The sequence below is a fragment of the Lathyrus oleraceus genome, chromosome 7, assembly GCF_024323335.1.
Source record: "Lathyrus oleraceus cultivar Zhongwan6 chromosome 7, CAAS_Psat_ZW6_1.0, whole genome shotgun sequence".
NCBI classification, from domain to species: Eukaryota; Viridiplantae; Streptophyta; class Magnoliopsida; order Fabales; family Fabaceae; genus Lathyrus; species Lathyrus oleraceus.
The window spans coordinates 443,678-515,766 of NC_066585.1; the positions used below are offsets into that span (position 1 = coordinate 443,678).

General features: G+C 38.1%; 1 protein-coding gene and 1 long non-coding RNA gene across 3 annotated transcripts; one reads left to right on the forward strand and one right to left on the reverse strand.

Moving 5' to 3' along the window:
- Window positions 1-32,482: 32,482 nt before the first annotated feature.
- LOC127107985 (pentatricopeptide repeat-containing protein At3g16610) lies at window positions 32,483-37,537 on the reverse strand. Of its 2 annotated transcripts, none has more exons than XR_007795880.1 (4): window positions 34,080-34,920; window positions 33,296-33,407; window positions 33,107-33,193; window positions 32,483-33,026 (listed from the first exon to the last, which is right to left on the reverse strand). XR_007795880.1 is itself a non-coding variant. In XM_051045349.1 (4 exons), the coding sequence occupies exon 1, from the start codon at window positions 37,330-37,332 to the stop codon at window positions 35,020-35,022; it is 2,313 nt and encodes a 770-aa protein (XP_050901306.1). In that variant the 5' UTR covers window positions 37,333-37,537; the 3' UTR covers window positions 32,483-33,026; window positions 33,107-33,193; window positions 33,296-33,407; window positions 34,929-35,019. The 2 variants fall into 2 exon arrangements, 1 of the variants encoding a protein (XP_050901306.1); XM_051045349.1 differs by lacking the exon at window positions 34,080-34,920 and adding an exon at window positions 34,929-37,537.
- LOC127107986 (uncharacterized) lies at window positions 33,186-34,428 on the forward strand. The gene is made up of 2 exons (XR_007795881.1): window positions 33,186-33,415; window positions 33,503-34,428. It is a non-coding gene; the product is annotated as an uncharacterized LOC127107986 (long non-coding RNA).
- Window positions 37,538-72,089: the final 34,552 nt, after the last annotated feature.

Here is a 72,089-nt window from a genome sequence, read left to right on the forward strand (position 1 = left end):
ACCTTTAAAAATTCATAAAAAATAGCAAAAAAATCCTAAAAATATGGAGATTTTTTCCTTGACTTTGTTGACTTGTGTAGGATTTTTTTGACCTATTGGTCAAAGTTGTGCTTGGCAAATATTTTATTTGGCATAGGCTTTTCTAATGTATGTCACATTTTGATACATGTTTGTAATTTGATCATGAAATACTCATATCATAAGATAAATGGCTGAAAATTTTTGTGGTGGTTCTTGACTCATTGAGGATTATTTATATATAAATTTCATGAATTTTTGATACCTGGTCAGAGAGCAGCAAATTCTGGAACTTAGGTGTGACAATTTGTGTCACACCTCTTGATGTCAACTTGTTGAATTTAATTGGATAACCTATGCATGTTAGAATTGAATGAAATTTTGCATGATGACTTGTTGACATGTTAGGATGCTTGATGAATTTTTGTAGGATTTTTCACTGTATTTTCAATTTAATCTTGATTTTTCATTTCTGGTTGTTGAAATTGCAAGCTCATGTGATACATGTTGGTAGATTGATTGGGAAATCCTCATATTGTATTGTATGGCCATGAAATTTGATATGCATGAACTAGACACATTGTGTGACCTCCCTGTCTTGGTCTCATCCATTTCTTTTTTGTTTTCAATGAGATATGAATTTTTGAATTGGATGTGTGCATTGATGGTGTGAATTGAAGCATGAGATTGTGTCTGTTTTTGTTGATTTTCATTGACATAGTTCCATTTGCCCAATTGAGCTCAAATTTGACATGGTAGACCTTGATTGACCCCTGTTTAGGTGTATTTAATTTGAGATTTTTTTGATGTGTTTTGGCATGGCTTTGAATGCAATACTTCTGTTTGTATATTTGGTGCTTCATTTGAACCAATATGGATTGTTTTGTGCATGAATTGAACTTGATGGATGATATAAACATGAGACCAAGGATGTTTGCTCTTGTTTGATGTTAATTTGATGTTGGATGGTGGATACCTTGCTGTTTTAACTTTTTTCTTGCTTTGGGACCCTAGGCTTGGCCTAGTGGTCTAGTTACTAATATTTGCTTGGTTTTTCAGGATCAAAAGCATAATGTACATGGAGAATGATACAAGTTGATTTTAATTGATGTTGTGGATGTTTGTACACTAACATAACCTTGTTTTGTAGGTGTTGGAGCTTGGGCTTAAGCCTTGGGCTTGCTTTGTGTTGTATTGTTTAAACTGTTTGATTGTTTGCTGTACAATTTGTCTGATTGAATACTGACTGAGTTTGATTGTTTCCAGGTACTTTAGTTGCTCAGTTCCTTGTGAACTATTGCTTTGCTTTGCTTAAGCAACTTGCATTTGAGGTATAACCTTCTTACTTCATGTAGTCTGGAGACCCGGCTGTTACCGGGCCGGGCAAATTGTCTGAAGTCCTCCTTAAGAGGCAATGCTTGTGTATGTTTATTTTTAAGCCCAAGCAGGTAAAGTCCTTCAAGTAAGGCAATTGGTGGAAGGTAGGGACAAGCAACCTGTCCCCCACTATTCAGTTGAGTCTTCTCCTTGCTCCCATTACATGGTTGTAGCATTGAGATCCAAGCCCAAGATCCCGTGCAGTGCACATTGTGTCAGAGTCATCGAGTATAGAAGGGTTCCCCTATTCTGGACCCATGCTCATTTGTCAGCTCTCCCTGGTTAGGGATAAGAGCTGTGAGGTCTCATCCTCACTTCATCCCATCATCTGCTTCACCTTAGCCTCGTAATGGCAAGGTTAAGAGCAAACACGGCCTGTACAGACGATTGCTTAGGCAGTCAAACCTGATTGATTGAGCCCCTTGTTTGGCTATAGTGCGTGTTATGTGGATATCTGATTGACATGTGTTGTTTGAGATGCCTGTTCTCATTTGATATACTTGTATGCTTGTGTGCTAGCTTCTTTCCTGGTTAGGTTAGTTGCTTATGCAAGTAGGATAGAAAACCGAACTTAGGGTTAACGATGCATGACAACATTAGGCTCGAGTCTCAGCTCCCTAGTTGTGTGTCTTTCCCCGGTTTCTGGTTAGCAATTTAGTCCCTTTCAGGGGAACTACATCGCCCTGATCCTCGTTCCAGACGAGGTATGTAGGCAGGTGGTCGTGCGAGACCACTCCGGGCAACCTTTTTCTTTTTTGTGTGTGTTTACTTGTTATCTGATTGTATGTTTGGGTTCGGATGCCGACGTAAGCCCAGTGATTGGCTGTCGGGCTCCACGTTTGCCCTTGTGAGTGTGTTTTGGTTCGGATGCCGACGTAATTCCATCCAGTGGTTGTCGGGCTCCATGTTTGCCACCCTTGTTTGTTTTTGTTGTTTTGTGTTGTTTGACGTGCGTAAGCCGAACTACAGTGGCTCTGATTCTTGTTCCAGACAAGATATGTAGGCATAAGGTGCGATACCTTATCGAGCTCGTTCCTCCTAACCCCACCTGCGTTCCCCGTGTGTGTGTGATGTTTTAGCAACCTATTCTTTATTCTAGGACGTGGATCCCGTCGAGTACGACGGACGTGAGGGGTGCTAATACCTTCCCCTTGCGTAACCGACTCCCGAACCTTTTCTCTCTGGTCGCGAGACCATGTCTTTCCAGGTTTCTCTGAGCGTTTCCTTTCCCTATCTTGGGATAAATAACGTTTAGTGGCGGCTCTGTGTGTTTTTATTTTTAGGCTCGCCGGTTGATTTTTCGCAGGATGCGACAGCTGGCGACTCTGCTGGGGACTCCTAACATGTTGACCTATGCTGGTCCATGGTCCCTAAGCGAGTCTCTCCTAGCGCTTTAGGATGGGTTTGGTTGCTTGTGTTGTTTATTTATTGCATTTATTATACTAACCCTTGTTTATATTTGCATTAAATATGTGCATGCATCATTACTGTCATGTTGCCATCTTCCTCTGCAGGTGGTTCTGTTGTTTGGGGTGGGTGTTCTGAGTGGGGCTAAAACCCAGGCCCGAGTGTACACCTAGGATTAGTGTGGGTCTCGCGTACCTCACATGTCGGTTGGGCATGATGTTGCGACGTGACATACCACAAGCCGGACGAGGTTCAGTCGATAGTGCTTTCCATTGTGGAACATTTCACGGTGGCTTAGTTACTGCTTCTGAGCTGTTGACTCTGGTGACCGATCATTCCCGGATCTTTGGTTTAGACGATTTTAAGAGAGCTACAATGGCACACCCGAAAGGGCAAACCCATTGAGTATCTCTGCCCGATTGTCGAGACTATTATCCGCCTTAGGGTGACCTGATTAGAATTTACCTGTGAGGGGAGGGTGAATCTTTCAGATGCATAATCAGATGAGCTCAGATGGTGACTTTTGACCCGTGATGCAGAGACATATTTATAAGTCGGATTTATGGTTATTATCGCTGTGACGCCGGAGTGCTGTCCGTGGCATTTATCAGTGGGAATCCGTTTATTTCAGGATTCCCCGGGCCGAGATATTTATCAGTGGGGATCCGTTTATTTCAGGATTCCCTGGGCCGATCCAGATGATGATGGTGTGTCTGCTCAGAGACCAGTGATGATGATGATGTATCTGTCTTCCGTTTATTTCGGAACCCGTGGGTCAGAATTGTGATTGTTTGTTCCTCAGATGGTTATGATCAGTTCAGAGAGCCAAGCCGAGATTCAGCGCAGATGATCAGATGGCTGGGAGGATGGCAACGCATTGCATTCATGCATCAACATCATTCTCACTTTGCATTCATCTGCACTCAAACTCACGTCTAGCCATATGGGGGGTATTATGGATTGAGAATCTGGTTGAGAGACATCTTGAATTTCAGAATGTGGATGTCAAAATATTAGCTGTCTCGATGAAACCAGAATCAAAGGACAGAATCTTCCTCATATGGACGGACGTTGCATTCATGCATACTAACCCATTTGCTATTTTGTAGGTGTCAACCGGTGCGCATAGCTTGTTTGCTCAGATATCCTGCTAGGGGCAACAAATCCAGATTGATGGATCCTCCCAACGCTGACATCCTCGAACTGAAAGAGAAGATGAGAGAGCTGATCAATGTCATGCAAGAGTTCGCCTTGGGGCAGAAAGTAATTGCCGAAAAGGTGGGGAGGATTGAAGACTGGCTGAAGATGGGGAGCATGCAAGGAAACGCTTCGTCATCTGGACCGAAGGAATCTTTTGGTAATGACCAGCACAAGGATGAGGGTGAATCGCGTGCTGTGTATGCCCAGGGAGGACGCGGTAGGGGTCGTTACTACCAGCACACTGCTGCAGTAACCATCCCTGCTGATAAACAGTCAGTCCGACAGCAACCTCAGACAACTCCACAGAAGATACAGGGAGCTGGGAGTCAAGTGAAAGGAAAGGGGGTTGATCGTCATTTTGACAAGCCACCCATGACGTATGCTCTTCTGTTTAAAAAGTTGATGGATCTGGGGATGGTTCAGCCAAGGATGTTAGCTCCATTGAGGTCAGGTCAGAGGCCACCTAACTATAATGAGAACGCCAGGTGTGAATTTCATTCTGGTGCGCCTGGGCATAACATTGAGGGTTGTAGAGCCTTCAAGCACGTAGTCCAAGACCTGGTGGATTCCAAGGCCCTCAATTTTACATTGTCATTGAATGCTGATGCCAATCCCATGCCAGCGCATGGACAGGCGATGGTGGGTGCAATTGCTGAAAATTCAGATCGCGTCTGTGCGATGGGGGAAGAGACTGACAGTGACTGTGAGCTGGAGTCGTGGATAAAAGCGTGCGTACCAGGAAGCTGGAAGGCCTAAACAAGATCATCACTGACACTCGTCCGGAAGAGTAATGATTTCTTATTTTCAGTTTATATGCATGAAAGCCTTACGTGTTGCCCGACACGTAATGGTTCATTGTAAGGGCCACCTCATGTTTAAATTTGCAACATTTCTGCATCATTAATAAAAGGATGTTTTTCAGTCAAAAAACGGTGTTCCCTGTTTTTCACTTATTTTTGCAGTTTAAAAAACAAATAAAAATGGCAATGTTTATTTTCATTTTTCATCTTTTTGTTTTGTCTCGTTCCGACTTCAAAAACAAGTCTCCGGATCTCATTGATAACGATTTGGTTACCCCTCATATGACTTCGACAATTCGATCTATCTTGCTGAAGAAGAAGACGAAGAAGATTGGGATCTGCTGGAATTAGCCAGGTTGTTGAAACAAAAGGAGAAGGTGATTCAGTCGCACGAAGGGCGATGCAAGATCATTATTCCAAGCACCGAGGTCAGAAAGGAAGTGAGAATTAGAGTCGCTTCAGAGGCGAATCGAGAGCAGAATGGTAGCCTTGTTAAAAGAGCATGTGGATACTTTCGCCTGGTCATGTCAGGATATGCCAGGGGCGGATACTGGTGTCGTTGTGCACAAGCTGCCATGGAGAGAAGACTGTCCTCTAGAGAAGCGGAACGCCAGTGCCTGTATCAGAGAGCCATGGTGACTTTGTTTCATGACATGATTCATCATGAAACCGAATGCAATGCTATGACATGATAGCAAAGTCCCAAACGGAAGAGGGGCATCTGGCAGATCTGGCCAAGTCGTTTGACCAGTTGGGACAATTCAAACTGAGGTTGAATTCAAGCGAGTGCACTATCAGAGTGTGGTCCGGTAAATCGTTGGGGTTCATTATAAGTGTCAGAGAGGAATCGAGGTTGCTCCTGCTTAAAAAAAAAAAAAAAAAAAATGCCTGAACCGAGGGAATAGAAGAGAGGTTCGTGGTTTCATAGATAGATTGAACTACCTGTCATGGTTCACATCTCATCTAACAGCCACGTGTGAACCTATATTCAAGATGTTGAAAAAAAAATCAAAAAAAAATCAAACGGTCAGGTGAAATAATGATTGCCAAGGGGCATTGAAAATAAAAGAATAAATTGCAGGAACCTCTGATTCTGTCGCCTCCTATGGAAGGAACAACCATCAATTCTGTATTTGACGGCCTTCGAGGGGTCTACGAGGTGTATTGGGTCAGCATGACGCGTCTTGTCGAAAAGAGCATGCAATTTACCTTAGCAAAAAGTTTGTCGACTGTGAAACAATACATTCACTGTTCGAGAAAACTTGATGTACTTTGGCATAGGCTGCTCGCCGACTGAGACAGTATATGCTGATTCATGCCACTTTGTGGATTTCCGAGATGGATCCGATCGAGTATGTGTTTGAAAAGCCAGCATTGACCGGACGGGTTGCGAGAGTGCAAAAGAATGTTGACTGATTTGTGACACTCTCAGAAAGCAATAAAGGGGTGTTGTCTGATTACATCTCTCTGCAACCCGTTGAGGTTATCAACCGATGAAGTTTGAGTTCCCTGATGAGGACATCTCGAGGTGCTCTGATCGAAAGATTGAGAGTGACCGATCCCGGAGGAGGGGCCTGACCCCAAATCCGAACGGATTCTGATGTCTGATGGGGAGGTTAAGGTGAATAAGCTTTTGTTGCCCGGATAACGTTTGAATGCACCGACGGTGTGATTGAGTAGGAAACTGGTATCCTGGGTATTGAACCTCGGTACATCTACTGGGGCAACTCTTTTCTCGTTGGTATATGGGATGGAGGCTGTATTACCTGTTGAGGTTCAGACTCCCTCGTTGAGAGTCCTGATGGACGTGAAGTTGCAAGAGGCTGAATGGGTAAGGACCCGGTACGAAGAGTTGAGCCTGATAGAGGAAAAGAGGCTTGCAGCCATCTGTCATGGGCGGTATACCAGCAACGTATGAAGCGTGCTTTTGACAAGAAAGTGCGACCTCGGATGTATCACGTGGGTGATATGGTGCTGAAAAGGATCCTTCCTCCTCAAAACGATCGAAGGGGCAAATGGACGCCGAATTATGAAGGTCCATTCGTGGTCAAGAAGGTTTTCTCAGGTGGAGCCTTGTTGCTAACGACCATGGATGGCGAGGATTTTCCATCCCCTGTGAATGCGGACGCAGTTAAAAAAATACTTCGTATAATAGACCCGCTGGACGAAAAGAACAAAATAGTCCAGGCAAAAATGGGCATCCCGGCGAACCAAAAACAGAAAAGGGTTCGGGCAAAAATTAGGGATAAAATGAAAAATGTACACCCGGCAAGTCGAAAACCTGAAAAGGCGACCTGGGCAAAAAGGGGTATCCCGGTGGACTGAAAACCCGAAAGGGCGGTCCAGGCAAAAGAGGGATTGAAACGAACAACTGCGTCTAGCATGATCGTTTGCGCTTCGGTTAAAGCATCATGGATAATACCTGGTAGGGATCAGTCAGAATTGTCTTGTTCAGAAGGCAGAAAAGCACGGAGAGTCTGAGGACATATGGGGTGTAACCGAGTTGGAACTCGATGAGATCACGGGTTTCACGTTGCCATTAGGATAGATTTTTCCTTTTGTGCGCAATTACCTCTTTTCAGGAATTGCTTCCTTTTGTATTACTCATTTGAGCCACACTTTTTCAAATCAATAAAATGCATATTCAGTCAAATAATTTTGTTTTTGTTTTTCATAACCGCTTTGATTGCAAAAACATCCAGATATTTTTGATAAAGAATCTTGCATTTTAAGACATACAGGTTCCTTCCAATGCATGTTTATAAGATGGAAAGCTTGAAATCTTATTTGGAAGGTTGAGTGACCCAAGTGTTGAAATCTTGACACGCCTGGGGCACGGTTTTATCTAACGATCTGTTTTGCAGGTACTGTTAGATATTTTCACTCACTTGCAGGTTGTGGTGTGGAAGCTTTGTAACAGATCCCCAGAGAGTTCGCTCAGGAACGAATGTATGAAAGAAGGACGAAGACGCTGAGATGTACGACGGTCCTTGATGATAATCAAGAAGACTCTTCAAAATCAGAAAATTGGAGAGTATGTAATTCCCCGCAGAGCCTGATCTGGGACAGATGAATATGAAGGGATGACGGAGCGACGTTGAGACGTCCGACGACCCTTGAAATTAACCAAGAAGACTCTTCAAAGTCGAAAGGTTGAAATTTCTGTATAAATCTCAGGAGTACGTCTCTCGTCGAGCGCGGGGCGATTTTGGAATACAAGATGATGGAGCAGAAAAGGTCCAGATGAGTCTGGGAATTCTCAAAAGCGGAAAGCTGATACGAGATTGGGAGGTGGATACCATGGTTCGATGAGTCGATGGGTGTTCTGTACCTACTTTTCTCATTTCCCAGCTAGGTCCCCAAGCAGAATCGGAGGACTAGCTCCCCTGCGGATTCCAGATCTGTGACTTTCCCAGCCGAGTCAGGATGGTTATTCCCGGCAGGTTTACAACGGTGTTTCCTCAGCAGCCAGGCCAGAAGGTTGTTATTCCCCGAGTGGAGCGGGTTTCAATGAAATATATCTCCAGCAGTTCCCCGAGTGGAGCGGGTCTTTTTCAAAGAAATATATCTCCAGCAGTTCCCCGAGTGGAGCGGGTCTTTTTCAAAGAAATATATCTCCAGCAGTTCCCCGAGTGGAGCGGGTCTTTTTCAAAGAAATATATCTCCAGCAGTTCCCCGAGTGGAGCGGGTCTTTTTCAAAGAAATATATCTCCAGCAGTTCCCCGAGTGGAGCGGGTTTTTTCAATGACATATTTCTCCAACAGTGTTCATCCTACCAGTGGATTGAACGAGTTTCTGTAGCAGACGAATATCTGCATCCCCAGCCGAGGGTATCCTACATGTGGATTGATTGGGTCCTCCCCAGCGGAGTAGTTGTCGTTCCCCTAGCAGGGTCTGGATGGTATTCCCCCAGCAGGTTGAAGATTGCTCTTTTCCCCAGCGGGAGTATCTGTGAGGGTTCCCAAAGCAGAGTTGGGATCTATATCCCCAGCAAGTCAAAGACTGTGGTATTCCCACAGAGTGCAGTGAAGGATCTGTATCCCCAGCATGTCCTCGAGAGGGTGGGGTGCAAAGGAGGTATTCCCCAGCATGTCCTCGAGAGGGTTGGGTGCAAAGGATCTGTATCCCCAGCAAGGGTTGTCTATTTCCTAGCAGCAGTGCTATCCCCGGCAGGGTGGAAATCGGAGCAGTGGCGAGTTCCTCAGCAGAGAGTCTCGTTTTCCCCAGAAAATTCCCTTGAGGGGGATATTTTTATGCATTCATCATGTAGAATAAGCATTGCATATTGCATAGAAAAAATAATAAATCGCGTAGCATTTCCATAATTATGGAGCATTACGCAGAGAAAATCAATCATGCATCATTGCAAACATCAGCTAGTCTCAGACTGTGGTTACCGTTTGAGAGGTGTTTTGCCAGAAGATGAAGGTGTTACTCCGAGTAGTATAGCCTCATGATTTGATCAAAGGTGGTTTCCCAGTAGTACTATACTGGAGAAGATTTCTTCCGTCGGGCAGAGATGGAAAGGTGATGCGTTCAGCTAGTCTCGAGCCGTGGTTACCGCTTGAAGATTTGGGGTTCACCAAAGGTGAAGATGTTACTCTGAGGAGATTAGCATCACAACGTCAGATCAGCAATGTTCCCCAGTAGTGCGATATTGGAGGAAATGTTCCCGTCGGACAGAGATGGGGATACAGTCAGAAGACGTTACGCGATCAGCGCGATTCAAGCCGTGATTACCGCTTGAGGTTTGGTTTTGTCTGACAGCGAAGACGATGCTCCGAGGAGTTCAGCATTGTGAGTTTGGAACCACCGTTTCTTCCCAGACATCAGTAAGTGTTTGGTCGATCATTGTTTGATGTCTGTCCGCATCATTGTTTGATGTCTGTCCGCATCATTGTTTGATGTCTGTCCGCATCATTGTTTGATGTCTGTCCGCATCATTGTTTGATGTCTGTCCGCATCATTGTTTGATGTCTGTCCGCATCATTGTTTGATGTCTGTCCGCATCATTGTTTGATGTCTGTCCGCATCATTGTTTGATGTCTGTCCGCATCATTGATTGATGTCTGTCCGCATCATTGTTTGATGTCTGTCCGCATCATTGTTTGATGTCTGTCCGCATCATTGTTTGATGTCTGTCTGCATCATTGTTTGATGTCTGTCCGCATCATTGTTTGATGTCTGTCCGCATCATTGTTTGATGTCTGTCCGCATCATTGTTCGATGTCTGTCCGCATCATTGTTTGATGTCTGTCCGCATCATTGTTTGATGTCTGTCCGCATCATTGTTTGATGTCTGTCCGCATCATTGTTTGATGTCTGTCTGCATCATTGTTTGATGTCTGTCCGCATCATTGTTTGATGTCTGTCCGCATCATTGTTTGATGTCTGTCCGCATCATTGTTTGATGTCTGTCCGCATCATTGTTTGATGTCTGTCCGCATCATTGTTTGATGTCATGTCAACATCATTGTTCGGTGCCTGTAAACATCGAGTTTCCTCCCGGTCATTGGTTAATGTCTGGTCGAGCTTTTTTTGGTGTCAGTAAACATCATCGTCCGATGTTCAGTAAACGTCGAGTTTCTTCCCAGTCATCAGTCAGTGTCTGGTTGAAGGTGTACCCTCTGACGTGTTGCCCTTAGAGTGGTGATTAGTGAAGTTTCCGACTATCAGGTTGAAGCACTTATGGTATTCAGGCCAGTTTTTCGGAGTTCAGACCGAAGTGGTTTTCGGACCAGGTAGAAGAAGAGAAAATTTTCGGGGTTCAAGAAAAGCAAAAAAAGAATGAGAATCCCGAGTGGATGAGTGGTGTTCAAGCCATGGTTATCCCTGTGTTACCATTTACTTTGGTATCCAGGTCGACGTTTTTCGAAGTTTGTTTCTTCGCCGATGCTGACAGGCGTTAATTATTATCCCATCAGAGTGCAAATTGTTCGTCTGTTCTTGGTATTCAATCACTCTTCATCCTGATCATCCGAAAGCCGAGGCTATTTCGTATCGACAGGTTCACAGTGGATTGAATAGGGGCAGCTGTAACACCTCAAAATTTGCCCTCCTCTCTTGGGACTAACATTAACATATTTTGCATATAATTTTAGGGCATTAGGCATCTCATATTGCATAGCATGTGGTTACATAGTGCAAGCCATCTTCCCAAGTCTTGATCAGGAGATGAGGAAGTTCAAAGGTGCAAGCCTAGGGTTTATTGACTGATCATGGCCATCTGAGGATTGGGCTGTGAATTAGGGTTTCATGATTCTCCAAGGGTATTGGTCTTCATGTTGATTGAATTGATGCATCATCATCATCATGTTTGGATGTCATCAGAAGATTGAAGAAGATTCCTTGAGATTTGGGTTTTGACCACTGGTCAACCCTAATCAGTTGCATTGGGCCAATCAGGGCATAATCAGGAGATGAGGTTTCTGATGGTTATGAGGTTCATTTTGTGATTATATGGTGCTTATTGAGGCTAGAGTTTCACCCTTGAGCCATTTCAGTTGAAGATTGGGGCTCAGTTTGATCTATGCATTGCCAGATTCATCTATCAGATGAAAAGTCAACTGTGGTCAACTGTACATGATCTGGTGAATTTGGAGGTGGAAATGAGTTAGACACACTTCATTCATGTTGGAACAAGTGTTGAATGACATGGCAAGGCTTAAAAATGAAGAAAATCAAGTCAGGACAAAAACTGCCAAAAATAGCAGGTGACTGGTAACTGAAGTTTCCAAAAATGGAAAGTTTTTGACCTCAAAAACAGAAGTCCAAGGAAGCTTCAAATGAAAAATTGTTCAACATGACAGTTGTAGATCTTGCTCTCACCTTTCCAAAAAGTCCAAGAACTTGAAAATCCAATGTACGGTTTGCAAGATATGGCTCAGTGAATTTCAGAAAAGACCCGTAATCAGGAGGCCATAACTACCACATACTTTGTCCAAATTGCAAGTTCTTTATATGCACAAACTCCATTTGACATGTACTTTGAGGGTGCATCATTGGATTTTCCCAAAAATGGCCAAGGCAAAAAGTCACTTTTCAACTGGACAGCTGAATTGGACCAGGGGCAAAATTGTCCAAATGTCAAAATAATTGGAATTTTTGAATGGGACTTTTTCTAACACCTCAGGAATGGCATTTAGAATGTGTTTGAATTTTCATTTCATGCATAAGGCTTTTAATTTGGATTTTGTCTTGAAAAATGGAAATGACAAAAATGGACCAAATGCATACACATGGTGAATTTGAGAATGGAGCAACCAATGAGCATGAAACAAGTTTCTACAGTTCACATATGATATTTGGAGTTTGCATGAGCTGTCAAAACAGCTGGCAATGAGCTGTACATGGAAATTACATTTTTGCCCTTATTTGCAAAATAACCAATTTCACTTAACATGCTAATTTGGTTAATTAAGTGGATTAGTGGAGGATTAAGCATCCATATAAATTCTAAAACACTTCATAATCATAACAGACTCTCACAATTACCAAGATTGGATCTGAAATTTCTTCATTCTCTCAAGATTGCTCAAGAACTCAACATCTTCAATCTCAAAGTTCTTCATCAATTCTACACCAAAGTTCGAAATTCCTTTTGGTTTGAATCCACATAATCATCCTCTCAAGCTGTTTTGATGATTTGGAGGGAGAGGAGTATGAAATCGCAGCTGCATTTTCGAGTTCCTCCAATGGTGAATCACGATTACATGCAATAGGAGCAACATCAATTGTACTTGAGCGTATCCTTCATCTTCCTGGAGCTTCTAGTCGAGCTGTTGAAGGTCAAAACACACGAACTCGTCCGATTCTCGCGCTGCCATTCCAGGTTTCGCAACTTTTCGAATCTCACGATTTATGTGTAGCTTATGTGCGTTTTAAAGTTCCTTTCATGTGGAGTTCAGTGGTATGATTAGTTTTAGGAATGGTGGATTATAGCTCATGGAATCTGGATTCGAAGTTTTGGTAGTAAACCCTAGGTTGCACGATTCGTGTGATAGAGGAACAATTAGGATAAATAGATTGCATATTCGGATTGTATGTGGAAAGACGAGTTCAACGGATATAGCCATGTCCATTTCTGTAAACATTTCGTGTTCTTCATGTTTTGGAATTTCTGGAAAATATTTATGAAGAAGATGAGCTGAAGCGCAGTTTGATCCGAAAAAGCATTTGAAAATTCAAACTGGAGGTTTCCCTCCCGCGCCTGTTTTATTTACAATACTGCCACTGTGCAGTTTTAATTAATTTGCTTAAATCTTAATTAATCATTAGCACCTTTAAAAATTCATAAAAAATAGCAAAAAAATCCTAAAAATATGGAGATTTTTTCCTTGACTTTGTTGACTTGTGTAGGATTTTTTTGACCTATTGGTCAAAGTTGTGCTTGGCAAATATTTTATTTGGCATAGGCTTTTCTAATGTATGTCACATTTTGATACATGTTTGTAATTTGATCATGAAATACTCATATCATAAGATAAATGGCTGAAAATTTTTGTGGTGGTTCTTGACTCATTGAGGATTATTTATATGTAAATTTCATGAATTTTTGATACCTGGTCAGAGAGCAGCAAATTCTGGAACTTAGGTGTGACAATTTGTGTCACACCTCTTGATGTCAACTTGTTGAATTTAATTGGATAACCTATGCATGTTAGAATTGAATGAAATTTTGCATGATGACTTGTTGACATGTTAGGATGCTTGATGAATTTTTGTAGGATTTTTCACTGTATTTTCAATTTAATCTTGATTTTTCATTTCTGGTTGTTGAAATTGCAAGCTCATGTGATACATGTTGGTAGATTGATTGGGAAATCCTCATATTGTATTGTATGGCCATGAAATTTGATATGCATGAACTAGACACATTGTGTGACCTCCCTGTTTTGGTCTCATCCATTTCTTTTTTGTTTTCAATGAGATATGAATTTTTGAATTGGATGTGTGCATTGATGGTGTGAATTGAAGCATGAGATTGTGTCTGTTTTTGTTGATTTTCATTGACATAGTTCCATTTGCCCAATTGAGCTCAAATTTGACATGGTAGACCTTGATTGACCCCTGTTTAGGTGTATTTAATTTGAGATTTTTTTGATGTGTTTTGGCATGGCTTTGAATGCAATACTTCTGTTTGTATATTTGGTGCTTCATTTGAACCAATATGGATTGTTTTGTGCATGAATTGAACTTGATGGATGATATAAACATGAGACCAAGGATGTTTGCTCTTGTTTGATGTTAATTTGATGTTGGATGGTGGATACCTTGCTGTTTTAACTTTTTTCTTGCTTTGGGACCCTAGGCTTGGCCTAGTGGTCTAGTTACTAATATTTGCTTGGTTTTTCAGGATCAAAAGCATAATGTACATGGAGAATGATACAAGTTGATTTTAATTGATGTTGTGGATGTTTGTACACTAACATAACCTTGTTTTGTAGGTGTTGGAGCTTGGGCTTAAGCCTTGGACTTGCTTTGTGTTGTATTGTTTAAACTGTTTGATTGTTTGCTGTACAATTTGTCTGATTGAATACTGACTGAGTTTGATTGTTTCCAGGTACTTTAGTTGCTCAGTTCCTTGTGAACTATTGCTTTGCTTTGCTTAAGCAACTTGCATTTGAGGTATAACCTTCTTACTTCATGTAGTCTGGAGACCCGGCTGTTACCGGGCCGGGCAAATTGTCTGAAGTCCTCCTTAAGAGGCAATGCTTGTGTATGTTTATTTTTAAGCCCAAGCAGGTAAAGTCCTTCAAGTAAGGCAATTGGTGGAAGGTAGGGACAAGCAACCTGTCCCCCACTATTCAGTTGAGTCTTCTCCTTGCTCCCATTACATGGTTGTAGCATTGAGATCCAAGCCCAAGATCCCGTGCAGTGCACATTGTGTCAGAGTCATCGAGTATAGAAGGGTTCCCCTATTCTGGACCCATGCTCATTTGTCAGCTCTCCCTGGTTAGGGATAAGAGCTGTGAGGTCTCATCCTCACTTCATCCCATCATCTGCTTCACCTTGGCCTCGTAATGGCAAGGTTAAGAGCAAACACGGCCTGTACAGACGATTGCTTAGGCAGTCAAACCTGATTGATTGAGCCCCTTGTTTGGCTATAGTGCGTGTTATGTGGATATCTGATTGACATGTGTTGTTTGAGATGCCTGTTCTCATTTGATATACTTGTATGCTTGTGTGCTAGCTTCTTTCCTGGTTAGGTTAGTTGCTTATGCAAGTAGGATAGAAAACCGAACTTAGGGTTAACGATGCATGACAACATTAGGCTCGAGTCTCAGCTCCCTAGTTGTGTGTCTTTCCCCGGTTTCTGGTTAGCAATTTAGTCCCTTTCAGGGGAACTACATCGCCCTGATCCTCGTTCCAGACGAGGTATGTAGGCAGGTGGTCGTGCGAGACCACTCCGGGCAACCTTTTTCTTTTTTGTGTGTGTTTACTTGTTATCTGATTGTATGTTTGGGTTCGGATGCCGACGTAAGCCCAGTGATTGGCTGTCGGGCTCCACGTTTGCCCTTGTGAGTGTGTTTTGGTTCGGATGCCGACGTAATTCCATCCAGTGGTTGTCGGGCTCCATGTTTGCCACCCTTGTTTGTTTTTGTTGTTTTGTGTTGTTTGACGTGCGTAAGCCGAACTACAGTGGCTCTGATTCTTGTTCCAGACAAGATATGTAGGCATAAGGTGCGATACCTTATCGAGCTCGTTCCTCCTAACCCCACCTGCGTTCCCCGTGTGTGTGTGATGTTTTAGCAACCTATTCTTTATTCTAGGACGTGGATCCCGTCGAGTACGACGGACGTGAGGGGTGCTAATACCTTCCCCTTGCGTAACCGACTCCCGAACCTTTTCTCTCTGGTCGCGAGACCATGTCTTTCCAGGTTTCTCTGAGCGTTTCCTTTCCCTATCTTGGGATAAATAACGTTTAGTGGCGGCTCTGTGTGTTTTTATTTTTAGGCTCGCCGGTTGATTTTTTGCAGGATGCGACACAATGCATAATCATCTCATTTGTCTTTGTGACATTATCATTGTTGCTTACCCATTGAGGACAATTGTAAGTCCATTTCATTGGCCATTGCTCTTATGATATGGAAGTGAGTATAAGACCATCACCTTGGCCACTCATCTTATCTTTGCTTGATGCATTTGATTTTATGTGAGGATGCAATTGTAAGTCCCTGCAAGTTGGCATTTGCTTTCCTATGATCACATGTTGCTTTGTTTGTTTGTATGTGAGGATACAACTGTAAGTCCCTACAAGTTGGCATTTGTATTCCTAGGACCATACTGTGGAGGTTAGAGTAAGCCCAGACAGATTGGCATCTGACATCCATGTTTGCTTTTCTTTGTTTATGTGAGGATGCAACTGTAAGTCCCTGCAAGTTGGCATTTGCTTTCCTATGATCATATGTTGGATATTGGTGTAAGCCCAGACAGATTGGCATCCGGTATCCAAGTTTCTTTTTGTTTTAGGAGATTAGTATAAGTCCATTGAGTGGCCTCTGATATCCATTTCTGTTTTAGGAGACTGGTGTAAATCCATCTATTGGTATCCGATATCCGCCTTTTATTTCTTTTGCTTTGAGGAGATTAGTGTAAGACCATTGAGTGGCATCTGATATCCAGTTTTATTTTAGGAGATTGGTATAAGCCCAGTGATTGGCATCCGATATCCGCTTTTGCTTTCTTTCTTGTTTGTTTGTTATTATCCATTGCTATTCCAAAGGACACACTTGAATCATCCTCTATATGATTTCAAGAAGTGAACCTTCTAAGAAGTTTTACAATCCATCTCCATCCATTCATCCTCATTATGTCCTAAACCTTTTCACACTTCGACTTCAAACTTGAGATAGATATTGTGCAAACATCTTCATGTTTTCAAACTAAAAACCTGGACCCCAAGTCCTTGACTTTTTTCAAACTCCATTTCATAACACTTCTTTTGAATCAATCTTAATCATACTTTGACTCCATTTTCATAATCACAATCAATTAACTTCACTCATTCACTTGTTTTGGCTTTGTCCATTGTTAATCTTTTCATGCATTAGCCATAGGCTTCAATTATCATTGTGGTTGATGTAAATCTTGCCTATCCTTAGTGAGTCGACAGTAAGACTTCCGTACTGAAAACAGGGCTAACCCCTCTAGTACGTCGAAGCTATCCTCGCATGGTGTATGTTGGTCTTGGTCGAGTTTTCTCCCATTGATAATGAAAAGCCTCAGTGCTATTGTTTAAAATTGAATCCACCAACTTTTGGAAATCTTTTAGCCGAACTACGGCGTTTTGATCCTTACCTTTGATGGAAGGTACGTAGGCAGCGGGTTCATCCGTTCAAACCCAATAACACAAAAATAATTAACTTGTATATTCTTTTCTCATCATCCCAATCATGTTTGCACAATGTTTATGTCATAACAAATAACAATTTAATACAACAAATGTGAAAAGGGCTCCCTAGGAGTACCTAGGACGTAGTGGGTGCCTAACACCTTCCCATTGCGTAATTTACCCCTTACCCAGACTCTCTGATCTTTTTATTAGTTTTCTACGTGTAAAACTTCTTAGGCTTTTGTTCGCTTTTTAGCCAGTCCTTTGGATAAATAAAAGTGCGGTGGCGACTCGAAATTTCATTGTATCCCTTGCTTATGATTTAATCGATAGATCATATAGCGACGAATACACCGCTACAGTAGGCATAAGACGCGACGTCTTACCGAGCACACTTCTCTTTAACCCATAGGTAGCCGAGCTACGAAGACTCTGATTCTCATACTCAGATGAGATACGTAGGCAGTGGATGCGGCATCCTTGCGAGTCATTTTCTTTTAACCTTCGTTTTAGTAAATAGTACTTTAGATAGACCTACACCCTTTAGACTAGAACAACACTTATGAAAAGGGCTCCCTAGGAGTACCTAGGATGTTTTAGATGCTTAAAACCTTCCCATTGCATAACCAACCCCCTTACCCAGATCTCTGACATTTTTACTAGTTTTTGATTCGATAAAACTTTTAGGTTTTTGTTCGCTTTCTAACCATTCCTTTGGATAAATAGAAGTGCGGTGGCGACTCAACTTGTATGGTTTACCTTGGATTTAGTCAATATCTCTAATGGTAACGAATACCCCGCTACACATTTTAAGGTAATCGATTACTCTGTGAAAAATTCAAATATTTTTGCATGTTGGAGGCAAGTAACCTATTACCCATATTAAGGTAATCGATTACCACTGAACCAAAGGCAAAAATCGGTGCATCTCTTCATGGAAACTTTTCTATTTTCTTTACCATGAACCATGGCTTCCTTTGGGTAATTGCATCCATTTGAGGAGGTGTTTAGACAACATATATACATCATTTTTTCAGTTTTCAAATTCATCTCCTTTCAAAAATTTCAAATCAATTACTCATATTCTTTCAAACATTTTTTTAAGTGTTCTTCCAAATTTTCTTGAGTGAAACCTTGCATAAACCTTCTTTTTAAGCATCATAGTTTCATTCCATACAAAGAACACTTTTATAATTATTGTGAGAATTAAGTGTTACAAAGGAGAAGATCAATTGATAAATTGATATACTTCAAATTTTCAACTATTTCATCTTCTACAAAAATTCAGAATTGTATCTCTTGATTACAACTTATTTTTAGGATTGTTAAGAATAAGTTTGTAAGGTTTTATCCTTGTTATTCGGTGTGTGGATGCAAGAGGTCCTTTTGTGAGAATTTGAGTCTCCATTGGACTTTAAACATTGTAAATCCAAGAGGATTGTTTTTGGTGTGTTAGAATTAGATAGAAAGGCCTTAAGATGTCTTGTCTAGGAATCTAACATTATAGTGAATTCTCTTTCGTGTTGAAAGGGGAGTGGAGTACTCTCGATCTGTGAGGGGAACCACTATACATCGTAGTGTTCTTTACTTTCCACACTTTACCGCTTTTCATCACATAAGCATCTCAAGAAAGTAAAAATCAATAAATCGTAAAAAATCCAGAAAATCGTCTAAGTGCCTCATTCACCCCCCCTCTAAGGCACTCCTTAAACTTACAATTGGTATCAGAGTAGGTTATAGGTAACTTGTTCCTAAAAGATCCGCATGGCATCCGCAGGCACGAATCAGGTTTTCAAAGACGGTGGAAGTAGTAACAAACCACCACTTTTCTCTGGAGAATATTTTGATTTTTGGAAGATCCGCATGAAGGCACATCTAGAGGCTCAAGGAGAAGGCATATGGGAAGCCGTTGAAGATGGTCCGCATAATCCTATGAGTGTGGTCAATGGCATTGATACTCCAAATATAAAGAGTTTGTATGATGAAGATGATAACAAAAAAATCTTAAATGAAAAGAAAGCATTAAAGATTCTTCAAAGTGCTTTAAGCATGGACGAGTTCTTCCGCATATCTCAATGCAAATCGGCGAAACAAATATGGGACACCTTAGTGGAGACACATGAAGGCACCGCCGAAGTAAAGAGATCAAGGTTGAATACATTAAGTCAAGAATATGAGATGTTTAGAATGTTGCCCGGAGAATCCATCATGGCGCTGCAAAAGAGATTTGTTCACTTGACTAACCACTTGATTGCTCTCGGAAAAACATTTACAAATGATGATCTCAATCTTAAAGTACTAAGATCATTGACTCGAGAATGGAAACCGAAGGTGACGACTATCTCCGAAAAGAAAAGTCTTTCAACAATGACGTCCGCATCACTCTTTGGCAAACTTCAAGAACATGAGTTAGAACTTGGTAGGCTTGAGAAACATGAAAGTTAAGAAAAGAAATCTAAAGGAATTGCCTTGAAGGTAGACTCAAAAGAAGATAAAGATGATGATGCATTGGAGGAAGATGAGAATTTCATGCTCCTTGTTAAAAGGCTTGGTAAGTTCTTTAACAAAAATGATAAATCCTTTAACGCTAAAAAGAATAGACATTTCAGGAAAAAAGAGACCACCACATCTACGCAAGATATAACATGCTACGAATCTGGAAAGTAAGGCCACATAAAGCTGGAATGTCCTAAACTTTCAAAGAAAGGCGGATTCAAGAGCAAGAAGGATTTCAAGAACAAAAAGGCATATGTTGCATGGGAGGATAATAAAATTAGTTCTTCATCCGGATTGGATAGCGAGGGACGTGCAAACTTGGCGCTAATGGCTTCTCATCATTCCGATGATGAAGAAGAGGTTAGTAATGATTTTTCTCTTTTTAATGATGATGCACAAGGTGCAATTAATGAATTGTTAAATGAATGCAAAATTCTTTATAAAACTATATCATCTCAAAAGAAACAAATTTCTTCCTTGGAAGAAAAGATTGAAATTTTTGAAAAAGATTTTGAAAATGAAAAACAAAAGATGATTAGTGAAAAGAAGAATTTTGTATGTATAAAGTGTGAGTCTCTCTCTTTCCAAATTGTCCAACTTAAAAGAGTCATTGAAAGGTATGAAAAAGGACAAATTGGTTTGGAAGGGGTTCTTAGCCAACAAAGGTACTCAAATGACAAAAGTGGACTTGGTTACTCCAAATTTTCTAAACCAAGTTCAAATAAAACTATCTTTGTTAGGCCTAAGGATCAATCTCCAAAAGAAAGAGTCAACACGCCAAAAGTTGTGCATCAACGTCCTAAAAAGAAAAGGTTTATAAAGAAAAAGTCTTATGTTCCTAGATATAAAAGCAATTTTGAACCAACTTGTTTTTATTGTGGTATTATTGGCCATACACCTAATGCTTGCTATGTTAGAAACTTTAGTGTAGCAAAGGGGCATTATGTATGGGTTGAGAAAGGTACTAATTATGAAGGACCCAAAAAAATTTGGGTACCTAACAAAACTTAATTTTGTTTTGTAGGTATGCTTGAAGGCCACATCAAATCTTTGGTATTTGGATAGTGGGTGCTCCAAGCATATGACTGGGGATGTGCACAAATTTTCAGATCTAATGCTTAAGGCCAAGGGTTATGTTACTTATGGAGATAACAACAAAGGAAGAATTCTTGGCATAGGCAAAGTAGGTGTACCAAATTTCATATCCATCAAAGATGTGTTATATGTCGAAGGACTAAAGCGCAACCTCTTAGGCATAAGCCAACTTTGTGACAGAGGATTCAAAATAGGATTCACAAAAGATGAATGTTTAATTGAAGACAAAGTCACACAAGAGGTAATGCTTATAGGTAAGCGAATTAATAATATTTTCATGATTTCCCTTGATAATGTTTCTTTGAAGGTTAAGTGTCTTGTGGAAAATAACAACGACTCATGGTTATGGCATAAGACACTTGCTCACATTCACATGGAGCACTTGAATAAGTTAGTAAAACATGACCTTGTCATTGGATTGCCAAAGATAAAATTCATCAAAGATAGACTTTGTGATGCTTGTCAAAAGGGGAAGCAAACCAAATCAACTTTCACATCCAAGAATGTGGTGTCCACTTCTAGGCCACTACAATTGTTACATATGGACTTATTTGGTCCATCAAGAACAAGAAGCTTCAGAGGTAACTTATATGCTTTAGTTATTGTTGATGATTATTCTAGATAAATTTGGACATTCTTTTTAGTGCAGAAAAGTGATGCATTCAAAGTGTTCAAGAAGTATTGCAAAGAGTTGTTAAAGAGATTTGAAATGGATGGTTGTAAAGCAATGTCAACACCAATGGGCTCCGGAACCTATGTTGATCAAGACGAATCGGGTGTGTCAATTGATATTACGAAGTATCGAGGTATGATTGGTTCTTTATTATATTTGACAGCAAGCCGTCCTGATATAATATTTAGCGTGTGTTTATGTGCTCGCTTCCAAGCAAATCCAAAGGAGTCACATCTCACGGCGGTCAAAAGAATCATGAAGTATCTCAAAGGAACAACCAACGTTGGCTTATGGTATCCTAAAAGTAGTATTTGTAAGTTAATTGGTTACTCTGACGCGGATTATGCAGCTTATAAATCAGATAGAAAAAGTACTAGTGGAACATGTCACATCCTTGGTAATGCATTAGTCTCATAGTCATGTAAGAAACAATCGTGTGTTGCTCTTAGTACGGCTGAAGCAGAATACATAGCAACGGATAGTTGTTGTGCACATAATCTTTGGCTAAAGCAACAATTAAGTGACTATGGAATCGATCTTGGATGCATACCACTCTGATGCGACAACACAAGTGCGATTAATATTACAAAGAATCCTGTCATGCACTTAAGGACCAAACACATAGACATTCGACACCACTTCCTTCGTGATCATGTGCTTAAAGGCAATGTCGAAGTTACCTTTGTCGATACTCATAATCAACTAGTGGACATTTTCACAAAACCACTCGCAAAAGAACCATTTTATAAGATTCGAAGAGAACTTGGCATTTTGGATGAAGGTGATATATAAATCTTCCATAATTATTCACTATACATTATAATGAGGTCAAGGTACACAAGTTTTTAATTTTTTGTTTTTGTGAAATTTCTCTTTAAAATGTGTATATGAAATTTTTGCCTTTTGTTGATTTTATATTAGGTAAATTTAATTTTTTGATAAAAAAAATTTCACTCAAAATTGCATTAGTATGTATATTACCTTGTCAAACTTAAAATTTTTGAAAATCCTTCATATTTTGGGTTGTGCAAAGCTACTGTTTTTTCATTTTTTTCTTAGAGTAATCGGTTACTCCAAATTGGGCAATCAATTACCCTGCCTGTTTTTGCCTTCCTCACGCGTTTTTCATCTATGTAACCGATTACCCTTTTTAGAGTAATCGATTACCACTGTTTCTTCCAGAATTATTTTTTAAAAATTTTAAACATACGTGGATTTTTTTGTCATAAAGAGTACTTTTGGTCTTAAGTGTTTTTTTCTTGTTTTTTTTGCTATTCACTAGTTTATGGTTTTAAGTTAGTACATTTCTAGTTTCTTTTAAGACTATGCTAAGTCCGTTGGCTTTTTATGTTTTATCCGTCTTTCCATTCCGTACTAAGTTTGGTTTATATTATGTTTGTATTATCTTTTGTTTCATTCTTGTGTTATGTGGTGCTTGGTGTATGTTGTTTGCATATTGTTACTTATTTCACCCTTTTTGTTAATGACAAAGGGGGAGAAGAGATTATTATTGTGTTGATTGTTATTGTGTTATTTCTTTGTTTTCTGTTTCTCTCTAACAAAATGCAGATTTCAAAAGACTCCTTAAATCATAAATTAAGAGGGAGCATCAATTAAGGGGGAGCATTTGCTAGAGAAACATGCTTGGATAGAACTTTCATTTTTTTGGGTTGTCATCATCAAAAAGGTGGAGATTGTGAAGACATGACTTCTCAAATGTTTTGATGATGACAAACTTCTCTACAAGTCTAAGATTGATTAACAAAAAGGATTGATCAAGATTCAAGCTCATGAAGGAAGTTTTCAACTAAATGATCAAGTCTCGATGAAACTCATGAAGATTCATATTTCAAATGAATAGGTATAACACTTGACCTCTAGATGATTATACAAGTGTTCAAAACATGTCTCCTTCATGCCATAATCATTGGAAGTAATTTTATGCATCAAAAAAATCATAACACTTCATTTTTTAAGCTATTTTTCAAATCTGGGATAAAGTAATCGATTATCCATTTTAAGGTAATCGATTACTCTGTGAAAAATTCAAATATTTTTGTACGTTTGAGGCAAGTAACCTATTACCCATATTAAGGTAATCGATTACCACTGAACCAGAGGCAAAAATCAGTGCATCTCTTCATGGAAACTTTTCTATTTTCTTTACCATGAACCATGACATCCTTTGGGTAATTGCATCCATTTGAGGAGGTGTTTAGACAACATATATACATAATTTTTTTCAGATTTCAAATTCACCTCCTTGCAAATTTTTTAAATCAATTACTCATATTCTTTCAAACATTTTTGTAAGTGTTCTTCCAAATTTTCTTAAGAGTGAAACCTTGTATAAACCTTCTTTTTAAGCATCATAGTTTCATTCCATACAAAGAACACTTGTATAATTATTGTGAGAATTAAGTGTTACAAAGGAGAAGATCAATTGATAAATTGATATACTTCAAATTTTCAACTATTTCATCTTCTACAAAAATTCAGAATTGTATCTCTTGATTACAACTTATTTTTAGGATTGTTAAGAATAAGTTTGTAAGGTTTTATCCTTGCTATCCGGTGTGTGGACGCAAGAGGTCCTTTTGTGAGAATTTGAGTCTCCATTGGACTTTAAACATTGTAAATCCAAGAGGATTGTTCTTGGTGTGTTAGAATTAGATAGAAAGGCCTTAAGGTGTCTTGTCTAGGAATCTAACGTTATAGTGAATTCTCTTTCGTGTTGAAAGGGGAGTGGAGTACTCTCGATCTGTGAGGGGAACCATTATACATCGTGGTGTTCTTTACTTTCCGCACTTTACCTCTTTTCATCACATAAGCATCTCAAGAAAGTAAAAATCAATAAATCGTAAAAAATCCAGAAAATCGTCTAAGTGCCTCATTCACCCCCCTTCTAAGGCACTCCTTAAACTTACACCAGTTGCTTGGAGTTCGAGAAAGGATCCAGTAGTGACATTATCGTCGTGCGAAGCAGAATACATAGTTGCTTCCCTTTGTGCATGTCAAACAATGTGGATGGTGAATCTAGTCGAAGAGATAACAACGAAGAGTCATGGAGCAATTACCATGAAGATCGACAACATGTCAACTATCAATCTGCCGAAGAATCCGATAGCACATGATCGAAGCAAGCACATCGAAATGAGGTTCCATTATCTTTGAGAGCAGGTATCAGATGGGAAGATGAATGTGGAACACTGCAGAACTGAGAATCAGATTGTAGACATCAGGACGAATAGAGTGCAGGTCGAAGTGTTCAGAAGACTAAGAGTTATGATGAATGTATATAGCTTAGACACAATGCATTATGTGGTGTGTTGAATTATAATTCCTTGTGTCGAAGTAGGTTGTTCGACTGAAGCAAGGAAGTGCCGAATCGCCTAGTGTCTTGAGTTGTATTAGTGTGTTGAAGTATGTTGCTTCACACATGATTTCGACTTAGGCCTATTTTAGTAATGTTAACTATTTTTGCCTTTTATAGTTTTGAGATTTGGCTTAGGGTGGCAAGCTAACCCAAGTCTATAAATAGAGGGAGTAACTCTTATTATTGTAATGAAGTGAATGTTGTATTCGTAACATTGTATCCACGGTATTTTGCAATTGCAAAGTGAATAAGAAATTTTTTCACAGGTTGTGGACATAGAGAAACTCTGTAGAAAATTCCTCTTCTCCTTCATCGTTATTTCTTTTCTTTCTAAATTGTTCTTCTCTTTTTATTGTTATTGTGTGAGTGATAACAATCTTGTTCATCAAGATTGATTAAAATTTTCCATAAATTGTGGTGGATTTTTAACAATGTTAATTTTTAAAAAAGAAAAGAGTTAAGAGTATAAAGTTATTTTATATTATCAATCAATGACGACTGTGTATTCCGCCAAATCAAATTGAAAATTTTAAATTATTTATATTATATATCAAATAATATATCTTTATTAAATATTTTTACACTATCAAAATATCATCCTTCAATTTAAAAATTTAATGCTAGCCCCTCCCCTGAAAATATTCTATTCAGTCCCAATTATTAAAAAAATAATTTTTATGTCACTTGTTTTTAACGGATGAGAGTGATTGAGTGACCCTGCACACAAGATGTGGAAAGAGTGGAAATATGAAATCGAACTCATGCACCCACATAAAACATCTTCATAGCGACAAAAGATACAAACAAGAATGATTTGTTGAACAGCAACAACAACCATCGTCATACCCACATCACAGTTAATGAGGAGATGACTATTAACTAAAGGTATATTAGTGAATATATAACTAATACATTTAACTATTATTTTTAAAAAGTGTACAAATATATATTTTTATTAGTTAAAAATTTCACATTTGATAATATACAATCGAAACATATTATTATAAGTGGGGCAATCTTCATTCTATAAACCAATTTTTAAATTGATTTTATAAGATTGAGTTAGACTCAATCATATTTCTTAACATTAACATAATATGAAAAACAAGATTTAAGATATGATGAGTCGGCTGCTATCATGTTTATGTTGATTGAGCCTCATCATTTATTTTCACGCTTCAAATGTCTTGTCTTGGACGTGAGAGAGTGCGCTAAGAGTTTCACATGAGACTATATATTGAATGTATGTTTATAAATGGGATGAACCTTTCAGCTACAAACCAATTTTATAGGGTTAGTTAAGCCCAATCATATACATCAAGAATCTAGTTTAAGATTTAATAGACCACCTACTATCAGTTTTTCACTATCTAATTATCCATAATTCATTTTCTTATTCTAAATGTTTAATCTCACATTGTTCTATTGGACGTAAGACTCTTAACAATAATCTTTAGTTTTTCACTATCTAATTATCCATAATTCATTTCCTTATTCTAAATATTTAGTCTCACATTCACATTATTCTGTTGGACGTAAGACTCTTAACAATAATCTTTAGGCATTATTATTTCAAAGTGACTTCAGAAATTATAACCTCTGAACTAAAATTTAATAAAATATTTCAATATGAAAACTATTTACTAGACAAGGGTTGCTTAGCCAAAGTTATTTCTTCTTGCTCTTAAACAACTATATTTTGTTTTTGTGATCTACTATCTACATTTTACCATGAATGTTGTTTAAGGTTTTTACATATAGACTAAAAACTACAATGATATTATATTACACTTTTATTAAATTAATCATATTAATACATTGAAAGTGATGTAAAGAATAATAACTATAATTGAAAAATAATAATTATTTCTAAATTTAAAAGTGAAAATGTCAATTATTTTAAAATAAATTTTATTTATTAAAATGGGTCATTTTAAAATGGAGTAAGTAAAAAGTTACATATTATAACGTATCCGCTCTAAGAGTAACTGAATGGGATTGAGTCGCTTAGCTACACTATATTCGATTGGTTGCCCGGTGTGCTGACATATAATGCAGTGAATTGTGTTTGACGAATCTTGGGCCCGTTTGTTTTGACTTTTTTTAAAAATGATTTTTATAGTGTTACATATTTTAGAGTAAACAAAATTTACAAAGAAACTTTTTATAAAAGCTTTAAATGAAAATTTGGTTTGAATAGTTATTCTTAAAATGTTATTTTAGGTATTTCATCATTTTATTGAAACTTTTTTTGAATATCAAATTTTCAAAAAATCACTTAATTTTAAAGCTATTTCAAATAGCTTTTCATAAAAATCATTTTTAAGATACAACTTTTTAAAAATAATTGTGATTTTGACAATGTTTTGATCTTCAATAATGTTTATTTATTAATAGATGAAGAAAACAAAAACAGTTAAAGTAGTTTTACAGTTAGTTACATTTTCCATTCAGTTTGTTATGCTTTCTATTATGCAGTTAGTTACAATCTCTTCCAACTATATAATTGTTGTAATCCTCATTCAATGCATAACAGAATACAGTTCTGCTCTTTATCTTCTTCCTCTTCACTTTAAGCATTTCTTACTATTCTTCAATAGCTTCCATAACAGAAGCATTTCTTACTGTTCTGTTATGGCTTCCATGACAGAAGCATAATATGGTATCATCGTCTTCGATCCTCTTTCCACACTTCCGCACCGTTCACTTTAAGCTTCTACTTGTGCGATGATCCTTCTTTTGATTTCAGCATGCCTCCGCGTATTGATCCTACCGCAAATCGAATCACAAATTGTGATGTTGATTCGGTTTACTATGTTCATCCTAGCGAAGGTCCCAATTCTGTCAGTATTCAACCTCAATTGAACGATTCGAATTACATCTCGTGGTCAAGATCCATGGAAAGAGCTCTTGGAGCTAAGAACAAGCTTGCGTTCATCAACGGATCCATTCGCGTTCCAAGTATCAACGATCTTAATCGATCTGCGTGGGAACGATGCAATTGCCTTGTTCATTCATGGATTATCAACTTTGTAAGTCCTGCTATCGCACAAACCATTATTTTCTTGGAAAATGCTCTTGACGTTTGGATTGATCTCAAAGAAAGATTTGCTAAAACTGATAGAATTCGCGTGTCTAATTTGCGTGCTGAGATTAACAATCTCAAACAAGGAAACAAATCTGTTCTTGATTATTTCACTGAGCTTTGTGGTTTATGGGAAGAATTGAACTCTCATAGACCAATCCCTAGATGTACTTGTGCTCAACAATGCAGATGTGATGCTATGCGTAGTGCTCGAGAATTTCGTCTTGAAGATCAGATTATACAATTCTTAACAGGATTGAATGAAAATAAATTTGTTATCAAAACTCACGTTTTGTTACTTGATCCTCTACCATCAATCAACAAAGTATATTCTATGGTTGTTCAAGAAGAGAGTAACAATATTTTTGTGTTGAGTCAACCTGATTCTAATTCAGCTATTGATGAAGCAAATAGACTTGTTAATGCATACGATTCAAGGAAGTTTGCTGGTAAATCTTCCAACTGTTATGGTGGAGCATCTAACAATAAGAAAGATGGTAGAATATGCACTTTTTGTCACAGGAGTGGCCATACAATTGATGTGTGTTATCGCAAACATGGATTTCCTCTCAATTTTACCAAAAAGCAAACATCAGCAAATGCTTCTAATGCTGCTGATACACACAATCTGATGAACACTGGAACAGAAGGTTCTCTCAATAATCCAAGTGTCAGCATCACTCAAGAACAGTATTCCCAATTCATTGGTTTGTTACAACAAACAAATATGCTGCCTTCCAACCCTACCCCAAATCCAAGTGCCAACCATATTTCCACTCATTTTAGTCATACACCAAATGAGAATTCAGGTAAACTTTTTGTTTCTACAGTTTCATGCTCCACTTACATAAAACCTGATTTTTGGATTTTAGATTCTGGTGCCAATGATCATGTTTGCTCATAACTTAAATTGTTTAGTTGTTACCATAAAATCCAGCCTATCCGTGTTTGTCTACCTAATGGATCTGTTGTTATAGCTAAACATGCAGGAACAATCCAATTTTCCCCTCACTTGCAGATTAATAATGTGTTATACACACCTGATTTTTCCTTAAACCTTGTGTCTGTTTCCAAACTCTGTCAGTCCACTAATTGCAAATTCATTTTTTCTGCTAATGATTGTTTTATTCAGGATGTGAAAACGAAGAAGATGATTGGTTCGGCTAATCAAGTGGAAGGGTTGTACAGACTCAGAACAGATCTGGATTTCATTCCTGCAGAAACCAGTATTTCAAGTATTTCCTCATCCAAACCTCATGTAGAAACCTCAATTCTCAATAATTGTAAAATGATCCCTAAACAAGCTTTGTGGCATTTTAGATTGGGCCATTTATCACATGATAGACTTTCCAAAATGGCTCAAATGTATCCTGATATTTTCAATGACAGTAAAGTTGTATGTGATGTGTGTCACTATGCTAGACATAAGAAACTACCTTACACTTTGAGTCATTCTAAAGCTTCTCAAAATTTTGAATTGTTGCATTTTGATATCTGGGGTCCTATCTCCACAAATTCTATCCATCATCACAAATATTTTTTGACAGCAGTTAATGATCACAGTAGATTTACTTGGATCATACTGCTTAAAAACAAATCTGAAGTTTCTGCACATGTTCAACAATTTGTTGCTCTCATAGAAAATCAGTTCCATACATGTCCTAAGTTCATCAGGTCTGACAACGGACCTGAATTTCTCTTAACTCAATTCTATGCCTCAAAGGGCATTATCCATCAAAGATCATGTGTGGAGTCCCGTCAACAAAATGCAAGAGTTGAAAGGAAGCATCAACACTTGCTTAATGTAGGTAGAGCCTTACTGTACCATTCAAATTTACCTAAATCCTACTGGTCCTATGCTATTAGCTATGGAGCCTTCATCATAAATAGAGTTAAAACTCCTCTACTCAATAACCAATCCCCTTATCACATACTGCATAATAAACCACCAGACATTAACCAACTTAAAGTTTTTGGATCTTTGTGTTATGCATCTACCTTGTCCAATCAAAGAACTAAATTAGATACAAGAGCTAGAAAATCATTGTTCCTTGGATATGATGTTGGATATAAAGGCTCTATTCTACTTGATCTAAATTCATTCAACATTTTTATTTCAACAAATGTCACTTACCATGAACAGATCTTACCTTACCAAAAACAATCTTCATCTACCACACCTCCTTGGGAATATTATAGCACTTCAGTTCCCAATCCAAACCTCTGTCATGACATACATCATTCTGCTCAAAATGATTCTCCCATTAACCAACTAAACCTTCCAGCTACCACAACTTTATCCACACCCACCACAACTAACTCAAATCCACCTTCCAGCTCCCTGGCCAATTCTAATCCACCCACCTCTAATACACAACACTTCACTCGTGCCTTTACAAGAGTTAGAACATTACCATTATTTTTGAAAGATTATGCCGGTACAACCTTCACTGACCCACAATGCCAATCATCTTCAAGTAATCCTAACTCTCTTTCCAATTTCATTTCATATCATAACTTGTCTCCTACTCATTATCGTTTCACCCTTTCCCTTACTACTAATCATGAACCTAAAACATACTCCGAGGCTAGCAAATTTGAATGTTGGAATCAAGCCATGAAAGTTGAACTTATTGCACTTGAGCAAACTGGAACTTGGAAAATTGTGGATCTTCCACCCCATGTTAAACCTATTGGTTGTCGTTGGGTTTACAAGATCAAGCATAAATCTGATGGAACCATAGAAAGGTTTAAAGCTCGTCTTGTTGCTAAAGGATACAACCAGATTGAAGGACTTGATTACTTAGATACTTTCTCACCTGTTGCAAAGCTCACCACAGTTCGATTGGTTCTAGCTTTAGCTTCAATCCATAACTGGAATCTTCACCAACTCGATGTCAATAACGCATTTCTTCATGGTGATCTGAATGAAGATGTTTACATGCTGATCCCACCAGGTGTCCAAAGTTCTAAACCTAACCAGGTCTGCAAACTCATTAAGTCCCTTTATGGACTAAAGCAGGCAAGCAGACAATGGTTTGAAAAATTGACTTCAGTCCTCACTACTCATGGCTACTCTCAAGCACCTTTTGATCACTCATTGTTTGTTAAACAAACATCATCCACCTTTACCATTTTACTTGTTTATGTTGATGATGTTATTTTAGCAGGTAACTCTCTACAAGAGTTTCAAACTATGAAAGATATTCTTCATCAGCTCTTCAAGATCAAGGACTTGGGCATCCTCAAATACTTTTTGGGTTTAGAAGTAGCTCACTCAAAACGTGGTATCTCCATTTTCCAAAGAAAATACTGTCTTGATCTTCTCAAGGATTCAGGTTTTATTGGCTCCAAACCAGCAAGCACACCATCTGATCCATCACTTAAGCTTTGCCAAGATGATAGCCCTGCTTATCACGATATTCCATCTTATAGACGACTCATTGGCAGACTAATCTACCTCAATACTACTCGCCCAGATATCACGTTTATCACACAACAACTCAGTCAATATCTTTCCAAACCTTCTACTCAACATTATACTGCTGCTTGCAGAGTTTTGCGATATCTCAAACAATGTCCAGGCCAAGGCTTTTTTATCCCACGAAGTTCACCACTACAAGTAACAGGTTTTTCAGATGCTGACTAGGATGGTTGTGTAGACACACGTAAATCCGTTTCCGAATCATGTTTCTATTTGGGCAGCTCCCTTATTTCATGGAGAACAAAGAAACAAACCACTGTCTCTCGTTCCTCTTCAGAGGCAGAGTATCGTGCTTTAGCTGCAGCCGCGTGTGAACTCCAATGGCTTTTGTACTTGCTTCGTGACATGAACATTGCATGCTCTCAAGTCCCAGTTCTCTTTTGTGACAGTCAAAGCGCACTCCACATAGCTGCTAACCCTGTTTTCCATGAACGTACGAAAAATCTTGACATTGATTGCCACATTGTACGCGAAAAATTTTCAACAGGCATATTGAAACTTATTCCCGTGTCATCCAACAACCAACTTGCTGATTTCTTCACTAAACCTCTCCTACCCAAACCATTTCATTTCCTCAAAGCCAAGTTGAACTTGATCAACATCTACCAAGGTTCAACTTGTGGGGGGCTAATAGATGAAGAAAACAAAAACAGTTAAAGTAGTTTTATAGTTAGTTACATTTTCCATTCAGTTTGTTATGCTTTCTGTTATGCAGTTAGTTACAATCTCTTCCAACTATATAATTATTGTAATCCCCATTCAATGCATAACAAAATACAGTTCTGCTCTTTATCTTCTTCCTCTTCACTTTAAGCATTTCTTACTGTTCTTCAATGGCTTCCATAACAGAAGCATTTCTTACTGTTCTGTTATGGCTTCCATGACAGAAGCATAATATTTATGTTATAGAATGAACAATTCAATATTTTAATTTATAAAAAACAAATTTAGAAAAACTTATAATATTTTGAAAAACATTTTTGTTGAATCCATTTTCAAAAATACAAAAAAAAATCCATTTTTTAAAGCTAAAACAAATTGACCCCTTATGTTCTCACGAGGAAAAGGTATATACTCTGCAAACATTGTCATCTTCACATTGTTCCTTACACAAATTATGAGGTTGTTGGGTCAAAGTTAGACCCAAAAAAATAATATATACATTTGAATATTTATCATTTATTGGGGGCAATTTGGTGACTTCGAGAAATAAGAAACAAAATGTAATGCCACTCTAATCACCTTTCTTTTCTAAGGCGTTCTAGAAAATCTCTTTTAACATTCTATCATACGCTTTCATTGTCCAACTTCAAGTAGGCAAATGACAGCAAGAGTGAGTGAGTCAGTCCTGTACCCTTCAAATTGGGAAAATTAAATATAGGTTTTGTTCCCGTCTGGATCAAGACAAACTCATGGCCCAATAACATATGCAGCCTAATAATACATGGCCCAATAACGAACTGATAAGCCAAGGCATTGTTTCAATGGACACGCCATTACGATGTCAGGCTAGTGACGTGGGATAAAGATGTCCTACCCTCCGCTACAACCCCAAGGAAGGTTCTAGGACACCGGGAAGATCATTATATTGCAGAACAAATTATACTCTGACACTTGTCTATTATTTGAAGAGTGATCCTACATTGGAGGGTTCTAGGCCCTCAGAAATCTTAGAAACCTCCTATAAAAAGAGAAGTAAAACATCAAATCAATGTACACATTTTTTACGTAGAAAACCTCTTGCATACGATAAAAACTTACTCGGGCGTCGGACTGCTGGCAGGTATCACACCAAGGCGAGGACCACAAGCAACAATGTGAAGATTCCTTACGTGAAGGATCAGGTTTCTATACAAAATTATCATTAAAAAAAGTCCCTAAATTTTCCTCTCTTTTGGAAAGGGGACATCAAACTTGCCCAAAGATAAAAATTAGAAGAAAAATAATTACCAAGAGTGCTGGAAGGATGTGAGCTCCAACTTGAGCAAGCTTTTTTCTCACTAGTTCTGATTCTAATTTCCCTAGCATATGGATCGGCATGGTCGGCATTTAGATGAGCTATCTGAACAGGTAAAACACAGATAACAGATTGCATTGGGAAAAAAGAAAAACAATGACTTATCTCTATATTAATGGTGTACACTTAATAAATTACAGGCAGCACAATACTGCGTTCACATTATAGTTAAAAAGAAATCTGAGTTCTGGTTCCTAACAAGTTAAATCATAATACACTAAATAGTATTTAGTGACTCTTGCGACAAATTCCCAGTATGGATTGGAAAGTTCAGCACAGGATAGGTGATGTTGAAAATGGCACAAGTAGTCTTGGAGGTAGGGTTGGGGTCTATTTAAGCATGTAGATGGAGGAAGTGAAAAGGAAGACTGCATCTTTGTAGACAGAAAAATAATGTGCACCAAGGTCATAAAGCCAGTAACCTTTGGAAACAGGAGGGCAAACCACAAAAAACACTATTGGACTTGTTCAGGAAGAGAACTTTAATATGTGAGGAGAGATGGTGGAGGCATACAATAAACAACAACAACCAAGTTTTATTTCACTAGGTGGGCTCAACATTCTCATTTGTGCTACATTGGGCTTATTCTCGTGTTGGATTATAATTGTCTAACACTTCGTCCCATTGGAGAAGAAAAACATAACAGAACTAATTCAAAAGTAGGAAGAACATAATGATTGTTTGTGAGAAAGAATATAACAAAATGAAGAACATACCATTACTCTTGAAAGGATCCGGATTGATATTTATACTCCTAAAAGTTAAAACAGACAAGGGTTTAAAAAAGGCAGAGGAATTTTGCCTTGAAACCCTAATAGCAAATGCGATAGCAGTTTGGGACCACAATAGCGGCCGCTAGAACCACTATTATTGACGGTGGCTCGCAGGCCAAAAGCGTCACGCCATAGCTTGCCATTGCTACACTATTCTGCTATAATGTGCAATTGACAACACAGGTTGATATATTGCAAACAATACACTTTTGTATTGTAGTTAGTTCCCCTTCTTGCTTTGATGTCATGTAAACGTTCAAATCCATATAAATTAATGCTCTATATATTTTTACTCAAACTTAGTGTTTTTGTCACTTATAATTCAAGCTCATCAATAGGAAAAAAAACATAAAAGTAACATTCTCAATTAATCTATGACAAAAATTATTCCAAAGTGTTGTTTTTCCCCTTAATGTTAGTATAAATATTTGATTATTTCTCTTTTAGTTCTCGTATCTTAAAAATTTATGTTATATTTAAAAAAATAATACACCCAACATATATCCGAACATCACACGAGTTCATGCTCTAGTTATAAGCAAATAAATGCTGTCTTGGTGCAGAAACGAATGCACTCTCTTCTGTCTTTGAATTTAAGAAGTACACTTTTCTCTAAAACATGAAAAGTTATTTGGCCCTTAAGGGCCTAAGCAACATAGTTTCCCCAAACACCCAGACCTTCTATGCTTCTGTTGAGATATATAAGTATAACTCTTTTTTTTTTCAGTTGTCAGGATGAATTTAATAGAAAAATATATAAAACAAACTAATAAAAGGACAAAAGGACATTACCTGGTTAAGTGAAAGTGGTTCAAGAAAGTGACTACTTGCCAATGGCAGTGGGTGATTAAACCAGACCTGGTAGTCCGCATTTGGATCTTTCTTACCAGAAATCCTGACAATTGCAGATTCCATTCTTAAAATGATGAAACCGACTTGCATCTCTAACTGTTATCTCCCTTTCTGTTAAGATGGTAATTAATTTTATTGCAGAGTGGCAGTCAACACAAATCCGCAGATTTTTCGTAACTAGAATGCGGTTGTTGGGACTAGTATTTAGAATTCCAAATGCAATGGCTATTTTTTCACTATGATAAAGGAGAATCTGCTCCTTCTCCTCTTCTTCAACATCATGAAGAACAAAACTAGAATCTGCACGATATCCCAATTTTTTCATCTGCACCAGCAGTTCCTGCAACTTGTTGTTTATGGATGCTGATTGTGGATGAGATTGATGGCCCCCAATAAATGCATGGATTACCCCAGAGATCTCAATCCAACTGCATCCCGGGCTTTTCTTGTAACCACGATGCCTTTGTATGCTTCTAATATGGGCTGCATCGTCCCATCTTCCTATAGAACTATATATGTTTGACATAAGAACAAAATTTCCAGTACCTTCAGGTCCCAGCAGCTGGATCTTCTTTGACACTTCTTCACCAATTTCAATATTTTTGTGGGTCCTACATGCAGCAAGTAATGAACCCCAAACACGAACATCAGGCACAAATGGCATCCTTTGAATGAAGGTGTATGCTTCATCCAAATTTCCCGCTCGGGCCAGAAGGTCAACCATGCATATATGATGTTCCATCCTTGGTTTGATGTTGAAGCCTTGGCTCATAGAACTGAACCAATGTTTCCCTTCTGTGACAAGTCCCGAATGGCTACATGCAGATAAAACAGCAATAAGGGTCACGTCATCAGGTTTGAAGCCGGATACCTGTAATTCATGGAATAGTGAAAGTGCTTCTATGCATAGCCCATGAATACCATAACCAATTATCATTGTATTCCATGAAATAATGTCCTTATCTTGCATCCTATCAAAAATCTCCCTACTGACAGTAATCTTTCCACACTTTGAGTACATGTCAATAATGGCGTTGCAAATGGAGGTGTCATTAGTGAAGCCACGAACAACTGTGTATCCATGGCAACAAGTCCCGTGTTGTAGAGCGGCCAAATGTGAACAGGCTGGAAGTAGAGCTATAATAGTTGCCAAATGTGGTTCAATCCCAAATGACTGCATCTGGCGAAAAATAGGTAAAGCTTTCTCTGCATAGCCATTTTGCACACATCCTGAAATAATAGCACTATAAGAAACAGAGTCTTTTGCAATCATTTCATCAAGGAACCGCACTGCATCGTCCATAATGGCACACTTGGCATACATTGATATCAGTGAGTTTCCTACTGTTGTATCTAGGTGTATCCCTGACTTTATCATGTGACAATGCAAGCTTTTCCCCCTTCTCAGATCAGTGAGTTGTGCACAGGCTCTAAGCATGGTTGCAAGAATGACTGGTGTGGGGTTCAAGCCGTATATACATACCATGTCATCATAAAGAGACAATGCATCTCTCATGCAATCATGAAGTACATAACCTCCAATCATAGCACTCCAACATATCTCATTTTTGTTATTGACGGTATTGAAGATTTTCCTGGCATAAGATAATTGATGGCACTTAGCATACATATCTAAAAGTGCAGTCTGGAGAACGACACTGTCAGAAAAGGATTTCTTGAGAGAGAGTGCGTGAGTAGCCTTCCCTTGGAGTAGTTCATTAGCTTGTCCAATTGTGGGTAGAATAGATACAAGAGTTGAAGAATTAGGAGCAATCCCAGCTTGGTGCATTTGGGTAACCAAGTGCAGTGTTTGAGTGGGAAGTGCGTGAAATGAAAAAGCGGCGATCATGGCATTCCATGCGACAACATCCCTATCCCTGTGGGACATAGTATTAAATAGTGTTTGTGCTTGAAACAAATTGCCACACTTAGCATACATGTCAAGCAAAGCAGTGGAAACATAGATATCCATTGTGAGACCAAGTATGTGGGCATGGCAATGTATGAGTCTCCCAAGTTGTAATTCTTGTAGAGCGGAGCAAGCTTTGAGAAGAAAAGGGAAGGTGAAGTTGTTGGGCGTGACGCGGAGTTGCAACATTTGATGGTACAGATGAATGGATTGTTGAAATGGACCAGCCCAAGCATAAGCTCGGATCATCATGTTCCACAAAACAACAGTTGGTTTAGGAATTTGGTCGAACACACGACGGGCAAGTTTGATTTCATTGCGTGAGATATGGTAACGGGCAATAGCATCAGAAGATGTGGTAATCTGTCGGAGGAATGAAACTTGTTGACGTTTCAAACATGTTGTCATCTTTGGTAGAATGAAAAGAGTATGCATTTTAGTTCAAGTGTAAGTGTCGCTATTACGAATTACACCACACCACTCAGCACAATAATTATGGCTATGATTAGAAGAAAATTATACACCAACTGCTACCTACGCCTCTTCTGTATGAGTTTTAGAGAAATGTTCAGCGTTCTCTTTAATTTTATCAACACAAATGTAGATATGGGACACTCTTGAGATGCTATGTTAATTTTTAAATATACTACCTCTTTTCTTTTTTAAATGTTACTTTCTATATTTTTTAATCATAAGAGTATTCTCATTAATTTTTGTCAAAATTACTTCTAAATAATTATTACAAAGTGAGAAATATATTATATATATATATAATAATTAAATATATTATATATAAAAGAAAAATTAGTGTTTGAAAAATAATAATATTGATTAATTTTTTTGATATGTTATAAAAAAAATGACACTTCAAAAGAAAAGAAATGAATATTTTGTTTTCTTTCGACTTCCACAACATTCAGTCTTTTTCTTTAATAGGAGAAACAATATATAGAAAATAAAAACAAGAACCGAAAACAAAATTCTTCTCTCCAATCAAAAGTACACATTTCAAATTGTTATTGATTCACATAAAAGATGAGACATTTAGGTCACTCATAGAATGCATAAGAGTAGTTGGAAGACTTATCAAAAGATGCACGATTGGATTTTTCGGTTGCTCATAGAATGTACATGAGTAGCCAAAAGACTTAGCAAGATATCACTTTCAAGAAAAGAATATGTTCTCATCCACCAATTCCTCTATGGTTAGTGACAAACCCAACAAATATTAGAATCGTTCCCCTAAGGATATAAAAAATTCGATAACAAATAAAGATCTATAGAAAGAATCAAAATTGAACCTAGTCACTAAAGATCTTATACTAGAGACTAATCACCACCTAACAAACAATAAAGAGACGGAAGGTTGACTCTAAGGATTCAAGACACAAAGTACAAGAAATTCCACCCGGATCTTGTAAGACACGACGCTTAAAGAGATTCTCTCTTGTTAGAATTCTATCTTATAGGAGATATCAAGAGAAAATAGTCACTTTATAGAGACCTCAATTGTCCCAAATAAGGGGAAATAAATCACATCTAGTCATGAAGGTGTTCGCACAAAGTCTAGCATTAAGAAGGGCAATATAAACGGGATAAGTCGAGAAAGTTTCGTCTTTCTCAGGGTGCCACCACTAAAGGTCTTTGTCACGTGAAAGTCTAGTTTCATAAATAATTAGAAGAAAATTGTCAACCAATTTTTGTTTCCAGAAAAAATAAAGCGTCATTCTCCATTGGAAATCTCAAACCAACATTTCATCCTACTAATGGCTTAATTCCTCCACTTTCTAATCTTGTTGAATATAAATCAAATAAAGCTTAGGGAAACGGTCTCTTAACAAGATTGACCCCCACCCAAGGATCTTCTCAAAAAGAGGTGTGAAAACCAATCCCTACCCTTTTTTATCACCATTTCCTCAAACTAGTATGAAAATGTAGCATGATCTGAGCCAATGAGGGAAGCATCTTTCCACCAAGAAAAAGATGAGTTAACCTATCAACACTAAGAGATGAAACAACATGAGCCACATAACTAGCTGAAAGAATATTCCACACAAACAAGTAGTGTTTAGGATCAACCATCATCACCATTTTCCATATCGGGCCAAATTGACCAAGCGGAGATCACAAACACCCAATCTTTATCTATTTTTAAGCTTACAATCATTATACCACTTAACAGAAACTATTTTTCACTCCCCTTTTACCCCTCTCCAAAGGAACCTTCTTTGGATCCTAGTTATCTATCTTCTAGACCTTAATAAACATTTTCAAAAAGGACAAATAGAAAATATGGATCAAATTAAGGATGAGGTTTAGGAGAACAATCCCTCTCCTCAAACTAACACATATATTATCCGAGTCTTATCACATGACCCAAATTAGTTGTGATATGACCCGTTATAGATAGTTTTAAAAACTTTAACGCTTGAAGAGTCTATGGACTCTCATATTAGACAGTCGCCAAGTGATGGCATAATTGTTAGACAATAGACTCCAAACATAAAAGAGGGGTAAATTGTGTGGGTTTTAAAAGAGGTGTCCAAATAAAATATTTCATAAAGTTAGATTTTAAAACATGTTTGCAAACCAAACAAGGAATGAGCATCATAATAAGGTAAATCAGAGAGAAACAAACCCAATCGAAATAATAACTAAAATGTAAAGAGATAAGAGAGGAGAAATATGCATTAGATATTTATAGATGTTCGACCTAATGATTTGACCTACTCTTCTTCCCAAGAATTTCTTCTTGGGAGTTTCTATTATTATGTGAGCTTTTGAAAGGTTTTCCCCATGAACCTCCTTACAAAAGAACTAGAGTTTTACAATGGTTATCCTCGCAACCAGACACAATGTTTTAATTACTGAGATCTCCCAACCAAACAAGAGATTTTTCCACCAAAACAATCTCGAACCAAGGATGGCTTTTACCATCAGGCAGAACTCACGAACCAAGAGAGAGATTTTACCACCAGGCTAAACTCACGAACCAAACATGATTTTTAACTACAGAGACCTCCATACCAATAAAAGGTTTTATAAATTCCACCTCAACAACCAAACTAGAACTTTTTAATTGGTTTAGCTAGCAACCAAAACAAACTTCTCCCAATGAGATATTACAATAATACCCTTACACCAGACCCAAACACCTCACTGTTAAAAGATTCACATTGAGGCATGTTTTTTTGATACTTTGAGATTTTTCTAGCCAATATGTTATCATTTCCCTTTTCAAATTAATTTAAGCCTAAACTTTTTTTATGATAAAATTCATATCACAAACTCATAACCTAAAATAATTGTTATTACTCTACTAAATCTCTTTAGAGTTAGGTAGTGTTGAGAGAAATATAATTTAGGCATGAATTTTAAGTTTGAGATTTCTCATGAGATAAAAATATTTTAAATTTGGGGATGGTGGTCTTATATCAAAGAAAAAGATTTAAAAAACAAAACTAAATTTTTTCATAAAGTTGAGATGGTTGAGTTGATCTAAAGTGTTAAGTTAATGCTCCAATCCTAATGGGTATGGGTTCAAATCTCACTCAAAACATTTCTTTTATTTTTCTTCTTTTTTTTAATATGCAAACTAGAGGAAATATCTTAGCACTTTTGTTAATATATAAATTTTATAAAATCAATATGGTCTTTTATCATAATAATAAGAGCACATTCTACTTTGATCCCCAACTCTGGGTATCAGCGGGTACACATTGTCAGAAACATTAGTTCCCAAGACCATTTGAGCGGTTTGGGATCATGGATAACATGGAGATTTATTTTCGAAGGCAGAGAGACATGGTTGTTGAGAGAAAGAACTAAAAGAAAGCTTGTTTTCATCAAAGTCAGTAGGAGAACACCAAGTTGTGGAAATCCCTCATGACCCCTTAGCAGATCCAACCACACTCAGACGTGACGTGATTTGAGTGTCTTGTACTGCCTTTATGTTTCATTATTTTCTCTATATTTATTTCATACATGATTTTTATTTTATTTTAATTATTATAATGTTTTTGTTGAACTTGTTTCTTTGATAGTTGAGTGAGTGTTACTCACAACGTCATTTAGTTGTATTATCTACTTTTTCTCAATGAGTTATCTTGTTTTATGAGTTTTTCCAATTACATATTATTATCTATTTATTGATGGTATCAAAAATTCTATACGCGACGCGAAATATATTAGATACACACGTGTGAGTTATCATTTGTATATGGAAATTCAACAAGCTTTTTGACAAATAAGAAAGAAGAATATGTCATGCCCTAATTTTTTTAGGCATTTCAAACTTTCATGCATCTGAGTTTACTTTACTTTGCACCATCTAGATAGCATAACATGCATTTCACCATGCATAATGCCTAAAATATTGACCAAAATAAATTTTCAAATATACAGACAGACTCGTTGAATCGATTTTCAAATGTACGTAAGCTTAGGAGGCAAAATTTTCAAAATCGAGTCTGCATACGTTAGTTTTATTAATCTATGATTCACGTAGTTTAATCTGGTGTGCTCATTTTATTTTTTGACTCCTTTTTCGATCATATTTTGATTAGCCAGGGCCTTTTCAACTAAGCATTTTTCACTTCAAAATTTGATAAAAACTTGTCTGTTTTCCAGAGGTTTATTTCATGCTGATCATTTTAATACATTCGTTTTAATTTTTTAGATATTTTTTTACTTAATTTGAGTCCTTTTTTTTATTCTTTTGTCAAATGGTTGAGTCAAAATACTAGAATTATCTACATTTTCATTTTATTGTGCTTATTTAGAAAGGTGTGAACTTTATTTGTTTAAATTGATTTAATTGGATTTTAGTCTTTTAAAGCTTCTAGAAGGGGACACTGCGGAAATTTTAATTATTTAGTAATTTGTGTTTCTTTATTTTTATCTTGGCCTTTGAATCGAGATTGATCAATGGTTCATATTTGCAATCCACGTGATTCCTTATCAACCAATCATATATCAAAAAATAGATAATTAAATAACAAAAAAGGGAGATGTATTGGTGGTGATAGTTGGCAAAATGTGTATGGGAGACTAGATATCTCTCAGTCGCATGACAAGCTGGCCATGTGAAGAAGAATGAAAAATGATTTTTTGTTAAATAGGAATATTAAAACAAGGTCTTAGGGAGATGAGACTTGGACCCAAAAAAATCTCTCATGATAATTGAAAGGGGGTCTCACTTTTTAGCTTCAACATCAACCTTTTTCCATACGATCCTCCATATCTATGCAATTATTTCCTTTTCTTCAACCACATAAAAGATTTCCTCCTCCTTCAACTCACCAAAACAACGAAGCTTCGACCTACAACACCGATTGCTCCACCCTAACTACTTTTTCCAGTGAGATCAAAGCAATCCATTGTACCCGTCCTTCACCTTCCATTGGTAGAGATCTATGATCTCCATTCTAAAGGCCATTGTTTCAAAGCGTGACAAAAATGGAACTCATCTCATCTTTTTCGTAGTAAAGTTCTCTTGCTACTCGGTGTTGACAATGATGTAAAAGATAATGATGTTGAAGAAGCTCCTACTGAGGATGTTTTCAGGGACATTTCTAGCCTTAACGATATTTCTATTAAGATCCAAGGTTGTTCTCTACGTATTTCAGGTTCGTATAGAAACCACCAATTCCACACTCTAATCTGCAGCGACAACACAAAATAATTTTATCCGACTTTGGTGGAATGGTTGGGCCTTCCAAGAGGTTGTGGATCCTCTTTATTTTTTTCAATATTGTTGCCCTAATGTACCGTTACTATTTCAAGGTATTAGATTTCCAATTGATCTATTTGTGCTTGCATTTGAAGGCCCTGATGTGGTGTTAGACTTTCCACGACTTCATTTATTTGGGAAAGTTACTCATGATTACTCTGATTTGACAACGAAATTTCTCCAGGAAGGTCAAATAGTCACTCTTCACGGTGACTCTTTAGTGCACTCTCACTCAATGTCCTTACCCCAATTTCAGTCCCTGGTTCTGTTGGCTGGGATTTCGACACACATAAATGTTAGGAACTGGTCATAGGATTCAAAGAAATACTCTTAAGAAGAATATGTTGACTTCAACAATAGATTAATGAAAATATTTCAATGAAGGAAGTTGTGGTCTAGGACTTAGAAATATTTTGGCCTAGGCTAGAGTTCGACGAAGCTTACTTGGAGTAGCGTTCAACATGGTATAATTCAAAGGTTTGAGGCTGATAATTGTTTTTTGGCCCTTTTCATTTCTTGAAGACGCGTGGAGAGCTTTGAGCAACGGAATGCGTGTAAATAGAAGATGGGGCATCTTCTAGAGAAAAGACCATTGAATAGCGGTTATTTTCAATTTAATATAAATAAGACACTTAGCCATTAGGAAAAGGGTGTTCGACCTTGTACAAAAACACTAAATTTATTCAAAGTACATGTGCGTGAGAAACGAGTGTTCTTGAGTCAAAATGTACGTGTGAATACCATATTTTATACTCTTAACCAAGTCATTTAAGATTGTGCCCTTTACATTTTCTACAATTTACTTTGAATCCAACTTCAATATTTAAGATTTCGTCATTTATTTTGAAGTCATTTACTTTGCAAGCCTTTACTTCTGCATTTTGTTAAAGAATTGCAACATTCCCTTTAATAACTTTGAAGAATATTGTCAAAATGTTCATAATTAACAAACCCAGAAACTAAATAATAACACATGTCCTAGGATCAATCTACGATCTGTTGGTGTAAGCCCTAGAGGCCAATACTTTTGGTACTTATATCGAATAATAAAAGGCTTTTTCTTTATTACGTTTGTTTAATAAAGTCCCCAGAATAGCTAGTCCGTTTAATGTATCAAGTGTGACTTGATCATGAGATCACATTAAACATAAGGACACTATTCTTAAAGTATCCGTAGTCAAGCTTTATTGTGAAGTGGGATAACATTAAAGCATAAAGACTATTATGTATATAGACTGATGATCACATCTCATGGATCATGGATAAAGGAGTTATCAAGTCTTAAACATAGGTATGAATATTAAGAGTAATATTTATACTGGATTGACCCGCTATGAGAATACTATATAGAAAGTTATGCAAAGTGTCATAAGTTATTCTCATGGTGATAATGGTGTATACCACTCTTCGACCTGAAACCACTATGGATCCTAGATGTAAAGTCGAGTGCTTTATTGCTGATCCAACGTTGTTCGTAACTGGATAACCATAAAGACAGTTAATGGGTACTCCACGAAGCATGCTGAGGGACATGAGTGACCTAGATGGAATTTGCCCATCCTGCATAACAGGATAAATGTCTACGGACCCAATATTGAATTGGACAAGGATGACACGGTCTATGCCTTGTGTTCAATATAGACATAAGGGAAAAAGGGTAATTATACACATAAGTGTTATCACAGAAGGTTTTGTCAGATCACATGACATTTTCGTGTCTTGGGTAGCAGTGATGTGTTGCTAGATACCGCTCACTATTTATTATGTTAAATACGTGATTTAATATAATTGCCAACGTCGCGAAAACCTACAGGGTCACACACAAAGGACGGATTGATGAGAGATAGAGTAACTAAGGAACACCGTAAGGTACGGTGCACTTAAGTGAGTTGTAGAACATCGTAAGGTACGGTGTACTTAAGTAGAATACAAAATATGGTAAGGTACCATAGACTTAAGTGATTTTGGGCATATTATAAGATATGGGCCAAAATACACTTAAGTGGGCTTTTTAGCTTGAAGCCCACACAAGTGGTTCTATAAATAGAACCCTTGTGCAGAAGCATTCATTGCGGTTGCATTATTTTCGTTTTCTCTCTCTCTCTCTCTCTCTCTCTCTCTCTCTCTCTCACTCACTCAAAGCCTTCATTCGTACCAGCTAGCACTGAGATTGAAGGAATCCGTACGTGTGGACTGAGTAGAGACGTTGTCATCGTTCAACGTTCGTGATCGCTCCGTAGATCTGCATCAAAGGTTTTGATCGTCACAAGAGATATGCACCAAAGGTTTCAATCGTCACAAGAGGTAAATATTCTATCACTGATCATGACCATTCGTAAGGATCTCTAAAGGAGAAAACTTTAATTTCCGCTGCATTTTGGACCGCAATTCTCCTTCACGATCCTGTAAGTAACCAAAGATATTAAATTTTAGAAGACAATCGCTTGTTTACCGATTTCGACAGTAAAAAAATTGGCACGCCCGGTGGGAAGCAAGTCAGAGGTTTTCTCGGCCGCTTGAATTATATCTCAAGATTTATATCGTATATGATTGCCACATGTGCACCTATATTCAAGCTTCTTCGGAAATATCAGTCTTGTGATTGGACCGAAGATTGCCAGAAAGCTTTTATTAGTATTAAAGAGTGTGATACGGTGAACTGACTTTGTGTTTTTGCTTTGAAAAGCAATGTTGCGGATAGCAAGAGTCGCCACCGACTTTTCTTTTATCCAATAAGGAAAGGCGGAAAAGAACAGGAAAGACCTTGATTAGATTTTGAGTTCGGGAGGTACATTATACAAAGGGAAGGTGTTTGCACCCTTTGTATCCATGGTTATCCATGGGCTCTTAATTTCTTAACTCACTTATGTTTTCCTTGTTTGAGAAAGTGTTTGAGAAATATGGTGTGTTTAGAAAATATTTTGAAAGGAGAGTTTAACTTTGTAATGATTCTTGTACGAATGTATACAAAGTGTTTATCTCGTTTGATTTTGAAAGATGTTTAGAAAAATATAACTCGGCGATGATTCTGGTGCGAATGTATACCAAGTGGTGATTTTCTAAAAGATGTTTTGAAAAGTGTGAGGTGTGAAAAGTATTTTAAGCTGTGAGCAAGCATTTAAGAGCTATACCTAACCAAGGTCTTTATAGGTATTTCCTATCCTTAGGAGGGTAAAACTGTCCTTATTATTGAGAAGTAAGTAGTCTTATCCTTTGGATGTAAAGGGACATCGTGGAGTCGTCGATTGGTCATTGAAAGCAACATTTGTAAGGATACCTTAGCATTCGAAGGGACGATCATCATTTAATCGTAGGCTACAACGAGGGGTCATCGAGGGACAAAGTCATATATTCGAAGGCAACATTCGAGGGACAAGGTCATATAGGGACATTGACCTTTTAATCGAAGGGACTATGACTTATCTGTTTAGGGATGATGATGATTTAATCGAAAGGGTCTTTGCTAAGAGTATCCCCACATTCGTGGGACATGACCGTAATCGTAAGGCAACAAAGAGAGGGATAAGATCACGTATTCAAAGGCAATGTAATTATCCAAGTAATCAGAATAAATCTCCACGATGATATCCGCAAATAAAGTGGCATGTCAAGCTATCTCTCCAAGAGTCATGTGAGCCCTTACAAAAACTCAGCAAACATGTTAGAATAACGGGATGGGGTGCAATTAAGAGTTGCACCGAACAAAAGAATCATAGCAATAATAGTGTAGGCAAACAGAAAGCAAATGCAATAGAAAACATGTCAAACAAGTACAGAACAGACCAGAATGCAAATAGAAAAATCAATTACTGTCATGTTTGCTACTGGCTCGCTTAGCGAAGGCCTGGCGAACCCTCGCTACATGTTCGCTTAGCGAGGTGCTAGCGAACGACTGCGGGTTCTGGGTTCTGCTTTGATAACGGTACGATTTCAGAAACCCCAAACCCTATGGCATCCATTACAAAAATTACCCGATCGAATATTCAAAGTGTTGTTTTACACATTTATGCACATATAAACCCACATGCAAAACCTAACAATATTCGCCCTTCCAAATTCAACCATAATGTCTCATACATTTAGAAGTTTCAAATTGGGAGCATAGAGCAGTGGGAATAGGGCAAACCTGATTGGAGGGATCGGACGAAGTTGAGTTGCACCGTTGGGTTTGCAGAGCAATCTTAGGGTTTATGCCTGATAGGGTTGGTGGAGGTAACCTTTGTGCAGATGAGTTCTCTGAATTAACTTCTAGGGTTTTCTCCGTTGTTTTTCTGATCTCCCTTTTTCAAATGAAGTTTTGGAATTTATAGCTGATTTTTTTGTGTCTTGGTGGGCTCAGAATGGAGGTAATTCGGGCCCAAAAATATTCTGGTATATCCGTAGGCTCGCTAGGCGAGTGAAGCAGCGAATGGTTCGCTAGGCGAGCACTCAGCGAGGCTCTAGCGAATGCTCCCAAACTTGGATAAAAGCATAGCTAGTACTTACTCGCTAGGTGAGCCGCTAGAGAGCAGGTAGCGAGCATTCCAGTAGCAAAATCAACAAGGTTCGCTGGAGCGAAGGAGGAAGCGTGGGCTTCGCCTAGCGAAGGTTTTGCTCGCTAGGCGAGCATGACAGTTCAGGTCATCTTCTGGATTTGGTTACCTGTGCGCTGGATCTTTGTTCCTTTGAGATTAATGCTTTGAAAAACGAACAGACCCCATTTGAACCTGTTAAAAGTATCATAAAAATTAACAGGCAAATTTTGGGGTATGACAGCTGCCCCTGTTCAATATTCTTAAACCGGGAGAATTAGAATGGTATGAACGTCATTCGGGATCTGGAGGTGGAAGATTATTGAACACTTAGAATGCCCCAAAAATTTGCACTTGTTAATTAAAAGATAGCCTTGATGGAGATGGGCTTAAAGATGCCATCCAGAAAGTCTGATGATGAGAGCTTCAGAGTGTGTTGTATATTAGACCATATCTGAAGACATGGGTGGCACACTGAGTCGTACGCTAGACCGTATAATGAGCCATCCATTAGGTGATATTAGGGTGAGCTAAACCTGATGAGGTAAGGATCATAATGGGTCATACGCTGGACCATATCTGAGTTGCAGAATGAGTCGTCCATTAGGCTGGCGACTTCACTGGGGATGAAAGATCAGAATGGATCATACGCTAGATCGTATTTGAGTTGCAGAATGAGCTGTCCGTTAGGATGTATCTGGAGAAATAAGGATCAAAATGGATCGTACGCTAGATCGTATCTGAGTAGCAGAATGAGCCATCCGTTAGGCTGTATCTGGAGAAATAAAGATCAGAATGGATCGTACGCTAGATCGTATATGAGTAGCAGAATGAGCCATCCGTTAGGCTGTATCTGATGATAAAAAGGGGTAGTCATACGCTAGACTACATTTCAAAATGTACCGTACGCTAGGCAGTATCTGAGGGGATGAATATCCAAATGGGTCGTACGCTAGACCGTATTGGAACAATTGAAGGAGCCATGCGTTAGGCTGAATCAGAATGAGTCGTACGTTAGGCTATATCTGATAATATTTGTATATGTTGTATTTGCAATAAATGTCTGGGATGGGCTTAAAGATGCCATTCTTATGAGGATATCAGGATACTTGTCAGAATGAATATTCATATGGATCATATCTGAATCTTGAATGTAAATGATAAAGATATCCGTCTGAATGAATCTTTATTTTGACTGTATCAGGAGGACAATTAACCTAAAAAAAGAGTTAGCCTCATGCCATGTTATGATGTCATGAGATGTTTTATGCTCTTGAAAATAAATGCGAGCATTGCATGCATGCATAAGCTGTGAAATGATGTATGAAAAAGTTTTGCCATGGGAAAATAAATCCCGATATTGGAGATATTTGTATTGATGACCCTTTCTTAGCCGAGGATATTTGATTTCTGTCTGGTGGTATAGATATTCAATAGAACCTGACTAGGGATAACAAAGATGACCAGTCTGTATAGTAGTGCCAATTTCTTCTTGGAATGACTGGTTTTGCTGGGGAACAGGATTTGCAACCGGACTTGTTGGAAAGCATGGTTAGACCTTACCCTCGATCCTAAAGTCTTTTAGTAATTGCTATTTCTATTTTATGCATGTATTTTCGGTAAACATCAATCATATTCAAATGCATATATTAATTCGAATTAAATCAATGGACATTTATGCAAACAAAACGGAGCAAGTAAGATTGAATTGATTTTGGAAGAGGGCCTATAAACAGGCAATTTTAATACAAGGAGACAGAAATCCTAGTAAGAGGAAATTGTCAAGAAAGCAAAGAAAAAAAAAGTTATGAGAAAAAGTCCTATTGATTTAAATTCTGCTACTGCTATTATGTCTTCAAGCATCTCATCTCTTGCTGTCGGATAGAAGCGATTGGCTTGCTCAGTCCCTTTGACTTTGGTGAAGCTGGCCGAGAACGGGACATAGTCATACACTTTAATCCCTAATTTTTGCTTGGACCGCCTTTTTAGGTTTTCAGTCCACCAGGATACCCTTTTTTGCCCAAGCCGCCTTTTCAGGTTTTCGACTTGCCGGGTGTACATTTTTATATGTTTATCCCTAATTTTTGCCCGAACCCTTTTGGTTCGCCGGGATGCCCTTACTTTTGCCTAGATACGTCGGCCTAACGGGTCTCTTTTATGCGTAGTATTTTTTAACTATGTCCGCGTTCACGGGATGCGGGAAATCTTCGCCATCCATTGTAGCAAGCATCATGGCTCCACCAGAGAATACCTTCTTAACTACAAATGGCCCTTCGTATGTGGGAGTCCATTTGCCTCTAGGATCACCTTGTGGTAGAATGATACGCTTTATCACCAAGTCGCCAATTTGATACACCTGTCTCTTGACTTTTTTATTAAATGCCTGGGTCACGCGCTTCTGATATATCTGCCCATGACAAACAACCGCAAGTCTCTTTTCATCAATCAAATTTATCTGATCGAGTCGACTCTGAATCCATTCATCTTCATCTAAGCCTTCATCTTTCATAATTCTTAGAGAGGGAATCTGAACTTCCACTGGTAAAACGGCTTCCATTCTGTAGACTAAAGAGAAAGGAGTTTCCCCTGTCGAAGTGCGTACTGAAGTGCGATAACCATGAAGAGCAAATGGTAACATCTCATGCCAGTCTTTGTATGTTACTATCATCTTTTGTATGATCTTCTTAATATTCTTATTAGCAGCTTCTACGGCGCCATTCATCTTTGGCCGGTACGGAGAAGAGTTATAGTGTTTTATTTTGAACCGCGTACAGAGTTCAGTAATCATCTTGTTGTTCAAATTAGTACCATTATCAGTGATAACTCTTTCAGGGATGCCATACCGACAAATAAGACTATTCTTGATGAATCGTGCCACCACATTCTTGGTGACAAAAGCAAATGAGGCTGCCTCTACCCACTTCGTAAAGTAATCAATAGCAACAAGAATGAAACGATGTCCATTAGAAGTAGTAGGTTTAATCTCTCTGATCATATCAATGACCCACATTGCAAAGGGCCAAGGGGCTGTCAACATGTTCAATGGAGCAGGAGGTGCATGTACTTTGTCCGCATAGATCTGGCACTTGTGACAAGTTCTGGAGTGATGGTGGCAATCTGCTTCCATGGTAGACCAATAATACCCTGATCTCAGAATCTTCTTGGCCATCGTATGTCCACTAGAATGAGTCCCAAAAATACCGTCATGCATGTCTTCCATAATCTTTTCTGCTTCCATTTTATCCACACAGCGAAGCAAAGTCGAATCACGATTACGTTTGTATAATACTCCATTACTCAAAAAGAATTTAGCGGAGAACTTCCTCAGAAATTTTCTATCATTGATGGATGCCCCTTCAGGGTATTCCCGAGTTTCTAAATATCTTTTTACTTCGTGGAACTAAGGTTTCTCTTCTACTTCATCAGTATTAAGTTCATAACAATATGCTGGTTCATCTAATCGTTCAATGGTGATCATGGGAGCTTCATTGTTCCATCTGACTCTGAACATAGATGACATGGTAGCCAATGCGTCTGCCAACTGATTCTCTTCTCGTGGAATATGTTCGAATGTAATCTCTTCAAAGTATGGGATTAATGTCAACACCCGCTCTCGATAAGGGATGAGATTCGGATGTTTAGTGTCCCATTCTCCTTTGATCTGACTGATTACTAAGGCTGAGTCTCCGTACACACTCAAAAACTTGATTCTCAGGTCTATAGCAGCTCTGAGTCCCAAAATATATGCTTCATACTCAGCCATATTATTGGTACAATCAAAACATAGTCTAGCAGTGAAAGGCGTATGGCAACCCTTGGGAGAAATAATTACAACACCAACACCATTGCCCAATGCATTAGAAGATCCATCAAAAACCATAGTCCATCGGGATCCCCGTTCGGGTCCTTCATCCGGTCCAGGTTCTTCATAATCAGTAACAAGCATAACATCCTCATCAGGGAACTCAAAATTCATAGATTGGTAATCATCAACCGCTTGATGAGCCAAATGATCAGCTAACACGCTTCCTTTGATTGCTTTCTGGGTAGTATACTGGATATCATACTCTGTTAAAATCCTCTGCCATCTTGCTATTCTTTCGGAGAGAGCATGTTTCTCAAATATATATTTGATAGAATCCATCTTAGAAATCAATAAAGTGGTATGATTCAACATATACTGTCTTAGTCGGCGAGCAGCCCAAGCCAAAGCGCGGCAAGTTTTCTCAAGCAGTGAGTATCTTGTTTCACAGTCGGTAAACTTTTTGCTAAGGTAGTATATTGCATGCTCTTTTCGACCAGACTCGTCATGTTGCCCCAGCACACACCTCATTGAATTCTCTAACACGGTCAAATACATGATTAGAGGTCTTCCTTCAACTGGTGGCATAAGAATTGGAGGTTCTTGGAGATACTTCTTGATTTTGTCAAAAGCTTCTTGACATTCATCATTCCATATTATCTCTTGATTTTTCCTCAATAACTTGAAGATGGGTTTGCAAGTAGCAGTCAAATGGGAGATAAATCGGGCAATGTAATTCAAGCGTCTCAAGAAACCTCTGACTTCTTTATCAGTACGGGGAACTGGCATTTCTTGAATAGCTCTCACCTTAGCAGGGTCAACCTCAATTCCTTTACCACTGACAATAAAGCCCAAGCGTTTACCGGATCTTACTCCAAAGGTGCATTTGTTTGGGTTCAATCTCAACTTGTATTTCTTCAACCTCTCAAACAGTTTGTATAAATGATCGAGATGTTCTTCTTCAATATGAGATCTGGCTATCATGTCATCCACATATACCTCTATTTCATGATGGATCATATCATGGAACAAAACCACCATAGCACGCTGGTATGTTGCCCCTGCATTCTTTAAACCGAATGGCATTACTTTGTAACAGAAAGTGCCCCATTGCGTCACAAACGTAGTTTTCTCCATGTCTTCAAGTGCCATCTTAATCTGGTTATAACCTGAGAATCCATCCATGAATGAGAATACCATGTGTTGAGCAGTGTTATCTACCAGAACATCAATGTGAGGAAGTGGAAAGTCATCTTTGGGACTTGCTTTATTCAAATCTCTGTAATCTACACACATTCGCACCTTACCATCCTTCTTTGGCACTGATACCACATTAGCAACCCATTGAGGATAAGAAGTAACAGCTAGAAAACCTGTATTAAATTGTTTCATAACCTCGGCTTTGATTTTCTCAGACATTTCAGGACGCATGCGACGAACCTTTTGCTTAACAGGATGACAATCTTCCTTCATCGGCAAACGATGTACTACTATATCAGTATCCAGTCCTGGCATGTCTTCATAAGACCAAGCAAAAATCTCTATATAGTCACGTAACATCTGAATCAATCTCTCTTTGACACTGTTTTCCAAGCCTGCTCCTATTTTGACTTCTTTCTTGTCTACTTCAGTACCCAGGTTTACAATTTCAATTGATTCCTCATGCGGCTGAATAGTCTTTTCTTCTTGCATTAATAGTCTGGCAAGCTCTCCAGGTACTTCACAATCTTCCTCACTTCCATCCTCGGCTTGGTAGATCAGATTTTCAAAGGCATAATTAACAGTAGCAGAATTATTATCGACAGGATCCAGAGTGGATATGGATCTGCAATTGGTTATGTGAGTGTGTGTAAGAAAACATAGCTTATTTTTTTGAAAGATGACAGGAAAGATAAAGAGCGCAATATTTGAATGCAAAAAGTCCATTGATTTATTGAATGTGAATATGCTTATGAAAATGACAAAACCCATGAAAAATTAGCTATTGTGCCCCGGGTATAGACACAATGCCTTAAAAAAATTACAAAATTTGAAACACTAAAATAGAAATAACAATTACTCCTGACTAAAGGAAATCGGGATAGTGTCTTCAGCCTTCCAATTATCGAGTCTGTCACCAATTGTTGGGAAAATCCAGCTATCCAAGTCGCAATCACTATCAGCATCTTCTACAGCATTAACAATCTTGTCATGATTAGGCAGAGGAGAAGTGATGACATTAGGAGTCTCCGGAGGATCAAAATCAATCTCTCCAGCGTCGATCATATCCTGAATCTTATTCTTCAACAACCAACAATCGTTTGTATCATGCCCGGGGCTATTAGAGTGATATGCACACCTGGCATTGGGATTATAACGAGGAGAAGTAGTGTTGGGATTTGCAGGAGGATCTCTGAGGGTAATTAAATTTTCTTTTAGCATACCCTGCAGTGCTTGTGCTAAAGTCATATTGATCTTGGTAAACTGCCTTCTTGACCTGTCTTGTCTGTGTTGGAAGTTTTGAAATGGCGGTGCTGCAATCGTAACTGCTCCAACAGTATGGTCACGATTTTTCTTGTTATGACCCCTTTGACCGTACACAACATTTGATTCATTCTTCCCCTGATAGGACTTTCTGGTGCTTGCAGAGGTAGCCGCCTGTATCTTTCCACTTCGAATGCCGCTTTCAACACGTTCACCCGTCAATATAAGTTCAGTGAAACCCGATGAGGAACTTCCCAATATATGGCTATAGAATGGGCCAGTCAGTGTACCCATGAACATATCCACTAATTCTCGATCAGTCATAGGGGGTTTGACTCTGCCAGCCGAGTCTCTCCATTTTTGAGCATATTCTTTGAAGCTTTCTTTAGAGCCCATAGTCATATTCTGCAATTGTAGCCGAGTAGGCGCTAATTCAGAATTATACTGGTAGTGCTTGTAGAAAGCTGTCGCTAAATCAGTCCAGGTGCGGATGTTAGAGCTCTCGAGCTGATAATACCACTCTAACTGTGTTCCAGACAGACTCTCCTGGAAGAAATGGATCCATAGTTTCCTATCAGTGGTATACGGCTGGATCTTTCTCACATAAGCTCTCAGATGCATCTGAGGACAAGACGCACCATCATACTTAGTGAAAGCGGGAACCTTGAATTTGCGAGGAATGACCACATCAGAGACCAGACCTAAGCTTTCGAAATCCAGACCGGGTGCCTTCTGACCCTCCATAGCTAGCATACGTTCTTCCAACAACTTATACTTATCATCTCTCGGAGAGTACTGTTCATTCTCATAATTTTCATAGTCGTCCTCGGGGTTGAGGGGGTCAGCATTCTCGTCTTCCGAATCATTTTCTGACTCATCTTCTTTATCCTTCGGATTTCCCATCTTGACTCTTAGAGCCTGTCCTTTAAACCTTCTTCCCGGGTTAATGCAACTCACATGCTTCTTGTCTTTCTTCTTCTCGAGCAATAGAGTCTTCAGTTCCTCCTGCCCCTTGGATAAGTTCAAGATCATCTCCTGGAATTGGGCATTCTGAGCCTGGAGATCCTTGACAGTTTGTTCGAGGGCCATTTTCCTGATTGGAGGAAAACCGTGAGAACATTGATCCTTTTAGAGTACCTGTTATGCAATGTTATGTTATGCTATGCAATGTATGAAATGTTTTCAAGGACTTTTGGAATTTAACTTTGCGTAAACCACCAAAAAGGGGAACTTTTATTAATAATTTCTTTAACCAATGTTCATTACAAGAAAAAAAACGAAAGCTCAAGTCTCCCAGGGACGGCTTCTTTTTGGGCGAAGATATGCATTGAGACCTCGTTCCTCCTTAAGCTGGCAGGTGAGCTCTAATACTTTCTTCCTTTTAGCACAGAACTGAGCTTCAAAAGTATCCCTTTCCTCTCTCAACTGGATCCAAGATTTCTTCAATCCTTCAACACTGGTAGGCATATCTGGATAAGGAATGATCTGAGGGGTACCTCCTTCAACTTTTGGTTCAACAATCAGAGGTCCGATTGCAAGATATGGCATGATAAGCTCACGAGCTCTGGCGCATACCCATCTGAGATAAGGTTCCATAGGAATAGAGTTTTTCTGTCCTAAAGTACTTCTTTTCACCGTGCCCCAAGCTCGTACAAACCTTTGACGGAGACCTTGAGAATCGTTGTCATAGTCAAACACAGTGCCTTGGATAATTATTTCATGTGGACCATCTCTTCGAGCATAACCAAACTGACGTAGGGCTAAAGCAGGATTATAAGTAATACCTCCTCTTATCCCCAGGAGTGGTACGTTAGATAATTCTCCACAACGGTCAATGATGATAACATTTTCTTTGGGTTGGGGACACCGATGGATGTTTGAATGGTAGAGCGACATTATCCTTTGAGACCATTTCAAATTTTGCTCATTCTTCAAGACTGATTGAGGAAGGTGCGAAATAAACCACCTAGATAATAAAGGTACGCAGCACATGAGAGTCCCTTGCTTTTTCATAGTACGCGTGTGAAAGGAATGCAAAATGTCTCCAAGCAAGGTGGGCACAGGGTTATGAGTGAGAAATATCTTAACAGCATTCATGTCTACGAATTGATCCGGATTAGGAAATAGCACCAAACCGTAGATTAGTAATGCTAGAACATCTTCGAAAGCGCGGACATTCATAGTTTTTAGGAATTCCCGGGCCTTATTTATCAGAAATTTGGCAAGTAAACCCTTAACTCCACTCCTTGTTACCCAATTAGTGTCAATATCGGACTTTGTCATGTGTAAAGCCGCAACAACCTCTTCAGACCTCGAAATCTTTTCTAGACCATTGAAAGGTGTTTGATCAAGGATAGATATACCAAGTAACCTGGAAAATTCTTCTAATGTGGGTACCAACTGATAATCTGGGAAGGTGAAGCAATGATGTTTAGGATCGAAGAACTGGAATAGAACTCTCATCATATCTTCCTTGAAACCGGCAGTAAACTAAATTGAGGAGATGACCATGTTTCTTGATGAACTGAGCATGATCGGAAAGTTCTGACACTAAATTCTTGAGTTGAGGAGCGGTCGCTACAAAATTGATCCGGATGGTCTTCCTGGAAGCCATAGCCTTACAAAACAGAGCAAAGTTAAATCCCTAAGTCCTCGAAATGGTTAGCACAATGCCATGATGTCGTGATGTTATGATGTTATGTTGTTATGATGTTATGATGTTATGATGTTATGTAAGTAACAAGCACAAACAAGTCACACCGCAATTATTCCTAGGTTTTAAGGCTTGCATGAGTTCCATAGGTAAGTACCCTCCCCACTGAAGTTTGGTTGGTTCAACCTGTCCTAGAATAGTAACCGGGTTCTAGAAGGATCTCAAATCATTGACCTTTCCTTAAGTCCACTTCAGTGCAACACCAAGCGGTTGACCAAAATTTCCCTAAAGTCCAATCTCAAAGAGTGTAGTATCGAGTATCAACCAACCCCAGTTGGAACCGAAGTCAGTTATCTCACTACTTTCTAATGGCTAGGATGAGTCAATTAGGGTTCTAAAGGTCTGGTTAATGCTTTGATGACACCACGCAGACGCCAAATTTTTCCTCAAGTAAACATGAGGAACATCAGGACATCCAAAGTGTCACATTAACCGTAGCCATCATTTTAACCATTCCAGTATACGCCGAACAGTCGCGATGATCTCTTGCTACTTACCTAAGGTACACTAGATCCGGGTGTAGGATCTTTCACTTAAGCATATGATACCCAAACAATCCCTTAAAAGTAAATCAGACAAAGAAACAATTCGAAAACATAAGTGATCTTATCCTTAAGGTAACCTCTCTTTTTAAGGATATACCCAGCAGAGTCGCCAATTCTGTGATACGGTGAACTGACTTTGTGTTTTTGCTTTGAAAAGCAATATTGCGGATAGCAAGAGTCGCCACCGACTTTTCTTTTATCCAATAAGGAAAGGCGGAAAAGAACAGGAAAGACCTTGATTAGATTTTGAGTTCGGGAGGTACATTATACAAAGGGAAGGTGTTTGCACCCTTTGTATCCATGGTTATCCATGGGCTCTTAATTGCTTAACTCACTTATGTTTTCCTTGTTTGAGAAAGTGTTTGAGAAATATGGTGTGTTTAGAAAATATTTTGAAAAGAGAGTTTAACTTTGTAATGATTCTTGTACGAATGTATATAAAGTGTTTATCTCGTTTGATTTGAAAGATGTTTAGAAAAATATAACTCGGCGATGATTCTGGTGCGAATGTATACCAAGTGGTGATTTTCTGAAAGATGTTTTGAAAAGTGTGAGGTGTGAAAAGTATTTTAAGCTGTGAGCAATCATTTAAGAGCTATACCTAACCAAGGTCTTTAAAGGTATTTCCTATCCTTAGGAGGGTAAAACTGTCCTTACTATTGAGAAGTCAGTAGTCTTATCCTTTGGATGTAAAGGGACATCGTGGGGTCGTCGATTGGTCATTGAAAGCAACATTTGTAAGGATACCTTAGCATTCGAAGGGACGATCATCATTTAATCATAGGCTACAACGAGGGGTCATCGAGGGACAAAGTCATATATTCGAAGGCAACGTTCGAGGGACAAGGTCATATAGGGACATTGACCTTTTAATCGAAGGGACTATGACTTATCTGTTTAGGGATGATGATGATTTAATCGAAAGGGTCTTTCCTAAGAGTGTCCCCATATTCGCGGGACATGACCGTAATCGTAAGGCAACAAAGAGAGGGATAAGATCATGTATTCAAAGGCAATGTAATTAGCCAAGTAATCAGAATAAATCTCCACGATGATATTTGCAAATAAAGTGGCATGCCAAGCTATCTCTCCAAGAGTCATGTGAGCCCTTACAAAAACTCAACAAACATGTTAAAATAACGGGATGGGGTGCAATTAAGAGTTGCACCGAACAAAAGAATCATAGCAATAATAGTGTAGGCAAACAGCGTGCAAATGCAATAGAAAACATGTCAAACAAGTACAGAACAGACCAGAATGCAAACAGAAAAATCAATTACTGTCATGTTCGCTACTGGCTCGCTTAGCGAAGGCCTGGCGAACCCTCGTTACATGTTCGCTTAGCGAGGTGCTAGCGAACGACTGCGGGTTCTGGGTTCTGCTTTGATAACGGTACGATTTCAGAAACCCCAAACCCTATGGCATCCATTACAGAAATTACGCGATCGAATATTCAAAGTGTTGTTTTACACATTTATGCACATATAAACCCACATGCAAAACCTAACAATATTCGCCCTTCCAATTTCAACCATAATGCCTCATACATTTAGAATTTTCAAATTGGGAGCATAGAGCAGTGGGAATAGGGCAAACCTGATTGGAGGGATCGGACGAAGTTGAGTTGCACCGTTGGGTTTGCAGAGCAATCTTAGGGTTTATGCCTGATAGGGTTAGTGGAGGTAACCTTTGTGCAGATGAGTTCTCTGAATTAGCTTCTAGGGTTTTCTCCGTTGTTTTTCTGATCTCCCTTTTTCAAATGAAGTTTTGGAATTTATAGCTGATTTTTTTGTGTCTTGGTGGGCTCAGAATGGAGGCAATTCGGGCCCAAAAATATTCTGGTATATCTCTAGGCTCGCTAGGCGAGTGAAGCAGCGAAGGGTTCGCTAGGCGAGCACTCAGCGAGGCTCTAGCGAATGCTCCCAGACTTGGATAAAAGCATAGCTAGCACTTACTCGCTAGGCGAGCAGCTAGCGAGCATTCTAGTAGCAAAATCAACAAGGTTCGCTGGAGCGAAGGAGGAAGCGTGGGCTTCGCCTAGCGAAGGTTTTGCTCGCTAGGCGAGCATGACAGTTCAGGTCATCTTCTAGATTTGGTTACCTGTGCGTTGGATCTTTGTTCCTTTGAGATTAATGCTTTGAAAAACGAACAGACCCCATTTGAACCTGTTGAAAGTATCATAAAAATTAACAGGCAAATTTTGGGGTATGACAAAGAGTATCTGCTCGAACCTCCAATTCTGCCTCGCATGTTGAAGGAAGACCTTTGATCATGTATTTAACTGTTCTTGATGAGAGTATGCGTTGTGTTCTTTATCAGCAAGATGAATCTGGAAAGAAAGAATATGTAATTTACTACCTCAGTAAGAAGTTCACCGACTGCGAGACTCGGTATTCTATGCTTGAGAAAACATGTTACATATTGGCTTGGGTTGTTAAACGTCTGCACCAGTATATGTTGAATCATACTACTTGGTTGATATCCAAAATGGATAGACTCAAGTATATTTTTGAGAAGCCTGCTTTAACTGGGAGGATTGCCCGTTGGCAGATGTTGTTATCTGAGTATGATATTGAATACCGATCTCAGAAAGTTATCAAGGGTAGTGTCTTGGCTGACCATTTGGCTCACCAACCTATTGAAGATTACCAGTCAGTGCAGTATGATTTTCCTGATGAAGAGATTTTGTACTTGAAAATGAAAGATTGTGATGAACCATTGCTTGAAGAAGGGCCAAAACCTAGTTCTCGTTGGGGCATGATATTTGATGGAGCTGTTAATTCATATGGTAATGGAATTGGGGCAGTGATTATTACTCCCCAAGGCACTCATTTTCCGTTTACAGCTAAATTAACCTTCAAATATACAAACAATATGGTTTAGTATGAAGCTTACATTATGGGGCTTGAAGAGTCCATTGATCTTAGAATTAAATATCTTGAGGTCCATGGAGATTCAGCTTTGGTTGTGAATTAAATCAAAGGTGAATGGGAGACGAATCAACCCAGTTTAATACCATATAGAGACTATACGGGGAGAATTTCAACTTTATTTACAAAGGTTGAGTTTCATCATATCCCTCGAGATGAAAATCGGATGGCAGATGCTCTTGCAACGTTGACTTCAATGATTCTGGTGAAATTTTAGAATGAAGTTCCCAATTTGACTCTGATGCGTCTTGATAGGAAAGCTCATGTGTTTGTTGTTGAAGAAGTCAAAGATGAAAAGCCTTGGTATTTTGATATCAAATGTTTCCTCAAAAGTCAAATTTACCCGTCTGGGGCATCTTTGAAAGATAAGAAGACTTTGAGAAGATTAGCTGGCTACTTCTACCTGAATGATGATGTGCTTTATAAGTGAAATTTTGATATGGTTTTGCTCAGATGCATGGATAGACACGAAGCAGGCCTGTTGAAGAATGAAGTCTATGAAGGTTCCTTTGGTACCCATTCCAATGGGCATGTTAGGGCAAAGAAGATGTTGAAAGCAGGTTACTATTGGCTAACAATGGAATCTGACTGTTGCAAGTTTGTGAAGAAATGCCACAAGTGTCAAATTTATGCAGATAAGATTCATGTTCCTCCGACACTAATGAACATCATTTCCTCTCCACGGCCCTTCTCCGTGTGGGTAATTTATATGATTGGCATGATTGAGCCCAAAGCTTCGAACGAAAATCGTTTCATTCTGGTGGCTATTAATTACTTCACAAAGTGGGTTGAAGCGGAATCGTATGCAAATGTGACCAAGCAAGTTGTTATAAGGTTTATCAAGAATCAGATTATATGCCGTTATGATGTGCCAAGTAAGATCATTATTGATAATGGATCGAACTTGAACAATAATATGGTGGAAGCTCTTTGCAAAGACTTCAAGATTGTACATCATAATTCTTCTCCCTACAAACCTAAGATGAATGGGGTTGTTAAAGCTACGAATAAGAATATTAAGAAGATGATTCAGAAGATGGTTGTGACATATAAAGATTGGCATGAGATGCTCCCATTTGATTTGCATGGGTACCGTATATCCATTCGCACTTCAACAGGGGCAACCCCTTTCTCTCTTGTTTATGGCATGGAAGCGGTGCTCCTAATAGAGGTTGAGATCCCGTCATTGTGTGTGCTAATGGAAGCCAAGTTGACAGAAGTTGAATGGTGTCAGACCAAATATGATCAATTGAATTTAATTGAAGAAAAGAGATTGACTGCCATGTGTCATGGTCAGTTGTATCAGTGGAGAATGAAGAAGGCATTTGATAAGAAGTTCAAGCCTCGTGTGTTTAGAGAAGGTGGCCTCGTGCTCAAGAACATTTTATCTTTCAAACCTGATGTTGGGGGAAAATGGACTCCTAATTATGAAGGCCCATATGTTGTTAAGAGAGTCTTTTTAGGCGGTGCATTAATTCTTACAACTATGGATGGTGAAGAGTTCACGTGTCCTGTGATCGTCGATGCAATCAAGAAATACTTCGCCTACAAAGAAAAAAATAGCTTGCTAAGTTGAAAACTCGAAAGGGCAGCTTAGGCAAAAATGAGCGTCTCGGTGGATTGAAAACCCGAAAGGGCGATCCAGGAAAAAATTAGAGACATGAAACAGAAAATTTATCCTGGTAGATTGAGTACTCCACCTTGGGGCAATCTAGGCAAAAATTAGGGATTATAGCAAGTAACTGCACCCTACCGGTTTTGAGCAAGTCATTTGGTTCTGATTCATCATTTTCAACCGAAGACAATCGTATGGGATGTTGAAGTTGGTAGGGAGAGTAATGATCATTGTATTCAATGTAGCCCTTTTCCATGTAAATTACCATTTTTGAACTTTGTGAAGATCTATGGAGTCTCGTCATTTACGGACTACCATTCTATTAAATAAAGTTGAACTTTTATCCAATTATTTCTATTCTTACTTACTTATGCTAAATAAAATTGAATTTTTATGATGATAATTTTGAAATAAATTAATGGATAATTATTTTTCCTAAAATAATAAAAACATTTACTTTGAGGATAATCGATTTCAGCAAGGAATGTCAACAGCAATCTGAGAACAGGTAAGTCTTGAAGTGTGAGGCATTGTTGGTCTTCCACAAGCAATTGGTTTGGTAACTCTTTTCCTCCCTAACAGTTCATCATTTACCCTCGGCTTGGTCGATGAGTTTATCCCCGATTAATATCCTCTCCCCAGTAGAGTTAGCGGGTCTCATCTCCAATTAAGTCGATGATTGGTCCCGTTTGCAAATCCATATTCCCCAACTGTGATGCTCATGTTTTATATCCCCCTGTTAGTGATTTATGATTGGACCCCGGAGATCCGGAACCTTTATTAGGTTTCCATTTTGCATTTGATTGTGTTGCTTAACTTCGACAGTTTCTCCATTGTGTGAATCAGATCCGGTTATCTTTGCCTTGGAATTGGTTTATTTCGCAATTTCCAAGAAGAATTCGATTATTATTGAGGAATGTGACGGTCTTGGTCACAACATCCCCAGCAATTTGCTTAAATCCTCATGCAGATTTTTATCTCTTGTATTCCCTGGCGGAGTTCATCTTCTGATAGAAGTTCCCTCTTTCCCGACAGTGTTTGGTTCTGAGTAGTATTTGAATTAGTCCCATGCAAGGTTGTCTCCCATTTAACATGGTGTTGACTTAAAATTCCCCGCAATATTGATTTGTGTGAATCCTCAGCAGATCCTTCTCGATACTCTGCATGTTTGGTTGATCATCCTTCAGCCGTGCTCTCTCCCCTTAGAGTTTTCCATGATTGATTCGAAGCATGCTCTCCATGACTTTTCCAGCTATAGCTGATTTATGCAGAGCTAGATGATTTATTTTCATCCCTAGCATTATCTCTAGTTGGTGTTTGCATCGTGTTGGGATTAGCCGAGTGTTGCAGTGATGATTCAAATCTTTGTTATTTATATCCTTTGTGTTGTTTTGTCAGCATAATCATAATCATATACATGCATATTCATGCATAAAACACAACATCAGATATTTCATTATGCATTTTATCGCATTTGATTTTTCTTCTGATCCCCTACTTAGGTAATATTATTTACCCATGCAGATTTGGTGTGTTTGTCCTCCTTCAATTGAAGAGTGTCATCCCCTTAAGCAGAAAGAGTTTAACCCTTCTCATTCCCCACTGAGTTATTTTCTCGTGGATGATTATTATTTTAGTTTCCTCCCTAGTTAGTTATCTGGATGGAACCATTCCCCTTGAGTTATATCCTTATTGAGTTGAGTCTTTGTTTGATCGTTTCTTTCTAGTTATTACCTAGATAGATATTTTAGTCCCCTAAGAGTCTATTACCCGGTAACTGGTAATATACATTACTTTTGCCCAATACCCGGTAAAAAGTAATCTACTTATGTTGTTTTCCTCAGCGGATTCATTTTCACATTTCCCCAGTGAGTTCATCCTTGATATGTACATCCAAACTAATGACGGATTCTTTTTTGGTTTTTTACCCAGTAAAAAGGTAGTTGTAATCCCTATTTTATTCTCCAGAGAGTCTATCCTTGACATGTTCACTTTGATCGGTGACGTATTTTCTCTCCTTTCTGGTATTCTACCTAGTAACTAGTAGTTGTAATTCCTACTTTCCCCTGCTGAATCTATCCTTGATATGTTCACTTTGATCGGTGACGGATTTTCTCTCCTTTTTGGTGTTCTATCCAGTAACTGGTAGATATAATTCCTATTTCTCCCCGACAGTCTATCCTTGATATGTTTACCCTAACTAGTAGCGGATATTCTTCCTCTTTCCCAGGTGGTTTATCCTTGATATGTTCATCCTAACTGATGACGAATATTCTTCCTTTGAGTTTATCCTTGATATGTTCACTTTAATCGGGTGACAGATACTCTCTCTTTGGTCTTCTGCCCAGTAGCCGGTAGTTGTAAATCCTATTTGATTTCTCTCTCTAGTAGGTTATTCTTACCCAGTAACCGATAATGAATACGCCTCTTTTTCTTAGCGAGTCATCCGTGATATGTTTACCCTAATCGGAAACGGATGTCCCTCTGTCATAGTGTATTATCTTTCTACCCAATAATCGGTAATAAATAATATATCTCTTGTACTCCTATGTTGAAGTTCATTCTTCCCCAGTTGAGTTTGAGTGCGTATTTCCTTAGTGGAATCGGCTTTTCCTGTTTTGTTTGAGTATTCCAGCCTTGTTCTGATCTACCCGTCTCCCCTGCAAATTCCCTTGGTTCCCCCAACCGAGTCTTTCCATTGATTTATTTTCATGGAAATCCCCTCGTGTCTCCAGCAGTTTTCAAGTCGTAGCCTGGCCTATGCATAGCTTTTATCCCCAGAGTCTTTGTTCCCCCAGTGAGTTTTCCTTATGAAAATGCATTATGCTCCTGTGGACTTTCAGTCTCTCCGGATTCTTTTCCTTTGTGGAAATATATTCCACACAAAGATTATTTTAACATTCATATCATATGCATCATGAGGTCTCGTAGGGACCAAAATTTATTCTAGATGTTGTTAGTTAAGTTCATTCTACTGAGATGATATAAAGACTTTAACCTTTATATCCTCAGTTCGAATGTCCTTAAATAGGGGCAGCTGTAAAACCCCAATTTTGACCCTAAGATCCCTTATGTTATCTCATCATATGCATTGGATTTGGGATCACACCTTGGTATCCTCCTTACCCCTCATTCATTGGGTTTGCATTGGGAGAGATCATCAAGCACATTTGATTGTATCATACTTTTTTTTTCAATATTTACTAACCAAAATGCCAAAAATATGTCTATGTATAGCTTTGTTTCTTTTGTAGGTAGTGTGTGCTTCCACCAATGCATCATCAAGCTCACAGCTAGGGTTTGAGACTCTCAGTGCAAGGATATTAATCAAGATATGGTTCAAATTGTTTCTAGACATCATTTATTGGTCCCCATGATCTTCATTTATCATTTTGATCAAGAATTCATCAAGAGTTTGAAGCTTGTTTGCCTTAGAAGCCCTAATTCATCTAGGTATCTTGTGTGACTTCCTCAACAAGTTTCTTTAACAATTGATCAAATATTTCAATGGATACCTCATATTACATCATATTACACATATATATGATCCTCCATGAGTCCCAAAGATTAATAGAACTTAAGTTTTCAAGATGGTTCAAAGAGGTTGACCAGAGAAAGTCAACTAGTCAAAAATAGGGTTCCCTAGACCCTATCTCCTGCAATTTTTGTCATATTAAAATGATTCCAAGAGAAACGTTACTCCTTATGACATTCCAAACAAATTTCATGTTGACATCAAGATCTAGTTTTTCTTGTAAAGTCATTTTTTATGGTGAAAGATTATAGGTCATTTTGTCCGTGCCCTAGTTAGGAGGTCAACTTCCAAGGACCGTAACTTGCTCAATTTTTATGATATGAAGGTCATCCAAGTTTCATGATCAATTTCAATATGCCCTCTCCAACTTTTAGTCTTTTATAAACTTCAAATTCAACTTTAAATGGCATGTTCCAAGAGGAAACATTATAGGTCATTTTGGGCTATCATCATTGAACAAGCAATTTTCCTCAACTTCTAATATGCATAACTCCTTTATGCCAAATTCAAATGAGGTCAAATTTGTGACAAAATTTAAGATAATTGAAATATCTACAACTTTGCTGGAGTAACATTTTCCATTTAAAGCTCATAGCAAAAGTTATTCAAGGTGGAAGAAGTAAACATTTAACTTGGTACTTAGAAAAATTCCAACTATGTTTGATTTTCCAAACTTTCACCTCAAAATTCATCATGATATAAGCTTCAAATGGGAAAGTTTTCAACATGGAAGTTATTCCCCTTGATCTCACCTTTCCAAAAAGTCCAAAATCACTTCATTTGGATAAGGTTTGATGACTTGCGCATGGTTACTCTTCATGGTTCCATTTGGATGAATCTCATGGTTACGTCTCAATTTCAAATGCATGGCTTCATGTTACACTTTCAGCATCACTCATGATCATTTTTGAACTTGATTACATCATTTCATGGGCCTACCACACGCCCATGCAAGCATGCACATGAGAATTGCTATTTTTGGACAAATTATGGAAGTGTGTGGAGATCAATTGCCAAGCCTATAAATACAACCCCTTCTGCTCAAAATTAGGGACACCTTGCCCAAGCTTTGCTCCTACAACCTTCCTACCACCATTAGAGGATAATCTTAAAGGTTTTCAATTGAAAATCGAGTTTCAATTTCACTTCTGTTTTGAAATTGAAACTCCAAGAATCCAAACCATTTGAGCTCTCAATTCACCTCTTGCAATCAAGTGGAAGCAAGCCCAAGCCAATTGAGATCTAGATCAAGCTTCATCACTATAAACAGAAGGTGAAATTTGTCAAATTTTCTCTCTTCAATTCTCACTCAATTCTTCACCATTCTCTTTGATTTTTGGTTGGGTGAAGTCCTACCAATGTAGGCAACAAGATTAAGTTGCTTTGAGGTCAAATTGAAGCAACTCAGATCATGAACCTCAAATTTCGAATCCATGTATCTTTCAATATACTTGGAATTGGAAGAGATGGAGGTCAGATTCGGGCTCCTGAGCATTTTTTCCTTTAAAATCATGTCCTTACTTTTTATTTTGGTGGTGGTTTATGGTGGACCAATCCGGTGAGGTCCACCGTGTAAGACCCTAATTTTGACCCTAAGATCCCTCATGGCATCATATCATTGCTCATTGCATTGCCTCAAGGATCATAGCATGTGTGGCTCCTTTACCCTAGGGATGGGACTTGTTGAGTTGGTTTGAGACCACCAAGCATGCTTGAATTGTATATTATTGCTTTTCTTATTTTTTTAACTAACCAAAAGCACAAAAATATGTCACTAACCTCTTTTTGTTTTGAAGCTCAAGCAATCATGAGATCCCCTGCTCTTATGAGGCTCCTATGCTCAATGAAATGGCTAGATGAAGATGAAAGCAAGCATTACAATGGTTCCCAAAGCTCTCAATCATCATATATGTCTCCCAATTATCTCAATTTTCCAATTTGATCAAGATAAACCAAAGGGCTTGAGTATTGTTTCCCAAGGAAACCCTAATTCAATTGTGCATTGACTGTGCCTTACTCATGAAGCAACCTCAACCTATGATCAAATTCAATCAAGGGAAGTTCTTACATTAATTATTTTATGCATATATGAGCCTATGTGAGTATCCTTAATCATTCATTCATCAAGATTTGAAGTTTGGCCTTGAGAAGTTGACCAGTCAAGTCATCTCACTAAAATGAGAATCACTGAGACCTAACTTTTAATGTGTTTGTCAACTGAAAATGACTCCAAGAGACAAAATGTTCTTAAGAACCATATGAACAACTTTCATGTTCATCAAAAATCCATTTGAAACTTGTAAGATCATCATTCATTTCAAAACATTATAGGTCATTTTGACTGAAACCCTAATTTTGGGTCAACTTCCCAAGGACTTAACTTCCTCGTTTTTTATGCTTTTGAGGTGAGACCAATTGCATTGGAAAGCTTAAGATGTCTACTTCAAATATTATGTTGGAAAAAATTTCATAATCCTAAAATAAATACGTTTGATAATACAAAACATTATAGGTCACTTTTGGTAAAAAAATTTAAAGGGAACCTAGACATGTTTTATACCTCAAACTTCAAGACCAGTTTTCATAAATTTACAAACTCCAAATGGATTTTTGCCCAACATAGCTTTTGTTCCTCATGTCAAGAGCTTTCCAACCATTACTCACATTACCATGTTTGGATTTTCCATGTGTAATTTTCGAAGGGCTTAATATTTATGTTCAATTATGCAATTCACATTGAAACTTCATGCATAAGCTAACAGCAGGCCTTTTACACGTCCAAACCATCTGCAAATGATACCATCTTGCATTTCCATCCAATTTTGGGCCTCAAATGAGCCTGTACAGGCCCATGCATGGAGGACCCAATTCACATGCACATGAGCATTTCACTTGCTTGCTTCATCTCCAGCTATAAATACATGGCATTGCTCATTCAAAAATCAACCTTATGGTGATCTAAAAACTCTGATGGAATCAAAACCTAACCTCACTCAAAGGAATTCCAATTTTCATTTATCAATTTCAAGCTTGAATTTCAACACAATCAGTTGATCTTCAAGTCTTATTCCTTAGTCTTGCATTCATATCACATCTCAAGATCAAATTGGAAGCAAAAGCTTGAAGGAATCATATTGTTCAAAGTTGCTCTTCAAAGTTATAACACCAAACTGTTTTGATCTAAAGCTTGCTATACAATGTGAATTGCTTGTGTTTAAACTGTTTTCTAAAGTCCTCGAGCAAGATGCACGCCAGTGGTGGTCTTGATTTCATGATTGGAAGCATTTCAGTTTGTATACCTAGATTTTCAAGCTCAGATTTCTCACTTAATAGAAACATTGAGCACAATCCAAGGTTACAGGGGTGATGTACATCACCCCAACTTCATTTTGGTACCATGCTTGTTTATTTTGGTTAAGGTTCAAAAACCTGCGCGTGGTGGTCGGAGTTTGTTCTCTGGCCGGAGAAGATGGTGGTTTCCACCACCATCTCCACGTGGATGCTTTGTGTCCATCAGATCTGGCTCCAACATTTTAATCATGGCTTTTGGTTCATTTGACTTATTTTAATTCATCATGTTGCGCGCTTGACCAAGGCCTATGATGCGTCCTCACTTCTGATCCCTTGGATGTTGCCACGTCATTTAATGAAACTGATCCAAGGGGCGCGCATTTTTGCTATTTTATTATTTTTGTTTTATTTTCTTTTAATTCCTTTTAATTTCAAAAATCCATAACTATTTTATTTGAAGTCACAAAAATATGAGACCAATGGAAAAAAATTCTTGAAAAATCTAGTTTCATAATCTGATTTTTAATTATTTTTGTGACTTCATTTAATATTTTTTGTGGAATTATTTTGTTTTTAATAGTTTTTAATTCATTTTAAATACTTTTTGATATCTGAAAATTCCAAAAATATTTTCTTAACACATATGGATCATGATAAGTCTATGAAAAATAGTCTCATCAATTTCTTAATTGATTTGAGATTTATTTGAGATTTTAATTCATTTGTGTTATTTTTCTTTGTTTTTTAATTGTTTTAAAATAGTTTTTGTTTTCAAAAAATATTGAGAAAATTTGTCAAACCTTGTTTGACCATGTTAGACCTATGATGGTTCAATTGGACTTGTTGAAGTTGATTTGAATTGAATTTGAGGTTTGACCATATTTTATCCATTTTTATTTTGCACTTATTTTAATTCCAAAAATACCAAAAAAAAAATATTTGACTTGTTGACTTCTAATCTTCATTTCTCTTCTGTTTTACATTGATTGATGATGATTTGATTCATGTTTGATCATTGTGTTTTGATTATGTCATTTGAATTCTCATTTTGTTCATTTCATCTGCATCTCTTTTCTTCTTTTTATTTTGACCAATGAGTTAATGATTTATGGTTGGTCTTGACATATAAGAGGCTTAACCTTCTTTGATCCAAATCAAACTCAACTTGATCAAAGATCAAGTGAGTTGCTTTGTATCCAAGATAGGTTGCTTCTTGGTCAATCAAAAAACCTAAAATCCATACAAGGCCTTTCTTCTTTAATTTTTGGCATGGCAAGTTGTAGGAGCTTGGCTTACTAGTCATGATCTCTAACTTATGTTTATTTGCCTATAGTTTTATTGACCGGCCTCAGATAGGTGTGACTACTATATTAGTCCACTTACGATTGCTTAACATAGCGCTAAATTGTCTTATGACACACTAACATTAACTACTAATTACTAACTTTAATTCAAGCCTTTTATTTCTTGCAATTTACTTTAATGCAATTTGCTTTCTTGCTCATTTATTCATATTGCTTTTTCCCTTTGCTCACTTGAGCACATATTTTATGTTTATGCCATTTTCCTTTTGCTCACTTGAGCTCATATTGTATATAAATATATTGTTGCCTTATGATTGTTTTGTCTTTGTTTGTGTGAACCCAATGCAAAAAGGAGAAAGGACTTAGAATTAGGACCTTACCTATGATTAAAGGAGTTCAAGAGCAACTAGGCCTCATGCCTTTGGAATGCTAAATTGGTTGAAGAGCAATTAGGCCTCATGCCTTTAGAATGCTAAATCTTAAAGTTGACTTCAAAGGACCCCTAATCTAAACTAATTCTTTGTCCATTCCTCTTATTGTGTTGTGAACTTTTTAATGTTTGCTATTGTGTGATAGGGATTCCATCTTGAGATAGTAAGAAGGACCATTGTCATGAGTAGCCAAGTTAAGAGAGACAAGCCAAATGGAGATCCTAGGAGCTTGAATATAATATTTGATTGATCGCTTGAGTTATTTGCTAAGTCCAAAGGAAAGGAGCATCTTGAATCATCTTTATGATTTCAAGAAAAGGAACTTCATGGTTTTTATCTCTTCTCTTATCTTCGTATGCTTTAGGACTAGCCCTTCTCTTCTTCTCTCCACTCTAACCCAAGCCAAACTCATTTATGTGCAAACTTTGACTTTGTTTCAAACTAGAAACCTAGGCCTTATGCCTTTGATTTTTCAAACTCTTTTCCTTAATACTCATTGTGAATAAATCTTAATTCAACTTTGACCTCATTTTGTGAATACTTCTAACTTGTAAATATAACTCATTTCAAGTTGTTTTTTGTGGTAACAATGGCCACCTTTGTTAAAACCCTTTTCATAAACATTAGCCATAGGTTTGAGTTATCATAGTGGTTGATGTAAACCTCACCTTATCCTTAGTGATTGGACTATAAGTCTTCCATACATATTATAGGGTGGATCCCTCACTAGTCTGTTGAAGCTCTCCTCACATGGTGGATTGTTGGTTTAGGTTGAGTTTTCTCCCTTTGATAACAAAAGACATTAAGGCTTTTGATCAAATCAATTCACCAACTTCTTTTGAGATTTTTATCCTCAATATCAATGGAACTTGGGTGTTGATAAGGTGTAAACCATAATCCACCAAAATGGATGATTGATATTGAGGATGAATTGAGCCATCCCGTTGTAGCACCTCAAATTTTCACCCTACCTTTTGTGCATACATTTTCATTTTTTAGGTCATTAACATAACAAAGTCCATTGCATAGCATTGCATGGCCATTTGCCCAAGTGCAAGTTCAGCTGACAAATTAGGTCAAACTGGTTAGGAGATCAGGTCAAACAAGCAAGCATGTGCCATTTCCATTGAGACAAGGCCCTAAGGTTGGTTTACCAAGTTCATATGGTCTAAGGATCATTTTGAAGTGATTTGGCCAAAGATTGGGTGCTCAGAAGTCATCAGTCAAGCTGAATTTCAGCTGAAACCATAAAAAGTCAACTGTGGTCAATTGTGCCTGATTTTATGGATTTGAAGGTGGGAGATGGTTTGAAAGGCTTCACTCATGTCCATACAAGTATCATTTGACATATCAAAGATCAAGGTTGAAGAAAATAAAGTCAGATCAAAAGTTTCCTAAAATGGCAGGTGACCTGTAATTTCAACTGCCCAAAATGGAAAGTTTTTCTCCTCAAATTTACTCCCTCATACAAGCTTCAAATGGAATTTTGTCCAACATGAAAGTTGAAGATCTTGTTCTCCCATTTCCAAAAAGTCCAAGAACACTCAATTCCCAGTGTGTTTGGCAAGATATGATCAAGTCATTTTCAGAAAATGGTGAACTTCAAAAGGCCATAACTCATGAACCATTTGGCCAAATTGGGTGATTCTTTTTTGAGCAAACCACATTTAACATGAACTTTCATGATGCATTATCACATTTCTCCAAAAATCATCATAGCAAAATGGCGTTTTTCAAGTGGACTAATTTGCATTTTTGGCATGAAAAGGTGATTTTGTGAATTACAAGCCATTTGCACTTGGGACCAATTCCAACACATCATGAATGACATTTAGAACTTGCTTGAACTGATTTTGGACTGATACATTGACTGCATAATGAAAAGGGTATTTTGGCCAAAAATCACAAAAATGCATTTTACACTAATCACTTGAATTTGCCTAAACTTGATTAATTTTTGGATTAGTGTATGGTATAAAGGCTTAATTGTAACAGAAATGCATAATCACAAAATCATTCTTTCATATCTAAACAGAAAATTCACCAATTCTCTCCAATTTTCTTCAAACTTCTTCCAACTTTTTTTGACTTTTCCTTGGCAATTCACCATTGCTTTGCTAGTTCCTTGCATGAATCATCATCTAGAGATGTTGTAGAAGATCTGTTGAACAAGATCTTGAGGAAAAACTGGAAGAATCGTGACTGCTGCAACATGGAGCTTCACATGGCAGTTGCAAAATTCTGTGGATCCAAGCATTGTTGAGCTGAAGTAGCGACTCTATTCATCTCTATCATCATCAATCATCATCTGTTTCCACCTG

Bases quoted from the DNA above. Each gene is read 5' to 3' on its own strand.
- LOC127107985 (XM_051045349.1), bottom strand. From the start codon at position 37,332: ATGCATACTCTTTTCATTCTACCAAAGATGACAACATGTTTGAAACGT.